We start from the raw sequence: 72089 nt of genomic DNA on the forward strand, positions 1-72089 counted from the left end.
GGATGATCCTGGAAGAGGCGCATCATTCTTTGTATACGGTACATCTGGGTAGTATGAAGATGTATTGAGATTTGTAGGAGTTCTTCTGGTGAAGTGGCATGAAACGGGAGATTTCCTGGTTCGTGGAGCAGTTTCTAACGTGTCAGTAGGTGAAAGTTGAACATCAGAGGCTGGTAGGGCCATTGTAGCCATTGAGTATTCCAGAGTGGAAATGGGAGCATATTTCCATAGATTTTGTCACCAAGTTTCCACCAGTGCCACACCGGCAGAATGCAATCTGGGTAATCATGGACTGGTTGACTAAATTTGCTCACTTTGTATCGATGAAGGTTAACTACTCCTTAAGTAGGCTAGCTGATCTATACGTGCAGGAGATACTTAGAATGTACGGAGTACCGCGGTGTACATTGTTTCAGATTGAGACCTGAGATTCACTTCTCGATTTTGGAAGTGCTTGCAGGAAGCACTAGGGATGAAGCTTCTTTTAGTACATCATTCCACCCACAGACTGATGGACAGTCAAAGAGGATGATACAGATCTTGGAGGATATGTTAAGGGCTTGTGTATTAGACTTCGGTGGTAGTTGGATTCAATTTCTAGCATTGGTGGAGTTTGCCTATAACAACAACTTCCAAGCTAGTATTGGTATGGCACTGTTCGAAGTATTGTATAGTCATAGATGCAAGTCTCCTCTATACTAGGATGAGGTTGGTGAACAGCAGATATTGGGGCCCGAACTTGTACAACAGGCTTCTGAGAAGGTCAGATTGATCAGGGATAGGAATAAATCAGCTCAGAGTTGGCAGAAGAGTTACACAGATGTTCTCTGTCATGAGTTGGAATTCAAGGTTGGGGGTAATATATTCCTAAGAATCGCTCCGATGAAAGGGGTGATTAGATTCGGGAAGAAGGGCAAGCTGAGCTTGAGGTATATCGGACCATTTGAGGTACTGGAACGAGTGGGTCCGGTGGCCTATAGGATTGCACTACCCCCAGCGCTCTCGAGGATCCATGATGTGTTCCACGTATCCATATTGAGGAGGTATGTGTCGAATCCATCGCATGTGATTAGTTATGAATCTTTAAAGATTGGGGATGCTTTGGTGTATGAGGAGATACTTGTCCAGATTCTGGATCATAAAGTTCAAAAGTTAAGTACCAAGGAGATACCGTTAGTGAAGGTATTGTGGCGGATTCACGTGGTTGAGAAAGCTTCTTGGGAGTTAGAGACAGAAATACGTTAGAAATATCCACAGTTGTTCTGAGCAGTAGTTTTGATAGCAGGATCGGTATGGGTATGTATGTATGTGATATATTTTGTTATTGTAGTAATGTTGTGTGGTTTGTCTCTAGGAGAGTGTGTGATATTATGAGCTCCTGAGACAGTGTATGTATGTAACTACGATATTCCTCCGTCATAAGTGAGGGTATGTATGTATTTGGGACTGGGCTGCTATGTGGGTGGTCGTTGGCTTTTTCTAGAGTCGGGTATGCATTTGGTTATGTAGTTGAGTTGGTAAATATGAAATTAAAAATTTTGAGGATGAAATTTTTGTAAGGAGGGGAGGTTGTAAGAACCTGGCTCGAGATAGGTATATTAAATAAATAAGAAAAGAGAAGAAAAAATTTAAAAGGTAAAAATTAGCAGGGCTCGTCGACAAGGTTTCCTTTCTCGTCAACGAAGCCTCTTGTTTAGCTCGGTGACGAGATTTAGTAGGTTGTTGACGAGGAGATACCGAGATATTTTGGGAAATTCTAAAATCTCAGGCTCGTCAACGAGGACACCTTGGCATCAATGAACTTCCTTCTGCAACCCGTCGATGAGGACTCCGTTTCGTCGACAAGTCTAGCTGGGTCAAAGGTCTATAAGTTGAATTTTCCATTGCTTCATGGTTAAGAAATCTAAATCCTCTCTCTCTCTCTCTCTCTCTCTCTCTCTCTCTCTCTCTCTCTCTCTCTCTCTCTCTCTCTCTCTCTCTCTCTACCCCAGATTTCGGGCTGTCTGTTTCCGAAATCAACGATCCGACATTGCTACGTGGATCAAAAGGAAAATCTCTTCTAGGATAGCGGATCAGAATTTCATTTCGAGGATTTTCAGGTTTTGACCTAAAACCGAGGTAGGGCTTTGAATCCGTTTTCGTTTCGGTAGATATGTAAAGAATATGATTGTAAGGAAGTATTGTTCTTTGTTGTTTAGATTTTGGAAACTCAGTTCGTAGTTTTGGAGCAGTAGAGTTCGTGTTTTGGTTTCGGGTTAAAGGTAAAGGGATTTTGTTTATATCAATTATTTTTAAAATCGGAATCATGTAGTTTACAATTGTATGTATGATTTGGCTACTTATTTGAGAAAATCTATCGAGTGAAAATGCAAAATTTTTGGGTTACTTTTTTGGGAAAAGTTTGGGGTTCGGGTATCATCTCTATTTTTGTTAGAAAATCGTATGTTGCATAAAACTGTGATATTGAGATGACCGTACCTATATTTGTATTAAACTTTATTCTTGAAATGAACACTATATGATTTGTTGTATACCAAGTAAGTGTAGAATGAACTGTTGTATGTAAATGTTCCAGGTTTTGTGAAACAGCGGTGATGGCTAATTACCATAAGCTGAGAGGTATAGGAACATGAGTTCCAAAATTGTTCTAGGTTTTGTGAAATTTGCCACGTCTCGGCTAATTACCATGGGAAAACGCCATGTCTCGGCTAAATACCATGGGCGAGAGTGTCCGGCTCTATTTCCGAGAGTGTGAAATATCGCCTATTTGTTTCGGTTGGTCACCGATGGGTGTGAGTTGACACTATATTAGAAATGATATCGCTATGGGGCTTTGGTTAATACTAGGTTATTAGGTGCTTTATGTAATGTGGCCGGTTTTGGCCGAAGCGTGTGACGACACTGATCTTATGTTTTGTATCGTATGTATTCGAACTAGATTGTGAAAACACTGGAACTGTATCGTGTTATGTTTTATGCTGAAATAACACTTGTATGCCACACACTGATATAACCTGTTTTCTTCCTTACTGAGAAGTGTCTCACCTTGATTATACAAATATTTTTTAGGTCCTTTGAGTAGCCAAAACTAGCGTCCTAGCGTTCGAGAGCATGGTTGTCAATTAGCTGCGTATAGTATTTGTGTAAGTACTGATTTTGTAACCGGGTTGTCATTGTCGGGTTTTGTAGACACCCGGGGTACGTACTATATTTTGGAACGTAGACTTTAATTATGTATAGACTCTAGTATGGTACGTTGTATGTATTAGAAAGAACATTTCCGATGCGTATGTGATGTGTATGTAAATGTATATCAATGTGTATAGGGTGTACGTGTACCCCACGGGGTCGGATCCTCATTCGGTGTAGTATCATGTATGTTTTAATTGATACAGAGACAAGTTAGGTTACTAAATTCACACTTGGTGCCCATCCACGGGTTCAGGGAGTGACATAATGAAAGAAGGCAGGACCAATCCCTTCTACAGGGAAGCCTCTCTAAGATCTACAGAGCCTCCATTCACCAAAAAAGTGATAGAGGTCCTGCTACCCAGCAAATTCAAAATGCCGACCTTTGAAAGGTACAAGGTTTGTCCAACCCGATCGATCATCTGGACACCTTCAGGGTGTTGATGCAATTGCAAGGCGCACCTGATGTCATCATGTGCCAAGCTTTTACAGCAACTCTAAAAGGTAGTGCCAGGGATTGGTACCAAACCCTACAACCTGAATCAATCGGTTCCTTCTCAGTGATGGAGCAGCTGTTCACCGGCCACTTCCTCAGTATTCGGAGGATCGTCAAAACATTAGCCCATCTAATGAGCATGGTTTAGGGAGAAAGGGAGACACTAAAAAAGTTCATGCACCATTTCAACACTACGACCCTAGAGATCCGCAACCTAGATATAGGGGTGGCTTTAGAGGCTCTGACCACGGCCCTCCAGCCTGGAAATTTCCTATATTCACTGGGGAAGAAGCTACCGACTGATATGGGTGAACTGATGGCCAGAGCACAGAAGTACATCAACTTGGAAGAAATTATGGACACCAGGGGAAATCGAATCGAGTTGAAAAGGAAAGGTGGTAGCCGAGAGAATAGCAAACCTTCCAAACTCGTGAAGAGACAGGAGACCACCGCGCTGCACACTAGCTCTAAGATGAGAGGGAAACCCAATAGGTTCCCCACCTATACACTACTAAATGCACCACAGATTGACGTGTTGATGCATATAAGAAAGAAGGAATATGTCTCGTGGCCCAAACCTATGCGAACCACCTCATATAAACGGAACATGTCCAAGTTCTATCAATTCCATAAGGATCACGAGCACGATACAGAAGAATGTATTCAGTTGAAGAACCAAATTGAAGCCTTGATAAAAAAAGGGATACTTGTCAAGATTCATAAAGAAGGGAGATCGACAAGGGGAAACTCGTAAGTAGAAGAGGCCGAATGGGGACGAGAAGGAGGAACAAATCATAGGAGAAATCGTGGTGATCTTTGGAGGGTCCGCTAGTGGCGGAGACAGCGGAGGTGCTCGCAAAAGATATGCAAAATAGGTACTCTCAACAGAGAAAAGGGAATGAAGCGGCAAAAGGAAAAAAAAAAAAAAAAAAGATGATGTTATCGTATTTGATAGTGAAGATGAAGAAGGAGTGCGACAACCATATGACAATGCTCTAGTAGTCTCCCTGCTGGTGGCAACTTACAAAGTGAGGCATGTGTTGATAGATAATGGGAGCTTAGCCAACATTATGTTCTAGTCGGTGCTCGAGGGGATTAAGATCAGTAGGGAATGACTCAAGCCAAATCTCCACCCCCCTGGTCGGGTTCGGAGGAGATGCAGTACATCCCGTGAAAACTATTACACTCCTGGTAACAATGGTGACAGCCCCATAGAAAATCACTTCGTTAACGGATTTCCTGGTGGTCGATCGGCCATCAGTGTACAATATCATATTAGGCTCCCATTGCTCAATGCCGCTCAAGCCGTAACATCCACGTATCATCTCAAGATGAAATTCCCTGCTCTACACGGGACAGGGATGGTTAAGGGAGATAAAGCAATGGCTTGGAATTGCTACATAATGGCTCTGAAAGGTAAGACGGAAATAAGAGAGACCTTAACTGTAGAATACCTGGAGGTGAGGGGAGAATACCCTCAAATTAGCACGTTGGATGAAGACCTCACATGCGTACCTATAAATGGCGATTAGGAGAGGTGCGTGCAGATCGGGAGCCACATGCCTAACGCTTTGAGAGCATAACTAAGTGAGCTACTAAGTGAGTTCGTAGATGTGTTCGCTTAGTGGGCCAAAGATATGCCGAGTATTGACCCTGCAATTATGGAGCACAGGTTGCAGGTAGACCCCCAACCACAAGCCCGTAAAGTAGAAGAAGAGGAGCTTTGGGATGGAGGGAATCAAAGTAATAGATGAAGAAGCGACGAAGCTAGTGCAAGCCAAATTCGTCAAAGAGATCCACTATCCAGAGTGGTTAAGCAACGTAGTTTTAGTAAAGAAACCGAACGGGAAGTGGCGGATGTGTATTGATTTCACAGACTTGAATAAAGCATGTTCAAAAGACAACTTTCCTCTTCCTCAAGTCGATCAACTGGTGGATTCGACCTCTATACATAAACTCCTAAGTTTTATGGATGCCTACTCAGGATACAATCAAATCCCAATGCGTCGAGCAGACAAGGAGAAAATATCTTTCATCACTGAGAGGGGGCTCTATTGCTACCGAGTAATGCCCTTCAGGTTAACGAACGTGGGAGTGACATATCAAAGGCTGGTGAACAGGATATTTAATGATCAGCTAGGAAGAACGATGGAGGCCTATGTAGACAACATGCTAGTGAAAAGCCTAAAAGCATGGGAGCATTGCAAGGATCTGAGGGAGACATTCGAACTATTGCGCAGGTACCAAATGAAACTAAATCCCACAAAGTACTTCTTTGGCGTCTTTGCAAGGAAGTTTCTCGGTTTCATGGTGATGCACAGAGGGATAGAGGCCAACCCTGACAAAATAAGGGCGCTGCTGAAGATGGAGGCCCCACGAACGAAGAAGGAGATCCAAATTTTGACAGAAAGAATGACCTCTCTCAGCAGATTTGTCTCTTGTTTGGGAGACAAGGGTTTGCCTTTCTTTCGGGCATTAAGAAAGAAAGGAGGTTTTGAATGGGGGGAGGAGCAAAGTAAAGCCTTTGAACAGCTCAAGCAGTAGCTTGGCTCCCCTCGTTACTAACAAAGGCGAAGGCAGGAGAGGACCTATACCTATACATAGCTTTGAATCCACATGCAGCCAGCTCGGTCTTAGTCCAAGAGGAGGGAAGGTAGCACAAACTCATTTATTACACCAGCAAGGTGTTGAGCAGAGTTGAGAAAAATTACAGTACAGCAGAAAAAGCAACCTTCTCCATCATTTGTGTCATACAGAAGCTGAGACCCTACTTTCAGGCACAGTGAAGCGTGAGTGGGATAGAATGTTTTATTTAGAATAGATCTTTATTAAATTATGTTTTTGATGTATTTAGAAATTTAGGGGTATTAATTGTGATATTGGAAATGATATTGTTATATTGGGTTAATTAGTACTTTGGTAATTTGTATTTGAAATCTTCCATTGTATGAAAATATTATTGTAGGTGGTATTAGAGTAGTAGAATTTTTGGGTTGTCACAATCTATGAGGTAACACAAAAAGGAGCAAATTATAAAGTTAAAATATCTAAAATAAATATGTTTGTTTATGAATGTAAACTTACTAAAATGAAACCGATATAAGAGATATTAGAGATATGCTTACTTAGACATACCAACTATATCAGTATCTACCAATAAATCTTATACTAATGACCAACTCGTGGGTACAAGGTAACACCTACTCAAGAGACTAAAGGTCATTAAATGAATTCCCTAGTTTTTTACTTGCATTAGTTGCTTATGAAATGAAAACCCAAGGTCCACGAAGAATGAAAAATGAGCTCTCAAGTCAATCAAGGAGAGTGAAGAGGAAGAAGTGACAATGATACTATGGTAATCACAAGAAAATTTAAGATATTTTCAAATGAAAATATTTTCAATCTTTTCAATATATTGCCTAAGAGAATGTCTTTGCGAGTATCTTACTTTCTCGTATTTTATTCAGGTCCCACCACTTCACTTCAATACTCTATTAATAAGGTGCCATAGTCTTTATGTGTGGGTTACGCACTTCCACTCTCCTCTTAAGCTTAACTTGAGCCTTTTATGACTTTTAAGAAGAATCTTTTGAAAAGGAGCTACAAAAAGGATTTTCATAAGAAGGGTTATGCCTTTTATAGTTTATATTTCTCTTTAGTTTATCACAAATGAAAATCAATCATGGAAAAGAATTTAATAATAATGATTTATTTTTAATGAAATGGTCTTCAACATAATGTTTTGGCAACTCTAACACTAACTAAATGAGTAGTTAGAAGAAAAATATAATATTCCAAGAGATAATTAGAACATTATTTAATAGACATAATTTACCTAAATATTTTTTTAGTGAAAACCTTTAACACTTCTTACCATATATTAAATAGAACTCTAATAAGATTGGTGGCTAAGATGACCTTTTGCAAACTTTCATATTAAGGCAAACCTTACATAATTAAGCTACTCCATGGTTTTTGGATTCAAATATTGTCACATCTTAAATAGCAAAGATAATCTTAAAATTGAATGGAAGAATTTTTTTTCAAAAAAAATATTCATGAACTACTAAGGCATATAGAGTTAATAGCAATAGAATGTTAACAGTTGAAGACTCTATATATGTTTCCAATGGTTCAAACCCCTTACAAATAAAAAAAAAATATATTCACTCCATAATGTTTACCTTATAAAAATGACTCTTCCAAGTAACAAATAAAACCTTTTTATGAAATTATAATAAAGAATACAAAAAATAGCTATCTCTAAATTTCATAATAAGAATATTTACTCCGTATTATATATTAAAAGAAATAATAAGGAATATAAAAGCACCATCTATTCTCTCTATTTTTAAATTTTTCACTATAATTCCATCTTATTTTTAATGAATAGCTATTTCGCAAACTAAACATAACTTTAAGTTACGTTTTAGTTATGAAATAGTTATTCCTTAGAATAAAATGGAATACAATGAAAATTTTGGGAGTTAGTGAATATACTCCTTGGATATTTCTAATCATTTCTTGTAGTCACAAAAAAGAAATAGGCATTCACACAATAAAATTTGAGAATATTTATTTCTTATTTATTCTTTATTATAGATTTATAAAAAGCTTGTTTGCTTTATAATACTAATAATTTTTTTTTTATATATATCTATTTGTAACTACTTAACTTATTTTAAGTAATCTCTTCCTAGGTATAAGCATTTGGCAAACCAGATAGTTGGATCCTTGAATTTTCATATTGGCTTTAGTTCAAATCCTTGTTTAGGAATTTCATGAAAACTAAATTCAAAAATTAAGATTCAAATTGTCACAATTTAAATTTTGATAAACAAAGTGCAATAAATTATTCAATAAGCTCTCCAAAATTTGACTAAATTACACTCAATTTCCTAAGTTTTAAACCGTTGCACATAGTCTTTCAATTCTCGCATTCACTTCAGCTTAGATTCTTATTTAAAAATTTCAATAAGAATGTATTTTGAAACATAGGTTTCAAACTTTTAATTTAAATTCATGTACATTTAAACAAAATTCAACATAATTTTAACAAATCATTTTGTTAAGATGAATAGAAAAATTCAAAGCATTCAAGTTCCGGGATGGAAGTAAAAAATTAAAAGTTTAAAAGTTAAAGTGTCACAATTTAAACTTTATAAAGTGATGCACAAATGCAATTACATCAAATGTCAAGAAGTTAGTATACCCTTAATAAAAATTTTAATTAATACTATCTCTAATAAAAATTTTAATTAATACTGGGATAAAAGATTCTATTTTAAGATTTGATAAAAAAGATATAAATTTCATTAATTTTAAAATTTATATAAATTTTCATTAAGATTTGACAAAAAGATACATTTCTTGCTTTTCATATTCTTTAAAGTTTTAAAAATTCAAAAAACCTTTTTTAAATGTCACATAAAATTTGCATCTTTTGTTATCAAATCTTAAGATGAGTTTATGGAATTTTTAAAATTTGAAAGAGGTTTCTCTCTCTCTTTCTCTGTCTGTCTCTCTCAATTATCGGCAAAATGATCATCCGGGGACCGGCAGTCACCAGACGTCTGGCCGAACTGCTTTCCCTCCAGCAGTTCCGTTTCTCGACTACTGAATCAGCTCTTCCCCAACAGGCCAAACCTAGTTCAGCAGTCAACCCTTCTCACCTGCTCCGAGTCTGCACCGTCCTGTATCAGCAACAGGACTCGCCCCAGCCAAAGTTTATCGCCCGCCTCCGCAACTGCGACTTCGAACTCAGTCACGAGTTCTTTCTCCAAGTCTGTAACAAGTTCCCCTGTTCTTGGAGACCCGTCTACAGGTTCTTCGAATTCACGCAGACCCAACACCATTTCTCCCACACCTCCGTCACATTCAACAAGATGATCGATGTGATTGGGCAGTCCAGAAACACCGAGCTTTTCTGGGAAGTTCTTCAGGAGATGGCACGGCGTCGTCTTGTCAACGACAAGACTTTCAGGATTGCCCTAAAGACGTTGGCCTCGGCGAGGGAGATGAAGAAGTGTGTGGAATTTTTCCATTTGATGAATGCCCATGAGTACGGATACAGATCAGAGACTCTTAACAGAGTGGTCGAGACGTTATGCGAGTGTAAACTTGTTGTCGAAGCTAAATTCATTGTTCTGAAGTTGAAACCTTGGATTGAGCCATCTGGGAACTCTTACAAGTATCTGATTAAGGGGTTCTGCGAAGTGGGTGATTTGATTGAAGCTTCTGAGATGTGGAATTCGATGGTTGATGATGGGTTCGAGCCGGAAATCGATGCTGTTGAGAAAATGATGGAGACCTTTTTCAAGACTAATCGGTTCGATGAGGCATTGAAGCTTTTCCAATCAATGAGAATGAAGAGGATTGACGATTTGGGTCTTTCGACGTACAGGCTTGTGATCAACTGGATGTGCAAGAGGGGTAAGCTTGCCCAAGCCTATATGGTGTTTGAGGAAATGCAGCAGAGAGGAATGCAGACGGATAACGCGACCTTAGCGTCGCTAATTTACGGCCTTTTGACGAAAGCCAGAGTTAGGGAGGCTTATAAGATTGTGGAAGGGATTGAGAAACCAGACGTGAGCGTGTACCATGGATTGATCAAGGGGCTTTTGAGGTTGGGAAGGATAAGCGAAGCAACCCAAGTGTTCAGAGAGATGATAAAGAGGGGGTGTGAACCTACAATGCATACGTATATAATGTTGTTGCAGGGACATTTGGGGAAGAGGGGGAGGAAGGGACACGACCCGCTGGTGAATTTTGACACCATATTCGTTGGAGGTTTGGTTAAGGCTGGGAAATCATTACAGGCCACAAAGTACGTGGAGAGGACGATGAACAGGGGACTCGAAGTGCCTAGGTTTGATTACAACAAATTCTTGCAATATTATTCGAGTGAGGAGGGTGTGATAATGTTTGAAGAGGTAGGGAAGAAATTGAGGGAGGTGGGTTTGTTTGATTTGGCCGATATATTTATGAGATATGGGGAAAAAATGGCGACGAGAGAGAGGAGGAGAAACAGAGCAGTTGAGGCATGAGAATAGCTTGTACAGGCACAATCCAAACTCATAGAGCTAATTTGAACAGTTTGTCACGGCATTAGACCTTTATCTAAGCCAACCATGCCGGCACTTAGCAATATTCACACTGACCGTGATGCTAAGTTAATCTAACCTACTAAATAGACACCAAAGTTCACAAAAGAAAGCTAGAGAGTTTGAAAAATTGAAGACTTTTGTATTGCTTGGAGAATGTTTTACGATACTTTGTTGTTTTGAGGGTTTGTGTGTTGGTTTGGCCAAATGATGTCTCCCCCTATTTATACACTTTCACCTCCACAATGGACGGTGGTGATCAATTTGAATCAAGGGCCTAGATCCATCTTCTAGAGTATTCATCTAGATATTTACAATGAAGGTTATAGCATATGTACATTCCAATACAACGTAAAAATATCTAATAGGTTCTACTATACTTTAGGGCTCTCTAGAGAGTTCTCCACGGTTCTTGATCACTCTAGGATACTCTGGAGAGTTTTTCATAAATCCGGAGTGTTCTAGATTCTTCTTTAAGCCTCTTAAAATTTTATGTTCTTGTGCGTGGTACTGAAGTCATAGTAATGAACACAGGCGGAGACCCACTCGGCCCTGTGCTTTACCTGCTTCAACATAACTGTTTTTCCTGGCCATGGGGCCCAACTCATTTTATGGCAGCTATATATGTTCCGAAGGTAATGCTGAACTCGCAAAAAAGATCAAAGCAAATCAATCTGCAAAACAAACAAGAGCTCTGCTGCTACGGTCTGTTAGTTGAACGATTATCAAACTGAGTCACTTCAATCTGGTTTTTCATTTTTGTGGGGGAGGAAGACGCACATAGGCATAGCTGAAGGGGAAGAGAGGCAACACGATACAATACAATATTAACTCTTACATTTCGTGGCTACTGACTTTCTTCTCTCAGTAGCAGTAACTGTTCAATACAAAAACATGACTTCCAATATCAAAATCAATAAACAAATAAAACCCAAGAAAAGGAATGAAGAAGAAAAAATGGGTGAAAGAATTGCTACAGAAAGGGAAAAACCTTGACAAAAATTAGAAAGAAAAAATGAATTGCAGCTGCTTCTGTGGCACTCTTCTAATCTACAGCTTCAACTTGCCCCAGGTTCAATTGTGAACATCTTCAAATCCATACATTCTCTGGGGGTGCAATTAATGACGATTCTTGCTCTGCCAATTAAAAGAAGCACATCATCATCAGATTGTAAACACAAACTATTGAGCTATTTCGTCTGATAGTATAGATATATCAGCTATCATCTCAGAATCTCCGTTTCAATAAATACTCAATTAGTTAATTTGCCAAAAAGATTATCCATTAGCAATTCTGGTCTCATGAGATGGGTTCACCATCTAAATTGGTGTATTCCTGCAAAAAAGCTGCAAACTAGCATTCTATGGCATAAAACTCCTACATCACAACACAATGGTCTCTTATAAGTTAATCCAAGCAGTCATTCAAAAAGTTTTCTTTTCATCAGAGGAAGGTCTCTTCCCAACTCAGTTGGCCATCCATTAACGTAACAGGACCTCCAGTCCAGTCACAGGTTAAACGAGAGGATCTAATCCTGTGTGTTCCAAATTAAGTACTTTAACAATTAAGTATAGCTCATTATTGCATGAAACATAAAATTTTCACAAAGAGCTTATTCTAATGGGGCTCATGTCTTGGCCCAGATCAAAACTCCATTACAAAAAGGTATACATGGTTACAAAAAGCTTATACATTTGCTAAATCTCTTTTGGTTTTTTCCACAGTAATTAGACATCCATAGATGCACTAGATTTTCTCTGGTAAAGCAACCAAATCGGCTCTAACAATGAAACTCCCCTCCAATGAAAATTAGCATCTAAACCCACTTAAATTCCACTTCTGCAGAGCAACTTGAGCAGAAAAATTATAATTGCACCAAGTGTAATCCATTATTGTTCAAATTTATGCTCATCAATTAGATATTCCCCACTTTCCAAGATACAGAAAAATACCTGATGTCAAATCCTGGGTGCTTCAGTAAAGATGAGACTGATGCTAAACAAATCATTTTTTCAAAAATGGCTTTTGGCAAACAAGTAGCCGCTGGTCACTGCCATTCTGGAGGTCAATGACCCTTGCTTCCCAACGAACCTGTGTTGCAAGCATGCGTGCCTCCTCTATAGCTCCTACTTTATCAGAAAAAACAACCCATCCCTGACAAACAATCACAATCTCATATGTTAGAATTTTTAAATACCCAAAAAATAAACAATATGGTGAAGCACACATACGTTAGCATCAAAGTGCATCAAATTCCCAAAATAATACAAACGTTAAAAGTTATTTCTCAAGTAAATAACTACAGAAATAGGAAAGCAGCATCAGGAATGCGAAAAGAGATAAAATGGGAGATAAATGACCTATCAATTTTTAAAAAACGCTAAAGAAAAAAAAAAGGAAATAGAGAAAATTTTAGAAAACGATTTTTTCTTTTCAAAGATATTTTAACATTAAAGTTATTCCTTAAGTAAATAGAAGGAAAAAAACTAGCTAATGAATCATCAATTTGATAGAACAAGTGAGTTTTCCAGCTTTACCAATTACAATAGAATGAGAAAAAGTAGAATTACCTCAGGCCTTAGAATTCGATCCATCTCCAAGAATAAGTCCATTAAATTGCACCTTTCCAAGGCAACATGTGAGAATAGCCCATTGGCATGAAGCATGTCATATGTTCGAGGGTACGTGGGGAAGGATTCACACCTGGAGCACAGAGATTATATCATTCTATACTTCCGCCGCTGAAAGAGTACAATAAACTTCTATGGAAACAGAGATTGAAGGACAATTCCAAAAAAATGCAAGACAAGAATTTCCCAGATGCAACACAATATGAACACAACCTTTAACTTTCACTCTGAATGAAACTTCACTACATATGCAGGCATGTAAGGTAGCACAAATGAATCAGAATTGGATTCATTCCCATTGTAGGGGAACTGGAAGAGTTCCAACTGATACATTTGGATAGTGCAAGGAATCAAAATCACAATCAGGGATTTGTAATTACTTGTCAGAAACTCCCAAAAACATCTCAAGCTCTAAAGGATGTCAAAATCTACTGTGTATAACAAGGTCAAATTAGAAATGCATAGACGCATGTAGGGATTCCAATTATATAATAGAATATTTCAAATAATATGGCATATAACAGAATAATACTATAATTTTTTCAACATTCATTAATTGTTTGTCCTATCCAAAAAAGAAAAAACTATACATTTTATCAATTCAAAATTTTCTAAAATTCCTAAGCACGTGGTATCAAGAGCTATCCAATTATTTAAGATATTCAATGAGTTACTTTACAATTTAAAATACTTGACTTGCTATTTTTTCCTCTAAATAAAGTATTATGCTAGCATCTGATTACTATCCCCTACCACAGATTCCCCATATTGGGGAATAAGATTACAGTAATTTGATGAGGCCCAATCCCAATTAGAATACCCAAATGCATACTGAATGCCGGAAACCAATGAATTAGAATGGGATTTTGATTAATGGATTCCAGTTGCCCCCAAACAAGCACATCCTAAAATTAATTTACCGAAGTAAGGATTATACAACCATATTAATTCATCTGGAGCAGAACTATAAAACTAATGATCATCTGGAAGAGAATCCTTTCATTAATGTAAGGGATCAAATGCCTCTATTTGACCCGAGACAGAGAGATATCCATCAACACACTCAAATGGACAAAATATAGACTATCACTTGACAAATCCTGTCATTCATCATCTTGATGTTCAAATTTTACATTTTTTTTTTTTTAAATTCCCTGAATCTTTACTAGGAAATAAAAAATATGAAAGAAACAAAAATTAAAACCAGAATATTCTCCTATGGTGCTCATAAATTCTCCAGATATCATTATGGTCCTGGAAAGAATAATCATTGATCATTTTTGGAGAAGAGCTCTTAATCCACACAATTTCAACCACTCCCCAAAAGGAAAAAAAATACCCCCTCTTGAGAAATTTTAGAGGGAAATCACATTTTTTGACATTGGAAACAGGCTGCCAATTAACCTTCTAGATCAAATACGACCTGAATTTTTATTTTTATTTTTATTTTTTATTTTTTTGTGAGTGATTATCTATTTAAAAAGTTTCATTCTATGTTAATGAACAGAAACTAGCATCTTACCAATCATGCAAAACACCAGCAAAACCTTGAGCAAGTATGAGAGGAAGTGTATCTGGAGCCCTAACTGGCACAACATTCATCACCCATACTGATTTTTTCTCTTCCAGAAATGCGGCATTTAAACCCCCATAATGAGCACTCATATCCATCACATTACGTATCATATTAAATGGAGGTAATGGGTCTTCATCGCCAGGTCTCTTTGGATGGTCAGAAAAAATTAATGGTGTAAGCAAAGACCAGTAGTTTCTTAGAGCTGATTTCCAAACCTGTAAATCTTCATAGAAATCTTCAGGATGAACTCCTGCAAATATAAAGGCACATTAATATACAGGCATGGCATCACAATGTGACAAAAGTACATGGGAATGTTCAACAAATATATATCACACAGATTCAAAAGGAAAACTGTAGAAGTTCCACAAACAGTCTGTATGCAAGTCAAGCAAGCTTAGTTGGAACAATACTTTCCATGAATTTCAAGTTCAGCAGAGCTCAATTGGGAACCAGAGGATCTATTTTGAATGGGAATCCAACGTTTACTAGTGGTACCACTTATGCATGATACAAGGGGCTTATAATATGATTGAGCATCTTGCCCATCATCACAAATTGGTACAGCATCCTGCCTGCTACAATAAAAAGCAAAAGGAGGAGCATTAATAGAATTTTCGTAATTAATTTAAGAAAATAAGATCTTATGATATGTGCAATAAAATCAGAACCACTAACCCCACCCCCTCTCCCCCCACCCCCCAAAAAAAAAAAAAACTGACAAAGAATAGACAGGAAAGAAGGGTTCCTATTCTCACCGGGATGCATAGCAATGAGAGTCTGCAGTTTTCTGCCAGACGAGAGTCTCATCTTGCTGAGCTAGAAGACTCCAACATATTTTCTTGGTGAAATCTTCAATTGGTGTTAACATGCTTCCCTTCTTCATGTTCAGAGAACTTCCAGTGGGTGATGTTAGAACAAAGTAACCTCCAGGCTTCAAAACCCGGTCTGCTTCTAAAATGAACATGCCATCTGAATTACAAAGTCATTGTTAGGCTGGAAATTTATGTGAATCCACAATAGTGAAATATCATCAGTTCATTACCCTTTAGTTTCCAAAATACATGCACATATCTCAACATAAACAAAAAATGAAATTCATTCAGTGGAACCTGACAAATCCTCCCAGTCATAGTTGAGAATCCTACGATTTACAATTAGTATCATATAATTTGCATTAATTCCACACCAAATCAATTCAATTCTCTAGAGAATCAAAAAACAACTGAATCATTGCCGAATATATCAATTCACCTTGTGAATTTATTGAAATGATCCAAATCTATCGATTCACAAGATTTTGGAACTATCATATCCTGACAACATTCCTTTTTTCCATTATTTCTTTTGTATTTACACAATTACCTTCCATTCCTTATATAAGTCAGTTTTATGCATAAAAAAGGAGGAATAGAACTTTAGTTCTTATGCTGGCTTCACAAAACCATTCTTCACTCTAGGAGTATAGTGTTCTGCCACTGCGAAGAAGGGATAGAACACTCACCGGCTAAGGTGGTACTCTGTTTCATTGTGTTGTTAAGATTCAAAAGTTAGTTTTCAATAGTTTGTTCAATTATAGCCATTTTTTTAGGTTTTTTATTTTTTATTTTTTATCCAAGTTCTTTTTAAAAAAAAAATTTGTCAATAAACACCAAAAGTTTTTTTTTTTTTTTTTCTTGATTCCTTCCCTTAGACAGCATTAAGTTCATTATCTTATTAATCTTTTCTAACTCATTCTCTTACTTCTCATTTGTTCAGAGAAAGCATAGACAAAAATATGATAAATTTTATACTCTAAATTTGAATGTACAGCAACAACAACAACAAAATCAAGCCTTAAGTCCCACTAGGTGGGGTCAGCTACATGAATTCTTTTCCACCAATTGATGCGATCATGGACAATTTCTTTCAACAAATTCAGGGTTATTAAATTCTTACTCATTATCTCCTTCCAAATTATTTTAGATCTAACCCTCCCCTTTTACTACTCCTCACTATAACTAATTCACTCGTTCTCACTGGCACACTATATGGCCTACATCGCAAGCGCCCAAACCATCTGAGCTGTCCCTGTCTCATCTTATCTTCTATAAAAGCTGCTCCTAACTTACCGCAAATATGTTTATTACGTAATTAATCTTTCAATGTTATACTACTCATCCATCTAAGCATTCTCATCTTGGCAACTTTTACTTTTTGATATGATGTTTCTTAGCTAACCACATTCTTATCTATATAGCATAGCTAGTCTTATAGTCATTCTATAAAACTTCCCTTTTAATTTTAAGGATATTCTATGATCAAAAAGCACACTCGAAGTATTTCTCAATTTTACACAACCTGCTTTAATTCTATAAATTACATCCTCTTCAATTTCTCCTTCAAGTTGCATAACATATCCAAGGTATTGAAATTTACTAATGTTATTTATTTCTTCATTATCAAGTTTAATTTTGTCTCCAATATTCCTCCTACTATTACTGAAATTAGATTTCATATATTCTATCTTATTTCTACTCATTCTAAAACCTCTAGATTTTAAAGTTTTTCTCAATAATTCTAACTTAAACTCTACTCCACACCTAGTTTCATCAATCAAGACAATATCACGGAACCTCATTTTGGATACTCCTAGTTAGTTGATCCATCACTAAAGCTAAAAGATAAGGTCTCAAAGCAAATCCTTGACATTCACCTATTGTGATTGGAAATTCTCTAGTGTCTCCACTTATAGTTCTTACACTAATCATTAGTCCATCATACATATCCTTAATGGCATCAATTACCTACTATATACACCCTTTTTTTCCCAAAACGTACTATAGAATTTCCCTAGGAACCTTATCATACGCTTTCTCTAAATCAACAAATATCATATGCAAATCCCTCTTCTTTTCCCTAAACTATTCCATTAATCTTATTAAAAGATATATAGCTTATGTAGTAGATCTCCCAAGCATAAAACCAAATTGATATTCTGAAACCTTCATTTCTAGCCTTAATCTTTGTTGAACTACCATTTTCCACAGTTTAATTTAATTCAACAATAATTATTACAATTTTGAATATCTCCTTTATCTTTGTATATAGACATTGTTTTTTTTCTATTCATCTGGCATTTTCTTAGCTTTCATAATTTTCTTAATACAAATTTGAATGTATTTTATCATTTTGCTTGTTGTTTGTATAACAATATATGCATGTCATTTAAAATTGATTTGGAAATTTTTACCAAATCTCACGATTTGATTCAATTCTTGATTCACAAAATTAGAATTTCAATTCACAATTCAAACCTCGATTTGACAACTGTGCCAGTGTACTTGGTAAGATGTATCTACACACCAGTGTTTTAAAAGGCGAAGGCAAAGCGTTTTACCCTCCGTGAGGCAAGGAGTAAGCCTTAAGGCATTGAGGCGAAAGAATTTTGGGATTATATTTTTTAAAATAATTGTTGAGAATTTCACTTGTGAGTTTGTCCCACATTATAAAATTTGAGTGGATGATGGGTGCTTATATACATGGTTGAACTCATGACCCAATAGGCTTAAGATTTTGGGTCAAGTTGGTGTTCACCCATGTGTATTAAGCTCACCCATAGGCACCTCCGCTGCTAACAAGTAGTATCAGAGCCGACAGTTCATAACTCTGTGTGAGCGACATCGTAAAAAAAAAAATTGAGACATGAAGTTAATTCTCCTGACGTGCTAACAGTTGGAGGAACAAGTATGTGGTCGAGGCCAATAAGGATCATCTATGCTGCGGATGGATCCGAATAGGGTCAAGATATGAGAAATAGGATTGGTTCGGAGGCACGTGGAATACAATCCGACACACATAAGGCGCCAATGGTAAGGTCCACTTGAGCAACTGTTGGGGAATTAGACTTACTCCCATAAAAGAGACGGTTTCCATTCAAGGGGAAGCAGTTGAAACTCACAAGTGAGGGGGAGATTGTTGAGAATTTCACTTGTGAATTTATCTCACATTAGAATATTTGAATGGATGATAATACTTATATATGTGGTTGAGCCCATAACCCAATGGGCTTAAACTTTTAGGTCAAATTGGTGTTCACACATGTGTATCAAGCCTACCTATGGGCTCCTCCTGTGCTAACAATAATTAATAAATAAAATCAATTTATATATAATAAAAAAAATTTTAAAAAAATTATAATAATAAAAAATATATAAAAACATAATTTTTAAATATCATATACGCCGATTTTAAGTATTAACTAACAAACATAAATAATATATATTAAAAGAATAAGCATGAGCCAAGCCAAATTAAAAATGTCTCAAAGATTCTAATTTCAAAGCCAGCTGCAGCCAACACACTGGCAGAGAGAACGAGAGGGTGAGAGGGTCGCGGAAAGAGGCGCGGGACTGCAGAGTGTCGCTGCAGAGAGACAATAGCTCTGAAGGGTTCGTCGAAGGAATCGTTGGAGAGAGAGCAGAGGCTATCGTCAAGAAGAAGACACGCCGGAGGCTTCGTCGAGGCTTCGTCGAGGAGCATAACAGAGGAAGCTTCGTGCGAGAGAGGTAGGATAGGGCTTTCGATGCATTATGGATTCTGCCCTGTTTAATTTATGTTATAAATTAAGAATCCTGAAAGGCAAACACTTGGAATTTGAGGCGTAAAAAGGCGAGATTTTTCACATGAGGCGTACGCCTTCTCCCCTGAGGCGTACGCCTTTCAGGACTTGCGCATTTCAACTAACGCCTTGGGGCGTTTTAGGCCCAAAACACATCAAGGCACGCCTCAAAATCGCCTTTTAAAACACTGATACACACACACACACACACACAGGAGGTAATTTTAATTTTCCATCTTCAATAGTTCACTATGCTCTGACAATTGTTCACAATTATTCTTCCCTGGCTTATAATTGGTCTTTCCAAATCAAGGTGTAGCAAATATGCCAATCTGTCACAATCTACATCTATCAACCTCTTCATTGCATTAAATAATTTGAAGAAAAAAAGACGTCTAATACATGTCTCAAGTATCACTTAATAAAATTCTAATCAGCCCTTTTTCCTTTTTGGATAGAAAATCAGCCCTAAAAAAATTGTTTTCATTAAAAAGATTTAAAAAAAAAATATCTTTCCATGCATACAGAAATCACCAATCAAAGCCACAAGTCCGATAACACTTAGGAACATATGTTGTTCACAAGAGTGGAGAATTTTAAATACATTGAAATGTCTTCTTTACATGTTAACACTTCTATAAATATTGATAGTCACAGCCACCCATAACCTAGTAATTTATAATATTACTGTCATCTGTGCTAATTTCAAAAATTGACAGATTAATTAGAATATTTGAGAGTTCCTGACACAAAAGTTTAAGCTAAAAAGAAAAAATATGCCTAAAAAACAAATGAAACATAAAATAAAACATAATTAAATCAAAATAATTTCAGACAGATAAGTGTCAATGCAAGAAGAGGCGTGATGACCTATGGGCCTAACTTAAAGTTAAATTGCAGAAAAGGCTTCTATATAATTGATCCAAACTCCCAAGTAGCTGGGATTTAAGGCCTTGTTGAAGTGAATAGACTAGAAAAGGGGGCAGTTAACTTTGCTTCTTGCACTGTTCCAGCCAACAACCCAACAAAAAAGTTCTTCATTTAGAGAAAAAAGCACTTATCCAAGAGAAATTTAACAAATATATCACTATTATCCATAACAGGAACTTGAGGCAGTTTTCAATTTTGTCATATCAGTCAAGAATTCATTTTTTTCACAGATTCATACTAGAATAAAATTTTTAAGTGATAAAAAATATATTAGAATAAAATTTTCATACGAGGTGTAAATTAGTAAATTGATAAATCGGTCGATAACTGCATGAATACTTATTTTCCTTGTTTTTTGCATGCTCCTCCACATAACCACCAAAAACTTCTGTCATAACTACCAAAAACTGCAAAGTATGCAAATCATGCATGCTGCAGCTAGCAAAACCTTCTTTTTTTTTTTAAAAGAAAAAAAGAGTTAAAAGGATATTGGATGTTATTTCTAAGCTTTTCAATACTTTAGAATGAGATCAAAGCCTTTCGAACTTTCACCATTACTTTTATATGCATTAACATAAAAGTCTTTATTTTTCTTAATATTCTTGTAAGGTTGTCTTAATGCGGAAGCACAATAGTACTTTCAATTAAGTTACTCATAACTCCTTTTGGAAAATCCAGCGAGGACAGTTGCCCCTAGAGCGTAAAAAAGCCTAGGTCTGCCACTGCACTGTTCATTGATTTGTTCCAATTAAGCAAGAGATAAAAAAGAACAGAAAAATTTGAACAAAACAAGCACTAACTCATGACTGACTCTTTCAAAACAGCTTCTTTTGGGTAATGATGTGAAATTTTCTTGAGGATCCATGGTACAATAAATCATAAATAAACAAATTGGAGCTAGTTATTATTTAAGGAGAGTCATTCTCAGTAAGCATCATAAGTACGAAACTGGCAACAAATTTAAATTTATAACTTAGATTATAATGAAACATAAAGGAAGAGAGCAACATAGAGAAATAGCTAATCACTTAGCATCAGAATTATGCATCAAATAATTCATAAGTGGAAAACATGCATTATGCAACAACTCTGGCAATACCTTTTTGGTCCCAAACAATACCACACTGAGCACAATGAACCATGTCAAATGACAATGAAGGATATGGTAGCTGTCTTGAGATAAAGTTGGCAATCATTGCTGGAAGACCTCTCTCAAGGGCCAGTTGAACTTGGCTACCAGTTAACTCATATGCCGCAATACAAACAGCCATTAACTTCAGGGAAACCAAATGAGCTCCAAAGCTACCAAACCCACAACCAATGTCGAGGACATTATGCACCTGTATAGAACAAAAAATAAAAACAGACATAATGCAATAGATCATGAAGAACCACACATAGTATGCCAATTAACAGCCTACTAAACCAAAGGGTGCCACAAAAGAACAAGCACAGATAAAATCTACAAGGGAAAAGAAGGGACTTACACCAGCTTGAAAAAAATCAGAGTCACTTCCCAACCCTATCATCTCTGCAACTTGGCGAGAATAATCCTTTACACCATCAAAGATCAACCCATCCTCAGAATGAAATGCAATTTGATTCTCTTCTAGTAGCATTAACCTAAAGATTTTGTAGAAAGAGAAGCAAAATATATAAATACGTAATAATATATACAAGTAGGTAATAATTTCTCTCTCTCTCTCTCTCTCCTCTCTCTCTCTCTCCCCCCCCCCCCCACCATAAACATACAGACACACACACACACACACACACACACACACACAAACAAAGATGTCAAAATTGTGACCAAACGAGCAAATGAGGTCAATTAAACAGGTTTCTACTTTCACAGCACAAAAGGCAGCTTGTATAGAGAAAAAGGTACCTTTTTGTCATGCTTCCAGAAGAAAGAAACTGATCTTTGGTTATTTTCACATTATTACTCCATATAACATCCCTACCAGCTGGCCATCTGAGAGGGATCTTATAATCCTTAGGAGGTCGAACCAAACAGCGCTGCCCTTCCCATGACATGTCACAGTGACGATCAAACTCCTCCCCCTCCTTAAACCCAGCTAACAAGTTTGCAGACACATTGTAGCACGGTACATGGTTTTCTCTCTCTTTGCCACAAAAGCTAAGCTCCCTTTGCCGACCAGCTCCTAATGAGAGAGTCCTCAGCTCCAAATAATCAACTGCTGCCTGCTCCTTTAGCCTTCTATAATTTGTATAAATGTCTGGTACTGGAGTTGAAGATATAGACACAAAAGCACTTGATGAAGATGATCCCAAGACGGCTATTAATGCAAGAACACTAACAAGGCAGAGGAGTAACCAATTGAGGGGCGGTCTAGGGCCAAAAATAACAGATAATTTCTTAAACCAAGAGTTTCTCATGTCCAAAATCTTCAATTTACTCATGAAATCGAGTAAAAACAACCTATTTCTTCAACCCCTACAAAACCCCAAAAATCATAATCTCCCTCACATACTATCGCAAATCCAAACAATTCTCACTTGCATTGAAACAACGTCCTTTCGGCTTTGCGGTTGTCCACTTGCAACCAAGTTGTCCCATCAGAACTGCATAACTAATAAACACTACAATACAGATTTATCACAGCAGCCCCGAAATCTAGTTAAAACGCAAAAAATTCAGGTCACGATGAATCAATTCAATGCCAAACTAGGGATCAAAAACCTACTCTTTGGATCACGCAATTTCCAACAATCTAGGCAATTTAAAACTCACAAAAATCCAAAATTTCAAAATCCCACTGCAATTTCTCAGAATCCCAAGACAGCAAATTCAAAACAATGGACCAGTGCCAACCCAGCGTCGAAGCAGTCAACCAGATCAGCCTGCAGTAACGCGCCAAAGATCCGCAATATTAATGCCGCATAAATTTGCTAAACATGGAATGCATCTAAGTTTCCATTCTTATGATCCACTCGGACAAGCACCCAGATCTCAAAATGGCACAAACATAGAAAAGGAAGAAAATTAAAAACCCACCGCACTTCAGATCGAAGTACTCAAAATAAAACCCATATACGATCAATTCCCAGAAACCAAAAACAGAAACAAAAACACGGAAATGGAAATGGAAACAAATCAGCACTAATTCTAGGGTTTTATAGCGTACCCAGATCGCTAAAACCGCACTAAGATTGAAACTGAAAAGGGAATTTGACTCGCAAAGAGGTGAGCTTTTGAGTGAGTCGCAGAATTTACGGATTTTCGTTTCTGGGGTTTCTTCCTTGACACGAATCAGAGATCCAAAAGCTCGAGGCTCATCATTTTTTCTGCTCCTCTTTCTTATACTAATGGTTTCAAATTACAAACATTACGTAAGAATTTATGTATTTGCTATTTAATATTATTATTTGGGTACATTCGTTTTATACGCTCAACCCGAAACCGGAAATAACCCGAGGAGAGATAGTCTGCCCGCCAGTGATGACTTCGGAGTGACAGCCCTAATCAAGGTTGACGGTGACAGCTTTGAAAAAAAAAGCGGCTGTGATTTATTTGTCTTTATTTATAAATTAATACGTGATAAGGAAATTTTGGACAAATGTGAAGTCCGGATCAAACACTATCGTCCGCAGCGCATATTCGTGATTTATCTTCTATGTGTTGGCTGAAGGCACAGCTGGTGTAGGCGTGGGATTAGTTTTGCTTGCAAGCCATGAAACCGGCATTTAAAAAAAAAACAAAAACTCCGTATTTACACCTTTTGTTTTTAATTAGATAAAAATATTTTATTTTGTCTACTTCAATAAAGAAATAAACAAAAAGGAAACCTATAAATGTTGAACATAATCATTAAAATCAAATATAACCAAACTTTGTTCTCTAATGTTTTATTCAATGCACAGCATTAACTTTTGAAAATAAATTGTCAAATACATATCTTAGTCAATAATAATAATAATAATAATATTTAATATTAAAATTATCTAAAGTCTATTAGCATTTGATTTGTAGATAATATAATTTTTGTTATCAAAAATGGCAAAATTAATAAATTTCAATTATACATTTTAATTATTTATATTTATGAGACTGTGTGTAATACTGGATTGACACTAGTTGCTCGCAGTTATGTTGTCAGTGTATTTGGAAGACTTTAGATTTGAATTTTTGATTCAATTTTATGTTACATTTTATTCAAATCAAATATAAGACCTCTACAAACATAAGAGTTATTTAAATTATAAGACCTCGTTAATTAAATCAAATATTTAGATAGGATTGTTTAAGGAGCCATTTAACTCAACTTCACGTTACATAAACTACCAAAAAATAGTCTTTTCAAGCAATATTTGGATACGCCAAGATCATTTATTATTTATAAAAATAAAATAATACGTTTCATTATTTTAAGATCTTAACTAAAGAAGATTAAAAGCTTTTTCTTGTTTCAATTAATCAAAAATAGTGATGGAAGGAAGAAGAAGAGTGAAAAACAATGAAGGGCATCAATGTCATAATCCCTATAAACAAACCCTAGCTATGTCCTATATGCATGCATATGTATGCCTATCAAAATGACTTGACTTTACTAGGCACCGAAATTGGCTTATGGCCACACCTATTACCTATACATACGTATCAACACAACAAAGAAATTGCAGTCCATATATGGAGGTACATGATAATTGATCAGTGGGGTCGGTTGGTCTGCTGCCCCATAATTCACAATGGTCAAATTTCCAACCTCCCCTCAACATTCAACACCTTTCCTTTTCCCTCTCACCTAAAAAAAGAATTCAATCATTATCAGCAGATCCAATCACAATTTATTCTAATTTGATTTTTTAAGTGAAATTTTTAATGAGATCTGATTCATCAATTTGATGGATATTATATTATTCAATACTATTTGGATATGCAATTCATTTATTGGATCCAAATGATATGCTTGAACTAGTTTTTCAAAGATAGAAAAACAGTAATGTAATTATTTATAGACTTAATATAGTTGTTAGTGTATTAAATGCTTATTAAATGGGACTCATTGAATTCCATGTGCATAAATTAAATATATGTTCTTAGATGTGCAATATTCAAAGCACCGTTCCAAAAAATGATCAATGCAGTGTAGACTCTCTTCTCTTTTCTTTTTTTTTGAATCTATTGTGGGATAATCCTTAATTTTTGTTTTTACTTGTTGGTTTTTAAAATTTTTATAATAACCTAATTAATCGTCTAGGGTAAAGGTCAATATGTTGAATCGAGAGTCAACACATGAATTTCAAGAGTGAGCTAGAGATGCGGCGAGAATCAATCCAATAAGCGTGCTTACATAAATGATGAGCACGTCCTGCTTTTCTAACCTTGGCACCGTAGTGGTGAAAATATTTACGCGTCTAGGTTGATCTAAAGCAACTATCCGTATAAGTTAAATTAAGACCAGTTTTTAGCTAGTTTTACGATGAAATTGACTTGAATAATTTAATATGCAATGATTTAATTACCAAATAATCTTTTAGCAATTGAAAAGTTTCAACAGCTAACTTTTTCCCTTAAATTAATGTTTACTATCACCAACCACATTGTTAAAAATGGGTTAAAAAAATAATTAGCAATATTTCAAATTTGACAGCCAATGGTCCCCCCCCCCGCCCCCCCCCTTCTATCTTATTTGGTGTAAAGATTCATCACTTTTTATGGAATTATATTGAAAAGTAGTTGTACATTTGGTAAGTAGTAAATCAAATGAAAATGAAAAAAATGAAATGAACTTATCACTTAATTTCCGTACCTCATTCAAATTTTCATTTCATTCCTTATACATTTCATTCCATAAACAAAAAATGACACAAGCTATATTAGTAAATAGAAAGAAACACTTATATACCACTCAACCACTAAAACAATGCAGCTAATTAATAAAATGATCCTAATGCAAGATACTGTAGAAACTTGAGTCTTTTTTCGCACTACAATTGAAAATATACAGCCTGGATGGTTTGTATATGTATGTTTCAAATAAGAAAATTTGCGTGCAAATATAATATTTTTATATTATTAATGCATAAATAATTTTTTTAGTTACACTATTAATTCAATAAAATTTATTGAAAATGCATGCAATTGTGGAGCCTAGAGGCAAGACGATAATTTTTTCATACAACATGAAAATTTGTTTGCCTGAATGGAAAATGGGTCCTTGCTCCTACCCTATCCTATTATAACTTTATTTTATGAACTCAAGTCTACTTTAATTGAAAGCTGTTCTAAATAGGATTTAGTAGACCCAAATGTGTGCAAATAAAATAAGTTCACTCCTAAATCACTCCAAATCCACTCGATTTACCCTTGAGTTACTTGGCCTTATCCAAACTTGATTAAGATCAAGATGCTAGAGTAAATTGATGAGTCAAATTTGAAAATGCAATAGACGACGGCTCACAAAATTAATTGGACTTCTACTAATTACATATATAGTATTGTATTAATTAAACGCATAATCAAACTCATATTATTTATTACCCAATTATTTTTTATATTTATAAATGATATAATCAAGCTGGAGCTTTAAACTAACTTATCATCTGAGTACTTTATCGACGATTTGAGCTTTTGGCTCCTTGAAATTCAATTCACACGACAATAGATCCCAACTAGATTTTGAAGAACTAGCAAGCATTCTAAGTTTGGTGGTTCCTTGGATGCCCGCCAGGGGAGAAGGTGTGGCGGGGTGGTTGTGGGTTGGAGAGTTGAACCCACGCAATTGCTTCTCTATGACCCTTATTAAGTGTTTAGAAACCCCGTGACTTTGAATTTTAGGCCATATTTTCCATGAACCATCTTTACCTCTTTTCTGCAGGTGGACTAATTTAGTAAAGCTGTACATTTATACCTCTCATTTTGGACAGTCAACCCACTTCATCCCGCTTCTTTCTTTGGCTCCTACACGGGTCAGTTCAAGTTTCAACAAAACTGAGAAGCAAAGGGGTGAGAAATGAACCCTAGGCAAAACATCAACTTCAGCAGCTTATTTCAGTAGATGGGATACCATCTGTGCAATGGCATTCTAGCATGCGCAAAAAAAGCATACAAGACATTCCTCATTTAAGAACAAACTGCTCAAACAGGGGCTTGCCTATTTACCAAAACTCCCTTGTACTATTAATTTAACACCATCCAACTTGATTTCCCCATAGCGATACAGATTTCAAAATCAAAACAAATTTTTTAGGTATATGCATTGTTGTCAATTAGGAAGGCACAGCCACTGCAACTTAATTGGTACTCTTTCATCTATGCATCTTCAAGCAGTTCCCAGTTCCCTGTTCAAGTAATCCACAAACATTCTTTTTGCACTGTCTGCATCCAAAGGAGGGGGTGGCCCACTCAAGCTTGACTGCCCAGTCAATTTTATAAAAGTTCGACGCAGCCTACGTAACTCAGGCAGCCCAACTGATCTAGAAATGTTGATTGTTGGCAATCCCTGTCCAAGACATATCCCATTCATAGGCCCTCCCATTGATTGGGATTGTGCTTCCACGATAGCATTAGTCACATCTTGTGTAGCTCTATCCATCTCATAAAGAGAATTTGCCCCCGACGCCAGTATGCTTTGAGTTGCAATTGTAGGCTGTAAAATCTTCACATCCCGTGTTTTTGAGTCCACTTTTTTTGTTAAATACAAGACTGCATCCACAATTGCTGCTGAAGACTTCTGGATTCCATCCTTATATGGCCATAACTCAAACAAGGGGGAATCCCATCGATTTCTTCTGTCAGGCTTCTCGAACCTTCTTGCCAAGTCTTCAAATATCTTATCATCATATGCTGCTTCTCCCCCGTCTATGCGAGCTTGGTTCCATTTTTTACAATGCATATCTTCAACATCACAATATAACACACAATATCTTATTCCTGCAGCACGAGCCAAACACCATAATTCATATCTGTAGCCCTTGATGCTGTTCAAAGAATCTACTATAATGATATTATCTCTTGACAAGGACCTATCGACTTCAGATCTGAGCACCCCTCTCAAGTTCTTCTCTGCAGGCATATTGGCATAGCTTTGGTTGCGATCAAGATGAAAGGAAGTTTCATCAATAATGCGAACTGTCAGTTTAGATTCAGATTCTCTAACAGCTTCAGCTAGGCAGAGTGCAGCTGTTGACTTCCCACTGCATGGCTGCCCACAAATTACAACCAATGCCATTTGCCAAAAATTTGCCTCCAATCAGGTGAAGTAGCTGAGATTTCCAAGTGTTAGAATTCAAAGAAACTGCTTCACTGAGGATCCATATGTGCATACAAACATGACGAAGTAACAAGATAAACCAATAAATAGCTGCAGAATTAAAAACAACCTAAAGTTACATGACAATCAATTTTTGTCCCTAAAATAATTTTGTAGAATTAGGAAAAAATAAAAATACAGTGGTTTCGAGCAAAGTAATAATGTATACAGAATAGCACTAATTCATGGATTTGAAACTCTAGGACAGGAAAGAGAAGAAAAAATTAAAGAATTGTTTATTTAGCAATTTTCAGGCTATTAGAGAGAGAGAGAAAGAGAGAGGCAGTGGCAGTAGCAGCAGCAAGGGTGATGAAGAGATAACAGTACAGGTAGTGCCCAGGAAGAATATAGGGAGAGAAAAACAGGAGAGGGGAGGGGAAGGAGGAGGAGGAAGCAGGGAGAAGACCAGAGGAAGGAAACCCAATAGGAGGGGAGAATACACCCGGTCACTTCTCACTTCTCAGTTAAAATTTCAGAAACTAACTCTTGCATGGCTTTCACACCCTACTTATAAGAAAGCTAAATTACAAGAACTACACACAAACCCCTAAAGATAAAAGAAATTACAGATGAACCCCTAAAAAAACATATTTCAAACAAATCCTCAAATACACATAACCCTATTACAAATTAAACTAAACACACACAAGAAACTACAAATTTAGCTAAACACATTTGGGCCTAGGACCCAACATTTTCCTAATCCAATCCTTCTGAATAGTCTCCAACAAAAGTCTACGGTCTACCCATGGTCCAGCTTCTTGTTCTACATCAAAGCTCCCATAGTTGGGAAAAAATTGACCTTGAATTTTGAAACGGAAAAATTAAAAGAAAGAAGCGAAAGCCAGTGCTCAAGTGATGCAAGAAACATTGCTCTTTTTGGTAGCACCAAAGAGAAAGGAGCTTAATTAATCAACATCAATAAACCTGATGAAAAACCCAATACTAGGGATGTTTTCAAGACTTTGCACCTTCTCAAGCACATGGATGCCCTTTCTTGCACTGTCTTCAAGTTGAGTAACTCTGACATGATCAATATAGCCATCATTTTGTCTTGGTTGGTTGGAAGCGCAAGGTTCAAAATATTCTCACTGTTATAGTGAAAGATGTGGTCTCATGCCCTTGAGTTGCACTCAAATCATCTAACCAAGGAGCAAATGGCCAATACCCATGGGTATGATCTATGATGTCACACCAAAAACATTCAAAATAGGCGCCCAATTGGGTAGGAACTGAAAAACCTTTCACTAACATGCAATTTTGTCAATCCACATATAAGGCTGTGGGTGGGATTCAGGATGAAACTGCATAGAATTAACACCATTTTTAGAAACCACATACACAATACACTGTCTATCAATGGCAATTTTGCAAACATTTTCTCCACAAACTTTCTCTGCCATTCTCAATCTACTCATGCGAATCCACAAACTTGACTCTCAATTTCCAAAGAACTATCTTCAATTTCTCCTTTATTGAAGAATGCCTCCTGGTAATTAAAAAAATCTTATAAACAACTTACATATCACAGCTATATGTTCTAATTCTGATGCTGGCAAAAATATGGATCCCTTGAATGTGTACAAACTCAATAAACCAACCCTTGATCCAACAACTTCGCAAATTTTCAGATTTTTGCAGGAAAACTTCCAAATAATGTGGCTGGAAGCAAATGTCTTATGGTTTTGGTAGTGATAGGATGGGGAAAATTTTTTCATGTGCATAGCTGGCACGTGAAGCGCATGCTTGCGGAGATGAATTTGGACCAAAGGTATATCATAGGAAGTCAATTGCAGTGGTGGTGGTGGTTGTAGTGAGATGAGAGAATTACAGGAAATGGAGAATTCAAGAGGAGTGACAGCTGGAATTTCTTTTGCCAGCACATGGGGCTACACAGGTCGTTGGAATGCGATGAAATTTTGGGGATGTACTCGTCAGCATTGTCTGCCTATAGTGGTAATGGTGGTGTCGCAAAATAGTCCCTGGGGTTTAGAACAGGGGAAGTGGGAGTAATTTTGGACTTTTCTGGCAATGAACAATGCTTCCGTGATACTGTAATTTCTGATATGCAACAATAACTACAGAGAACTAGGTACTGTGGAGAAACGGATAATAGATTGTTGAAGTGGATAGAAATTGAGTTGGATTGAATGGGTGATATGAAATGAATAAAGTTACAGCAGTGGAATGTGTGGAACTGAATTGACTGGCTCTGACACCAAATGATACAGTAGCTGTAGCAAGGGTGATGAACAGAACAGTATGGTTACCACCCAGAGAGAAATAGGGAGAGAAATAGAGAAGGGAGGGGAAGAACTCAGAGAAGTAAGATAAACTAGACCTGGTAAAGCGGTTCGGGTCGGGTAATCCATGACGGATAAGGCGGATTATTGGGTAAAAAAATCATAATCCATATTGGACTCGTTTAAGTCTCGGATTAGACGGTTTCGAGTCGGATAATTCATAGCGGATGGACAGATAATCCGCCATTCTCAAATATAATTTTATTAATAATTTATTATGTGTCATAATAATTTAAATTGTATACGATAATTTGCGATTAGTTTATGCATTAATTTTTTTAGTAATTATATCAATCATTCAATCGTTTATACTAATTAACAACTCCTAATTCATGCAAGTAAAACTTTAATCAATAAAACATAATAAATTAGTCCCAATCCAACTCAAAATAAAAACTCAAACCAAGTGACTCGTGTGAATCTAAAATCTAAACATTACAACTATTCTTAAAGCATGTGAGTTTCTTTAAACACAACTATTTTCAAATCATGTGAATCTCTCAAAATAAAACTATCAACAAACTAAAAAAATCTCAATGCATCCTTCAAATAACTTCAAAATCATTTGAATGCCTCAAATTAATTGAAATGTTTTCATTTGAAATCTAAGGTTAACTCAATATGAAGGCACAACATAGCGTAGCACAAGATGCAGTTCCTAGTAAAATATTTCATACAACTTGTATAAACCATTTGCACATTATGTCTCAAAACATATTGAGTCAGCTTGCAACATTGGGAAAAAAAAATAAATTCCAACATGGAAAGCAAATAATAATCACAAGTAGAATGCCAGCAATCCCTGTTTCTTTCACTGATGGAATTCCTATAATGGCTATAATTGACTTTCTAATCAATAGCAATGATCAAAAACCAACAGATACATACATGAGTAAGACAGGGTAGACTGCAAGGGTTTTTCTACTTGGATTGACAGCTGAACTCACGAATGGATACGCATCCCAAGAGCTCCAAGCCAATGTCACACAAACCACAATCACCTTAATTCTAACATTGTCCTTCAACACGTAGATAAGTGCTCCAACAGCCAGAGGGAACAAGTAGTAACCTAGAAGACTTAGGCTCTAAAAAAATATTATGTGGCCACCTTGAAGCAATGACTCATGGTTTTATGCTTGTAAAAGACTTAATAAAAATGAAATATCACTCCTTATCCCTCCTGTTTAAAATTTAAACATGCAAATTTCATTAATCCCAAAAATTAAACAAAAAATGCAACCCCAATTATATTGGCAAACATCAAACAAAAAATTCAACAAATTTGCAAGTTTTTTTTTTTTCCAGTCATCTGCAGTATAATTCTCGGTATCTAATTTCACTAAAATTGTAAAATAGAAATAGCTTGACAAAATATTAAATGGAATGAAAGTTACAATAATCATATGGCGTCAGTGGGCTCTTCCACAAACTACCATGAACTTCCTCCAAATTTCTGACAAATATCACTTGAAAAATCATACAATACAAACCCAAAATAGTGACATTGAGTTCATTTGAGTAAAAATGGAAAATGTCAAACTTAAGAGGGGGGAAGAGTTTGGTCAAATCCAAAAGTACCTCACATCAATGAGAGATTTCAAGGAATAAATTGAGGAAGGTAAAAACACGGCCCCTGCTAATATGGCCTTCCATAGTCATATTAACAGGTGGAAAAATCGAGGGTTGAGGACAGGGGTGGCTGTTGAAGAGAGTAGGAGAGGAAAAATAAAGTTTTAAAGAACTCAATTTCCATTAGTAGAGATCCCTATAACTCGATTTTCATTCAAATTCAAAAGTGAAAAGAGTTTGAATTTAAGAAGGCGTAAAAACTCCCATCTGCAGTAGAATAGGATTCCAGGAGTTCCAATGGCAGCAATTGGAGCACGATATGTCCACCACGGAGTGTAGAAGAGGAAGAAGCAGATCTGTAGAAGAAGAAAAAGAATACTTACAAATTCGAACTTCGACGCAGATGAACTCACGAATACTTGAAGACGAGCTTGCTAAGAGCTCCTTTTGGTTCAAAATGTCCACGACGAACTCACGAAGCTCCTAACGAACTCGCGAAGGGCTCCTGCTGGTTCGCAGTGTGGAAGACCAACTCACGAAGCTCCTGCTAGTTCGAAGGGTTGATGACGAACTCACGAAGGCCAGAGGGCTTCGAAAGGGTTGAAGAAGAAAGCTAGAAGGGTCTCTCACTCTTTTGTGCTGGCTCTCTGAACAGAGACGCTCGAATGAAGAATTGAATGGGGCAGCTAGGGCTCGAATTGAATAGGGCATTAGGGATTTAGGGCTGGCTTGGGAGTGGGAGGGGCCGAACGGGGCGTGTGGGCTGTGTGGGCGCTTGGGCAGTGGTCTCATTGGGCTGGCTGGGGCTGGCTGTAGCCTGTTGGGCTTTTCTAGGTTAATAATGTAAGCGGGTTGGCAGATATCCGCCGGATAAACCCGAACCGATCCGCTAAGGGGGTGGATATGAAAATGAAAAATCATATTTGACTCATTTAGCAAATGGATGATTATAAGTCGATTAAAACGAGTCGGATGCGGTTCGGATTAACAGATTTTTATCCATTTTGTTAGGTCTAAAATAAACCTTACAGGGCACACCACAGTGATCTACATTATATAATTTTGCAATGTTTATCTTGTTATATTTTTTTCTCTGTAATCATGTTAGTCAACTTCTGCCAAATGATATAATAACAGAACTCTACCTGGGCTTCTATTACCAAAATGGTGCATTTGTTTTGGTGGCTTGGCTAGGCTGTTACGAGCTAAGCTTGTTCAGGGCATTATGTTTGCTTGTGACCACTTGTCTCGTGCATTTGGGATGAGTTTCCATCATGTAAATACTAGTGTACGGTTATTTTCCAAAAATCATTTTTCCCTAGGCTAAAAAGGTAGTACGACTCTTTGGTCACTTTGATGTTTCCTAGAACCAGAGTGAGAATAGCATAGAAAGCTCTTTAGGGGAGAGTCAGTATTCATCAACTTGTAAAACTCACTAGCTATTGTCAACATGTTTAACCTACTTGCCTCCCTCGCTAGACACACAATGTTAACGGAAGTGTTGATAATGAATTACATTATTTCAATGTATACTGCTTAAATGCCACTACTTTCATAAGTTGCTTACTGCTTCCGCTTATATTTGCTTGAATGATAATGAAAGTGTTTTGTGGGTCAATTGCTTCAACAATTTTTCACACTAATTTTGTACTTTTTAAAAGCATTTCAATCTTTTAAAGCTTGAAACAGAATTTAGAACTATATCCATCATACTTACTATCAAATAGTCAATGATTAAACCCAAATTAATTGAAATAACAAACCATCTATTACGTGGGAGAGCAAAAATCGTATTTTAGTAGTGTTTTCTTCTACGATTTAGAAATTATATTTGTAACATACATCAACATCCTCAATTGCTGAAAAATTATATTAGAACTTAAATTTGAAGGTGGGTATCCACTAATGTTTGCTTCATTCTGCCTATCCTTTGATTAGATGCTTATGGTTTTATGTGTTATGCTATGAAATATGAAATATAAATATGTTTCATCATTTTTTTTTTTTCATTACTTTTAAGGTTGTGTAGTTTAGATTAGACCTTTACTCAATAAATTATTAATTAATAATAGCTACAATTTTTTTCTCCCTTTATCGATAAAAGAAACAATGTAACATTCATCAAGTTTAGTATGTAATGGATAACTTGATTTTAAATTTTAATAAAAACCATTTAAGACATTAGTAAGTGAGATTTTGAAGTCAAAACTTGAGAATCTGTAAGTTTTAACAAGTTTTCTAATGCAACAAATAAACTCATGAACATAGCATCTGCTATGTGTTCCATAACATACAACAACCGCTACACCACGACTGTTGCATTACCTAGACCACCATCATTTTTAAGGCTGATAAAATAATTAAATCAAAGGTCCACAAGAGAAACTAATCCCCAGCCCATTTCCAAATCCAACATATGAAAACAAACATCTCTCTCCTATGTTCTATCTGGCCGAAACTTTCACTGGATTTTGTTTTTTTCATTACTTTTAAGATTTTTTTTAGTTTAGATTAGATCTATACTCAATAGCCAATTAGTAATAGCTGCAATATTTTTCTCCTTTTAGCGACAAAAGAAACAAACATTCAACATGTTTAGTATGTGAAGGGTAACTTTAAATTTTGGTAAAAAAACATTTAAGACATTAGTGAGGGAGATTTGGAGTCAAAACTTGAGAATCTATAATTTTTAACAAGTTTGCTAATGCAACAAATAAATTCATGAACACAGCATCTGTTACGTGTTCCATAACGTACCACAACCGCTACACCACAACTGTTGCACTACCTAGATTTTTTACCATCATTTTTTAAGACTGATTAAATAATTAAATCCAAGGTCCACAAGAGAAACTAATCCCCACCCCATTTCCAAATCCAATATGAGCACAAACATCTCTCTCTCCTGTGTTTTATTTGGCTGAAACTTTCACTGGATTTTCAATTCATCGGAAGGACCAAACTCCAAGGGCTGCAGGACAAGCAGGCGTTCAGTAAAGAAAAAACGGGATCAACTTCAAGAAACACAGGATTAGCCACGTAGACCGTAAAACAAACGTATGGATACCCAATGCGTATTCCAAAAAAGAAAAAACAGATTGAGGTGTTCAGGATTAGGAAGCAGTCCACATTGCTAGAAACGAAAAAGCTTTCCTGGTAAAAGAACCCATCGTATTTTATTTCCCGTGTCCCCTTCAACCCTCACCAGTCCCTCTTAACCTTAACCTTAGTCAAGTTTAATTGTTTTTTTTTTTTTTTTTTTTGCATATTTTGGAATCATAAGAAATTTAGAAGAAACATTGTCTATTATACATATGGAATGGGGTTTCCCATCAAATGGCCGCTTCTTATTTTTTATTTTGATAGAATAAGAAACTTTATTAATATCTGAAAACCAGATATTCCCAAGGCAGCTTAGTGAAAAATATCCACATCAAAACAGAAACAGCAATCCAGTACTGAAGTAGACACAACCTGATTTTAAACAATACAAGAATTTCTTTTCAGTCAAAACTCCCGGAACACAGCAAAAATTGCACACCACCGTAATGTACTGTGACATCCTTATGCTTCCCAAATGATAAACCTTCTAAATGCAGCCAACAAAAAATCCTCCAAAAAACTACAACAAATGCAACACTCTCCATAGAACCAAAGGACTGACAAAGCAATGAAGAAAGGCGTAAGCATGTGCCTCGCCACTTGCATGACACAACACACACATCGGGAGATAGAGCCTCATAAAGTTGCAAATGATTATTGGTGTTAAATCCATTAAAACATCCATACAAAAGCCTTGACCGTTGAATGAATCTGAGCCTTTCACAAAAAATCATGAAAACAATTCGAGGGCTAAACCAAATAAGAATAAAAAGAATTACAAGGGAAAACCAGGTAGCCAAAGTCCAAACTCTGACATTCTTACGATAGGTGAAAGAAGCCAATGAACAGTGGCTGTGCAGTGTTTATTTTATTAAACTCTTTATATACACTTACAGAGGGAATCAAAAAGAGAATAAAAAATGGTTACAGAACAGAAAGTTGCAAAACAGAAAAAGAAATATTTAGTTGGGTTTGTTATAACTGTTGATACGTCTCCTCAAGTCCAAAGGGGTGTCAGCCACTTTGAGACTCGTTGTAAAGTGAAGGAATTTGTCTTAAACCAATGGCTTGGTAAGATTGTCTGCAAGTTGATTGTTGGTGCTACAAAAAGAAATTCTAAGGCTAGTGGCAGCAACACGATCCCGAACAAAATGGTAGTCAATGTCCATATGCTTCGTTTTTGAGTGAAAAAACAGGATTTGCACAGAGGTAAGTAGCACCAAGATTGTCACACCAGAGTGTAGGTGCTTAGGGTAAAAATATGCCAAGTTCCTTGAGAAGAGATTGGAGCCAAATTAGCTCAGCGGCAGAGGATGCCAAGGATTTGTATTCAGCCTCAGTAGATAATCTAGCAACGAATTTTTGTTTCTTAGAGCTCCATGAGATGAGATGGTTGCCAAGAAAAATGCAAAAGCCACTTGTTGATCAACAATCATCCGAACAGCCACCCCAATCGGCATCAGAATAAGCTTGAAGAACAGGGCCTGAGTGAGAGTTAAAAAATAGTCCATGATTGATGGTGCCCTTGAGATATTGCAAGACACATTTGAGTGCACTCCAATGAGTAAGTTTGGGAGAATGCATGAACTGACAAAGTTTGTTCACTGCAAAGGAGATATCTGGCCGAGTGAAGTTGAGGTATTGGAGACCTCCAACGAGACTTTTGTAAAGGACTGGATCATCAAAGTTAGGTGAATCAAATTTGGAGAGCTTGAGTGAAGCAGCCATAGGTGAGGACATGGGTTTGCATTGGAGCATGTTGCTGCGGGTGAGGAGGTTGTTGATGTATTTTTGTTGGGAGATGAACAGTCCAGCCGTACTGTGATCAATCTCAAGGCCCAAAAAAAAAGATAAATTGCCAAGATCCTGAATAGGAAAGGCCTTGCTCATGGCAGCAATTAGTGTGCTAATAGCTGAGGAATTTGATGCAGTAATGACAAGATCATCAACATAGACAAGCAGAAAAATTGTAGCAGTCGGATTGTTGAAGATGAAAAGGGAGGGATCAACTTTGGAAACTTGAAAACCATACTCACTCAACCAAGAACTGAGCTGATCAAACCAAGCCCTTGGAGCCTATTTCAATCCATAAAGAGCTTTGTGAAGCTTACAGACATAGGTAAGATGAGCAGGATCCACAAAACCCTGAGGCTGTTGCATGTAAACATCATCTGTGAGATTTCCATGTAAGAATGCATTTTCAATGTCAAGTTGGCATAATGGCCAGTGCTGAGACATGGCAATAGAAAGAATGAGACGAACTGTGGAAGGTTTGACAACAGGACTAATTGTTTCATGATAATCAAGGCCAGGTTGCTGATGGAAGCCTTTGGCAACAAGTCTGGCCTTCCGACGCTGAAAAGAACCGTCGGCATTGGTCTTGGTTCGATAAACCCCGCGACAACCAAGGATGTTGAAAGAGGGATCTGGTGGGACAAGCGACCAAGTACAAGTGCGGGTTAGAGCATCAAATTCGTGAGCCATTGCTGCACGCCACTGGGAAAATTTTGAGGCGACTATGTAGCTCGAGGGGTCGTCGGGAATAGGAACTGTGGTGAGGAGGCATTGACAAGCTAGGAAGGGTACGGTGCCATCAAAGAATACTTTGGGGCGAGAGGAATTAGTCTGGGACCGAGTGATGATGGGAGATCGAGGAGGGATGAGGATGGGTGGAGCAGTAGGGGGGTTGGAGGGTGAGGGGGAAACATGAGTTGAAGAGTTGGGGGAAGATGAATTAGGTCTTGAGGTGGGAATTGGGCCAAGTATAGATGGAGACGAGGCGGAAGATGGGCTGATAGGTTGTAATAGCGGGGCTGGGCCGAGAAGAGAGGGAGACAGAATGGGTAAAGGGGCTGGAGGGGTTGAGGTGGGCTGGGTAGGGATTGTGGGCTGAGAGTGAGCGAGAGGAAAAGATGATTCGTCAAAGGTGACATCACGGGAAATGCAGAGTCTATTATTTGAAAGATTGAGACATTTGTAACCCTTGTGAGAGGAGCTGTAGCCAAGAAATAAACAAGGAGCGGACCTAAAATTAAATTTGTTAGGGAGATATGGGTGAAGATTGGGCCAGTAGAGACAACCAAAGACCTTCAAAAAATTGTAATTGGGGTCATGATTAAACACCATTGAAAAGGGGAACGATGGTTTAGGGTGGGGGTGGGAAGACGGTTAATTAAGTAAACAGCGGTCTCGAAGGCATCAGCCCAATAAGTGAAGGGAAGTGATGCTTAGGCAAGGAGAGTAAGCCCAGTGTCAACAATGTGGCGATGTTTTCGCTCAACGAGTCCATTTTGTTGATGAGTGTGAGGACGAGAGAGACGATGTTGAATGCCCAATTTTTGACACATAGAGGATACATGTTTAAATTCACTACCACCATCAGTTTGGAGTGTAATTAATTTCGTGTTAAACAGTCGCTCAACAAAGGGTAAGAATTTGGAAAATATTTGAATGACATCAGATTTTTGTTTAATAGGAAATAGCCACGTAAAAACGAGAATAGTGATCAACAAAAGAAACATAATATTTGTAACCCAAAAGAGATACAAAGGGGGATGGGCCCCAAAGATCAGAATAAACTAATGCAAGGGGCCGCTGATAGACAGTCTGACTGGGGGTAAAGAGGAGTTGGTGGGACTTTGCAAGGGGACAAACTGGACATAAGAGAGAGCCTTCAAAGGTGCAATACTTCAAGTAGTTGGTGTGTAGAACACGACGGACGAGAGCTAAGGAAGGATGACCCAATTGGCGATGCCATTGCTGGAGGGAGGTGTGCTGACTGATATGAGTGGAAGGAGAGGATGGCAGAATGGGAGAAAAAACATAGAGTCCGTCACGAGTTGGCCCGGTGAGGAGGATTTGCTTCGTCTGTGAGTCCTTGACAGAAAAATGAGAAGAATGGAATTCAAAAAAGCAGTTATTATCAGTGCAGAATTGAAGAACTGAAATGAGATTCTTGGTGATAGATGGAACATGAAGGAGATTTTTGAGAATAAAGGGAGAAGAAGGAGAAAAAGAGGAGTCACCGAAATTGTGAATAGGAAGTCCCGAGCCATTTTTAACCTTGATGGTGTCAGCACCATGGTATTGTTCTGCAGAGAGGTTCAGATTTGATAAATCATGGGTAATATGGTGAGTAGCAGCAGAGTCAGGATACCATATATAGTCTGAAGGTGAATCTGAGGTAGAGAAATTTGCTGAGAAGTTGCCATGAGGTGAGTCATATTGAAAGGCATGATTGAATCTGTTTCGGCACTGAAGTGCCATATGCCCAAGCTTGTTGCAGATCTGGCATGTTGGGCGAGCGGTGGAGAATTGCTAGGATGAGTGGCTAACAGTATTGCGAGCTCCATGATTGTGAGAGAAGTGTCTCCCACGGCCACAACCATGTCTACCAGCACGATGAAAGGGGCGACCTCGTGAACCAGCAGCAGAGGTGAAATTTGCAGAGAGTTCTAAAGACTGAGGCGTGACTGTGGAGACATGGGAAAGACGATTTTCATGGATGAGAAGTAGTTGATATAGTTCATGAGTGGACACGAGATCAGCTCTGGTGGTAATATCCATACAAAAGCCTTGACCATTGAATGAATTTGAGCCTTTCACAAAAAATCATGAAAACAATTCGAGGGCTAAACCAAATAAGAATAAAAAGAATTACAAAGGAAAACCAGGTAGCCAAAGTCCAAACTCTGACATTCATATGATAGGAATAGGAATAATGAAAAGAACTCAACAAAGTAAGAAGTGAAGAAAGCTCCTCTATTTCCTTATCATTACAATTTCTACAAAAATGGAAGTCGCAAGAAACAAGGTCAATATCAACATCATAAACAAAGAAATAGGTGCATCGTGACACAAAAAGAGATGAAAAAGAGAAGGAGAAACAATAGAAAAAACATTGGTCCACCATCCAGTGATCCTCTCACAAACAAACTCAACATTAATTTAGTATAATAAAGAAAAAAGAGAAATACCTGCAAAATGAATTTCCATGGGATTTTCATGAGTCACTATTAACTCCAGTATTAGCATCCCATACATTTTCTTGCAACACCTCAACCATTTAACTACTAGAGCAATGCTTCTAGATACCAAATTATGAAGACCCAAACCCCTCACTCCCAGACCTCCCTCTAACCTCCCAACTCACAGGATCGCCTCTCCTCTCACCCAACTCTAATCCTCTCCAAAAATAACTACAACCTAAACCCCAAAAGAGAAAAAACACACTTCTACCCATCAGTAAGTTTAGAAACCTCAGCAACCATATGTCCCAAAAAATCTCTTCACGCAACGATCACCATCTAAAAGAATTTTAATAAGTTAAAGGCCACATTAGCAACCCACAACACACAAGCACAACAAAACAAGATGTCATTTTTGGCTCAAATTAAGAGTACTAAAACTAAACTTTCTGAATTAACCTTGAGCCCCAAAATTAGACGAAAAAACTGCAGAACAATAAGAATATTACAAGAAGAAGACCTACCATCTTACAAAATAAAACTGTACATGAGCAAACTGTAAGTGTGAAACAACAAAGATTCCCTTCCTAAACATAACCCTTGAGCATAACCGAAATATCCTAAGCATAACTACAAAAATGGGAAATAGTAGAAGGACACCCACAAATGACAAATCTACTCTCTTCATCTGACACCAAACCCTTTCCTAACCAAAACTATACCTAAAAAATTCCTACTAAAGAAGGACAATCTCAAATCCACTCTCTCCATCTCAAATCCTTCCTAACCAAAACTCTACTAAAAAATTCCAATTCACTATCATAAGCCTTCACTCAAAACACAAAACCTTTCATCTTATTCCTCTAAGCATCTTCAGAAACCTCATTGGCCAAGCATAGCATCCAAAATTTGTCTACCTCCAACAAAAGCAGATTGAGAACAAGGAATAGTATCCCCTACCACCTCCCAAGCTTATCAGCAAGAACTTGGGCAAAGATATTATACACACTCGTAATCAAATTAATAGGCTGAAATATCCTCGAAAAGATATGAAAATATTATGTGCATCATTTATAACTACCAATAATTGAGCCTTCAGCATCCAATTTTTAACATTCTAAAATATCCCTATAAAAATTCAAATTTCAATAAAAAAAAATTATAAGATCCACCGTCTAACCTACACAAACCCTGCAAATTGACTCGCAGCTCTGAAAACAGGAAAGCATAAACTCAAGAAGAGAGAGCCGCCTGGCGCCTTTTCCTTCGAAGATTCGGAGTCTCCGGGCTTCCTTTTCGTTTATCGTTTCACAGAAATCACTCAAATCAGAATCACAGTTCACACGAATCAGTGAATCACAATCACACTTTCGCGTTTCAGCCTTCGGGAGACAGGAATCAGGGATTCAGGGCATTAGGGTTAGGGCAACACCCGTAAACACGCTGCACCGCTGCACGCAGCATGAACACTGGGGTCTAGGGAAATGGGGATTGGGGAAGGCGGGTTTCTGCGGTTCGTCGTTCGGGTTCTGTCGCTTCTGGCTTCTGCCTCTGGTGCCAGGTGGCGGGCTGGGTTATTAAGTTAGTGGGTAGTAGGGTAGGGTTATATATATATATATATTAAGATAAATGGATTTAGTACGTATCCAACCCAAATCCGTCCACTTCGTTTATCAAACGGGCCAGGTTCGGGTTGACCTGTTTATAATAGATCATTTTATATTAAATTTGAACCTAATTTAAATGAACAGATCACAAGTCACTCGTTGAGTTCTGACTCATTTTGTCATCCCGACCAGCTTGGGTCACACAAAAGACAATAAAAGAGACAAATAAGGAAAAATCTCATGATGAATGGTGTAGACTACCCTAATTTTTATTAGGTCATCTTAATTGTGAAACCAATTTCCTATTGGTCCTAATTCGAAATCAGTTCAATTCATAATTTGAACGTGAGGTTGTTTAATTATATTTGGTTTAACCATCCAACCATGATCATAAGTGCTTACCAAGCTGTTGACCGATTATTTCAAGACCACATCATGATTGGTGTTAGGTTTTTTTGTAAAATCATTTTGCTTTGTCAAGATTATGGGTTAATTGAAAATTTTTTAAGTGAACTCTCAATCGTAATTCCCATTTGTTTTCTTCTATGAATAAGTCCCGAGCATGCATAACCAAATAAATGTTTCATTAAGTAGGCACGTGCCCAAATCATGAAGTACAGGGATATTTTGGGAAATACAATACAATATAGGGAGTTGCAGCGAAATACAATACAATAGTGGAGATACTGAAATATAGGAAAATATCGTACATGCAAGGGAAATATAGGGAAATAAAAATCAAATCAAAATCTTTAGTTAAGCTCGTGGGGAAGAAAAGACTAATTTGACCTTGCCTAAACCAACCCTATAAATAGGGAGTCTCGCACAAAGCACAGTTAGGGGGGGAATTGAGTAATTGATAGACAATGGAGCAATTGGGACACATAATTGATCAATTGACACACAATTGAGCAATTAAGAGATAGACTTAAGAGACTAAGAGAAAAATTGCAGACTAACAGTAAGAAGGATAGAAGCCGAGAGAAAGGGGTCTCTAAAGAAACATCCAAGTAGCAGCAATCCTGCAAAGGCTCTCAAACCACTCCATCTAAAAAAGGCACCCCACGGTGCCTACGTTTAGAACTCAGAAGCCCCCAAAAGGACCCCTCGACGGACACCTACAGACTCATAAACAGGAAAAGAAGACCAGAGGAGAGGAAGACAAAAGGTAAAACAAAATGGCTATTCCTTTCTAAACTACATGCAAAAATGTGATAGACTGCATATGAGACTCTGAATGCAGGATTCCAAACCCAATTTTTGGATTTGAGTACCACTGAACTTCAACACTGACTCAGCCCTCACTGAACCCTGCATTCAGGCAAACCCCGGCCTAGCCTAGCCCACCATTGAACTGGATTTCTTTAAACCCAGGAACCCAGACTCAAACCTCAACCGTGAACCAGATTCCCTGAAAGAACCCCTCTAAACTGAGCCCTGACCTAGACTCGATTGAACCCTAAAATCTAAATCGTGACTTAAAGTAGACCCCTTTCGAATAAAACTCCTGAAGCCCAAACATGTTTTAAATTAACCCAAGCCCAAACCCATTTTTAAATACCCAGGACCACTAACTTTTTAAAACCCAAGCCCATTTATTTTAAAACTCCCAAAGCCCAAGCGTGTTTTAAATTAACCCAAGCCCGAATTGTTTTAAAAAACTAAGCCCATTTTTTTAAGACCCAAGCCCATGTTCTAAAACCCCTGAGGCCCAAACACTATTTAAACTCCCAGGCCCATTAGTTTTAAAAACCCAAGCCCATTTTGTTTAAGACTCGAACCCATGTTTTAAAATAAGACCCGAGGCCCAATTGTTTTAAAATAAAAATCAAAGCCCATCATTTAAAACCGAGCCCAATACGTGTCAAGCCCAATATGCCTACTCGGGCCTAACCGAGTCCACACAACCCCATGAGTTGACTCGTGCGAGTCAAACCTATTGCAACCCACAGAGTTAGGGTTCGGACGAGTCAACTCGTCCCTAAACCCTAACAGATCTAAAACCCTAGGACCATTTGAATACAAGCACTTGATAGCAAATCATGCACACAATCACACACAGAATAACAAATAGGTCAATCAAGGTGATACTTATCTGCTGCGTGATCGAACCGAACAGACCCGCTCATTAGATCTAGCACTAAACTCCACCATTAGAACGCCCACTGGCTTTGATTGTTCGCCATGGTGAAGATGAACACACTAAGGCTTCAGTTTAACACATTGAGAGTGTAACGCCCCAACCTGGGTCTGTTAGGGAGCATTGCGTCTCTCCTCCTCCACTTAGACCAGACAACAAGGGGCGGGTCTTATCGAACTAATGACTAACCCCACAGACCAGCATTTTAGTAACCTGGAAAATAATAATAAAAAAATAAAATAAATTAATTAAATTAACAAGTAAAATGAATATATATATATATATATATATATATATAAGTAAGTTATTATGATATATATGTAATATATAAAAAGTTGTACAAGCTTCTCCAAGAAGCTTTGCTTCAATTAGCAAGTTATTATAATATTAATATATATATAATTGTACAAGCCTCCCTAGGAAGCCCCATTACTCTCTCTCTCTCTCTCTCTCTCTCTCTCTCTCTCTCTCTTTGATTCCAGGCCAATTTTACGCCGAATCGACAAACCGAAGCTACCACGACGCTCCTGACGAAGTTCTCTACAAGTCTGCCAGAGCGGATCGTCAGGGAAACGAAGTTGGATTTCATCCCAAATCCAAGGTAAGATTTTATACTCAATATTTGGATTTTTGACAGTTGAAGAAAATGATATACGCATAAAAATACTGAACTTTAATATTGAAAATTTTCATTTTCAGGGGTGTTAGTTGGGAACAGTGGGAATTATCCCTAAGTTGAGGTAAGGCTTTCTAAGCTAAATTTGACTTTGTGGTAGTTATAGAAAATGTTGTACGTAAGAAAATATTGAACTTTAATTCTGCAAGTTTTCGTTTCCAGGGTTGTTGAGTTAGGAACCCTACAGGTGCAGGGAAGATTTTCTTAGAGGCTTTGCAGGAATCAGGTAAGGGGATAAACTAAGCTAGTTTTTTTTGAGAAAATGTATGTATATATATTTAGCATCTGATTTGCGAAAAATGTATATATATATATATATATATATATATATATATAATCATATGATTGAATATGGGAAAATCTGTTTGTGTGGCATGAGTATAAAATGTATAAGATACTGTTTCTGGAAATGTGAATGATATGGATTTTTATGATGGAAAATCGGCCTACGAGCCGAGATTTTTATATGATTTGCTAGCGTACGAGTCGTGCTATGTGGATATGATTTGTCGGTGTATGGGCCGTGCTATGTGGATATGATTTGCCGGTGTACGGGCCAAGCTATGATAAAATATGTAATACCGGCCTACGGGCCGATGATTTTCATAATATATGTATATGTGCAAAATGATATGGTTAATGTGAAAATTAATGATATGAGATATCCATGTATCACAATTTTAGTATATGTATATGATATCAGAACCTGGTTGGCTTGGTTTAGGCTAACACTTGCACGGTACCATTGCTATGTGTCCATAGTCTTCGTGATCATGATATTTGTGTTAACGCCGCTGTACGGAGTGGTGTGAGATTGGATGGTTGATGTGATTTATAAGAAGTGTGCTGATTGCCCCTGGTGTACGAACTAGGTTTGGTAGACCCATCGGACCTACAGACTACTGTTTAACTTGGCAGTAGTCGGCCAACCATTGTCAGGTCCCGCCTTCGAGCCACACAACCCAGTCATGTGGGGGTAATAAATGACAACAGTCAGCTAACCTGCTAGGAATGTTTTTATGTTATTATTATTATATGAGATGAAATATGATTATGAAAAATACAGTATGTTCTGCCATGTTTTGATGGTATATGTATGTTTTCCCAGATTTGATAAACAGTACTGAACATATTATGTATGGTATATGTTGAACACAGAATACTCATGTTGCCACATACTAGTATTAGTTTATTTCCCTTACTGAGAGGTGTCTCATCCCTAAATTTTAAAAACTTTTCAGGAGCCCCTAATAGGAGAACGGGAAAAGCCCCGCTGATCTAGAGCGGTTTATCTGCCCTTTTTGAAGGGTAAGTTTTTGGTAAGGATAGTATGGTTTTGTAGGAATTGTCCCTAGATTTCATTTTTGGGATGTATATATGGAAGTACAGTGATTGTAGTAACTCTAGTATATTGTGATGTATGATATGATGGTATATATATTTTCTACTGCTTAGGCTTCCGTTTTGTGCTCTGATGTATCCTTGGTACCTACAAGTCCAGGTGGTTTATGATCTGCTGAGTTGGAATATGTGACGTTGATTTTGTTATTATTATTATTTTTTAAAAATACGTGGAAATTAAGCAGGTCGTGACAAGCATATGTCCTTTTTTTGCGTGTTTTGTCCTCACTCACACACTTCCTGAGAAAACTTCCCAAAAGGTCACCCATCCCAAGATTAGTTTAAGCCAAGCACGTTTAACCGTGGAGTTCTTATGGGAAGGCTCTCGAAAAGAAAGGTGCACCTTGTTGATATGGGTAGTAACATCTAATCCTTTTAAGTATCTCTACCACGGGGTATCACATTCTCCCCCACTTATAGAACCCAACGTCCTCATTGCAAACCCACATTTCCAAACCTAGGCGATGTGAATCTTATCACACTTCCGGCTGGGTAATTGCTCTGATACCATTTTGTAACGCCCCAACCTGTATCTGTCAGGGAGCACTACGTCTCTCCTCCTCCACCTGGACTAGACAACAGGGGAGCGGACCTTATCGGACTAATGACTGACCCCATAGACGAACATGTGTTCTTTTCAGTGTGTTTTGTCCTCACTCACACATTTCCTAAGAAAACTTCCTAGAAGATCACTCATCCCAAGATTACTCCATGCCAAGCACGCTTAACTGTGGAGTTCTTATGGGAAGGCTCTTGAAAAGAAAGATGCACCTTGTTGATATGGGTAGTAACATCTAATTCTTTTAAGTCTTTCTTCCACGGGGTATCACAAAGAGAGGAGCTGTAAAACAGGAGTTAAGATCTCTGGTTTTTTAGAGCAGAAAGGCATAAGGCCAGGGTTTTTGGATTCTCGAAAGAGTATAGGGTTTCAGTGGGATGTAATACGAAGATCTGAACCGAGTTTTTCAGATTGTTCGCGGAAACAAAAAGGGAGAGAGGGTGTTTGACTTTAGGGATTCGAGAGGAAAAGGAAAAAGGAGAGTTTCCAAGAGAGAAAAGAGAGCTTCTGCGTGAAGATAGAGAGAAAGCGATTAAGAAAATGGTCCAAAAATGAAAAAATGGCTCTTATATGTCCAATTCTGAGGCCATAGGAATGCGACACATGCCGCACTGTCTACCACTCATTAAAGGGGCTATGAGGCCTTATCCCTGCCGTCCGAGTTGTGCTTATTTACAATGATTGAAATCCTGCTATGTCATTAATTCGAGTCACATAGAATCACCACCTGTAATGCCCCGACCCGCCATATGGGCCCAAGGCGCTGCTTTAGTGACGTCCATGTACCTGATACCATCTCATAACAATAAACATGCAGAGGAAGTAATGAAACATTCTCTATATATACATTACCAGAGTTCTAAGTTCTTTCATACATAAAGGTTTCCCAAACATCCATATTACAATCCAACCCAAAACCGAACAACTAGTTCTGTCCAACAACCATAATATATATCCATTAACTTACAACATAACTTACATACACATGAAATCACATAGATCTTCCCAAAAAGACTATTCTAACTTTCACCCCCCTGATGCTGCTAAGCACGATACCTGTTATTCCCTGAAAATATTATTTGTATATTGGGGTGAGACACTTCTCAGTAAGGGTGATCAAGTTAAAATTAGTGTGTGGGCAGCATGCATTAGTGTTTACAAAAAACATTCATTCTTCATATAACCGAAAATAATTGTCTTTACATCATATGTACTTATACAGTTGAAAATACTCGTTTTATTTTCCTGACATAAACAGTTCATTAATTACATAACATCATTTACATAAAATATACAGATATGCATAAAAGACACCTCCTAGGACTAACCGCCATGTATAAACCCTTGTGGTTAGGGTTGTGCTACCTGAAGGCTAGACTAAGCCTGGGGTGATCAACCCAGACAAAGTCAAACATACATTCGCATCTGACACTGCCCACGCCAAGCATCCGCAATTTCTTGCATGCTTCGATTGCCCTACCATGTCTTGAAAGTCCAAGCTTCCAGGTCAGGTACACCCTCTACCAAGACTAATCGACTAAAACCACCCACACCACTCTTGCAATATAGTGTGGGCGCACATGGCCACATATATAAATCCTAGCAACGGTACCGTGCTCATAACATAATGGTCCTCAAGGTTCCTAAAGCATATCGTGCAATTTAAGTAATAAAAAATCATATTTTATATTCATTTCATATAAAACCTGTCATTTAAAACCTTTAGCCATCGGCCATCATATAAAACTCTACTCACAGCCATTAAACATAATCCTGGCCCTCACGGCCGTAAACATTATCATGGCCCTCGTGGCCATAAACATAATCCTGTATTTTCATAAACAGTTCCAGTATTTCACAAACATTCATCATTTTGGTTACAAAGGAATGCATACATATCATTTGCCTGCCACACAATTTCCTATACTGTTAGAGTACCACTTTACCTAAAAGCTTAAACTGTTAGGTTTTGGGCCAACAATGTATATCAAGCTTTAACTCTCCCCCGCATGTGTAGCCCGACAACACATGGAGAGATAAACATATGATAAATAGCACCCATAATAAGGAATGCAATTTTTTTTTTTAAATTGCGGGCAACAAGACTAGAACCCAGGACCTCCTGGTAACTAGGCTCTAATACCATGTTAGATTACCACTTCACCTAAAAGCTTAACCTCCTGGTAATCAGACTCTGATACCATGTTAGATTACTACTTTACCTAAAAGGTTAAACTGTTAGGTTGTGGACCAACAATGTATATCAAGCTTTAACATGTACTTTGAATATAGCTTGTAGGTAACCAAGAAAATATAACATATACAGTTTAAAACATAAAACCTAGCTTCCCACCATTCGTTTATATTGAAAATATCATAACATATATCCTAGGTTTGAAAACGAATCCTTTAAACAGTTGGTTTTAGAAATCTCAACTGAAAACATAAATATACTTACGTCATAAACATTTCAAATGGTTCAATTTCATTAAAAAGTTGACTTAACTTAATCCCCTTACCTATTTTCCTGAAAACAACCTGAGACGCTCGAAAATCGAATCCTAACTTTTTCCCGAAATCAAGAATCTACTCCGCTAGGATTGTAGATGTTCGCTCCCTGGTCATCGTGGTAACTTTTGATTGACGATTCAGGTGACGAACGGCGAAGAAACCGAAGAGAGAGAGAGAGAGAGAGAGAGAGAGAGAGAGAGATTTAGCTTTCTTAATGAAGAAGCAAACAAAAATCCTATTTATAGACTCTTGACCCGGTCAAATTCATCACTGAAGTGGCACATTCTTCGACGAGCTACAGAAGGTCGTTCATCGACAAAAGAAGGGCTTCATTGATGAACCCTAAACTTGATATTTTTAGTCGTTATGAATTTCTTCATCGACGAGACTCTAAATTTTGGTGCTGAAACACCTAAGAGCCTTCGTCAACGAGAACCTGGACCTCATTTACGAAGCTTGTTGTTCTACTTTTGAAATATTCCTTTCTTATTTAATTTTCCTTATTTTTCTAGTTTGGGTCTCTACATCACCTTAATGGCCAACACGTAGCCTCCATATGTCATCCTAACACTCTCCTCTGCAGGCTTTACTAAGAATACGTAACGTGTTCTCAACTGGAGATGACACGTGGCTTGGCCTTTGACCCGGATCATTTCCCCATTTGAGTGGTTGACCCTCACTAAATTGGTTTGAACCAGTTCTCTTGTATTTCCTTATTTATTTTTCTTATTATATTATTTAAAAATTCAAAAAAAATATGAAAAATCACAAAAAATTCAAGAAAAATTCTAAAAAATATATATATTTTTGAGGTCATAAAATTGTTTTACACCTTTTCCATCCAGAAAAATAGAAAATGGTCCCCAAAACCTCCCAAATTTTTTTAAAAAATCTTATTTAATAGTTAGAAAAATTTTATAATTTTTAAATAAATCTGGGAGTTTATTTTCATAAAATATTTTCTCGATTTTTATCCCTATGATGTCAAAAAGGGCACGAGCTTCTTAAGCCTTACATGTCCTAGTTTTGAGGGATGTTTTACTATACTTTATACTTTGTAAATATTTGTGAGGTCTATTTATTTGCATGTACATTAATATTTTGTTTATTCACAAAGGAATAAAATAAAAAGACTATTAAATTTAGTTTGTAACGACCCCAAAAATAATATGCATGGAAGTGTAAAAAAATAAATAAAAATAATAATAAATTAAATAATTATTATTAATAATTAAATAATATTATATATATGTTAAGATTGAAGGATCAGGAAGAATCCTGATCCTTCTTTAGGAAATGAAATCAACCTTATTGACCCTATTGGTCATACCCGATTTTGATTATGACAAATACTTAGGTATTTAATGTCTATCAAATTTATGTGCAGGTTCATATTTGTAAGATTGCTTGATGGCATGAAAAGACTTAAAGACTAAAAGATCCAGAAGATTTATTCTTGTTGTAATTTATTTTATGCTCATTCGAGTCTGTAATAGCAATATAGGAAAAGGTCTGTAATAATCACTGCATATCATGCATGTTGATGCAATAAGCTCAAAAGATCTTAGAAAGACCTTAGGTCCTTACACATACACATAAGATAGTCCCCAAAATCACATATATTATCATGGGAATTAATTGAAGTAAAACTGGACTTATAGGGTAAAATCAGTGAGGCTTCGGATGATCGAGCCATTGTGTTCAAAACACTTCGGGCTACCGAATCATTGACCAGTCAAAGTGTTGACTTGGTTTCGGGCGACCGAACCAAAAAGAACACACCATTCTCGGCTAATCGAACCATGATTTTGACATTTCCCACCAACTCGGCAGCCTGAACTTCACGTTGAAAAATGTCTCAGGCTACTGAACACATGAGTTTGGTAAACCGAACTGTAGACCAGGAGACCAAACCATGGACAGAATGGAAATCGCCTTTGGTCAGCAAACTGAGCCATGATTCAAGCACCTGAACTTCAAAAATCAACTTTTTTCATTGTGTCTGTTCGGGCAATCGAATCGTGGATCAAGCGACCGAAACTCTCAAATTGTTTTAATTTTTACCGCAGTTAAGAAAGATTAAATGGGGATAATTTTCTTAAACAGTTTTAAAATAATTTTAATAATTACCCCTATGTCCCCAACGGTCAAAATTAAGTCTTTCTCTATACATAGGGGCTCATTTGCTTAGATTAGGAATTAATTAGCAGAAGAGATTAAGCAAAAATCCTAAGCCCTATTTTGCTATACAAACCTCATACACTCATATTCTACTACTCTCTTGAGAAATCAAATCTTTGTGAGTATTTATTGATTGTTCTAGTGTGCTAAAAACCCTTATTTGTATATTGCATTTGATTTTCGTTTGAGGGTTAAGTAAAGATTTTTTCCCTTGACTTTATTTAATAAACCTTTGGTTGGGAAAAATCTTAGAGCTAAGTGGGTCTTTGCATCAACAATGCAATACTCATTAGGGCTTGTATTTTTGTGTGCAAATGTAAGAACCAGAATCGTGATAATTGGGTTTAAATAAATAAGAGAGTGGCAAAATGGGAATTTGGCATATTTCGTCGACGAAGCCAGATTTTGTTGACGAAGCCTTTGTTCTTCTCGTCAACGAAATTCAGAGATTTGTTAACGAGGAGAAGTCGAGGAGTTTCAGATATCGAAAATATAAGGATTCGTTGATGAGGCCATCGATTCGTCGACGAGAACACCATTTCGTCGACGAAGTTGCCCGGGTCAAGGGGCTATAAATATCATTTTCCTTTACTTCCTCATTAAGTTACTTCAAAATCTCTCTCTTTCTAAACCTTTCCCTACTCTCTCTCTCTTTAGATTTCTTCGCCGATCATTGATGGAATCAAAACTCTGAAGTTACCACGAGGATCTTGGAAGGATTCTCTACAATTTCTACGGATCGGAATCTCATTTCGAAGATTTTTGGGTAAAATCGAGGTAAGGCTCGGTTTTCAATTCTGATCCTATAGTTTTGTAGGTAACGGTCTTGTGAACATATTCTGCACTGTGATTTGTAGGTTTTGGAACTCGGTTCGCTGTTTAGGGGTTTTGGAGTTCAGGATTTGCTTCCGGGGGAAAGGTAAAGGGAACTATGTTTATATTGGTTATTTTTTAAATCAGACTCGATAGAACTGTGGTTCACGGTCTTGTGTGTGTTTTGGCAACTCATTTGGGGGGGATCTAACGGGAGAAAACTATAGGTTTTTCATTATTATAGTTTTGGGAAAAAGGGGACGACGGGTTGCATCCCTAGTTTTGTTGAAAACCGAGTATATGTTGATTTATACTGTGATGTTGGGATGGGCATGCCTTGACTTGTTTAAACTGTATTTTTTTTGAAAAACCATGATTTAGATTACCAAATGGGTGTGGTTTGTTTGGTTATATGAGCATGCCTGTGTGTGTGATATGTTGAAACGCTAGTAGGAATTGAGTTCCGAAATTGTTCCAAGTATTGAGAGTGTCTGACTCTATATCCGAGGGCGTGTGTTTATCGCCTGCCACATAGGCAAGAGTGTCTGGCTCTATATCCGAGGGTGTGAGCCTATACCGACAAATCAGGCCGAAGGGTGTGGATCCACCAGTTAGCTCCGGTACGATGCCACAGGAGTCGGGGACTAGCCATGTGCCGGTGGCGCCATGCTTCGCGGGTTGGCCGAGCCAACGTCGGATTGTCGCGGACTGGCTTCAGACCGAAGGGTGTGACGACACCGGGATTGCTGATCATGTGTTGTGCGTGCATGTATGCATTATGTAAATTAGTACTAAATTGCATTCAACTGTGTGTATGTTGCATCATGATAACACTCAAATGCCACACACCGATATAACCTGTGTTCTTCCTTACTGAGAGGTGTCTTACCCCTGCTGTACGTACATTTTTACAGGTCCTTCGGGTAATCGGAACTAGCGTCCTGGTGAAGGGAGCGTAGTGGCAGGTGTATCGCGTTTAGCGCTAGGTAAGTGCTAGGACTATAATTTTGGTGGGTTGACATTTTGGGATGTGTTGGGCACCCGTTTGTACGTTTTGATAGAGCATTGTGTCTGCTCTTGTATAGACTCTGGTATGGTACTACATATGTATGTATGGTTTTTTCGCTGTTTATATGATTGTGTATGGATGTGTTTAGTGTGCCTGGGAACCCCACGGGGTCGAACCCTCATTCTTTGTACTGTATCTATGATGATTTGTATGATACAGGGACGGGTTAGGTTACATTTTCACCCCTGAGTTCCATTTCGGGGTTCGGGGCGTGACAACTTGGTATCAGAGCTAATCAGGTTACTAGATCTTATAGACTTGGTTAGGCTTAGTTATGAGTACATACCAGAGTATAGAATGTGGATATGGGTAGAGTTGGTTAAGGGTTGTTCGGTTGCTAGAACAAGATTTGTCGACAGTATTCCATTTTTTTCCTGGGATGATGATTCCAGTAAAAGTAGGGCAGATCATTGATGGCTTTCATATCGGTGTGATAGGAAAGACCTAGACCTGACAGTGAGTAGTTAACACGATTAGTGTAGATCATTGTGTTAACTGTATGTGTTGTAGGGACACTGATAGATTTCTGTTGTGTTGCAGAATGATGCCCAAGGATAATAACTTGGGAAGTGGCTCCGAGGAGACTGCGAGTGATGAGTCTCCTTTTGTGCCTCGAGGTTTGACAAGGCAAGTATTATGGGAGATCGGGTGGAGTGTAGAGAGCCGGTTCTGAGGAGATGACGTGGAGCCGATTTAATGAGGTGTTCTTTGATAGATACTTCCCAACTTCTGTATATGATGCGAAGGCAGATGAGTTTTCTGTGCTGACTCAGGGGAGTTTGATGGTGCAGGGGTATGCGGCTCAGTACGTAGTGCTGTCCCACTTTGCACCATGTATGATCTCGAGCGAGTATGAGAAGACTCGGAGGTTTGAGAAAGGTTTGAGGAAGGATATCCGCAGACTAATGGGTATGCTTCAGATTCGCGAGTTCTCGGTGTTGGTGGATAAAGCCACAGTGATTGAGACTAGTATCTGAGAGGACGAGGTGGATTAGGAATCAAGGAAGAGGACAGTACCTTCTGGTTCTTAAACAGGATCTTGTCAGGGATCGTAGAAGAAAAGGAGCAAGGGCTCTGGTTATCGTTGGACTACCGAGTGCCATGATTCTCAGATGAGCCAAACTGGTGGTCATTGTACCAGATGTCACAGGTGGCACGAGGGTGAGTGCTGGTCATTTGGGGGTAACTGCTACAATTGTGGCCAACTAGGCCACATGTCTCGTGATTGTCGTGCACCAAGGTGAGACGTGCCTACAGTTAGTGGGGACTGAGGGAGCAATCAAATACCTCGGGGAACCATTTAGACGAATACAACTTCAGCCAGTGTATATTCTCTTACTCCAGCGGATGCTGAGCATGCAGGTAATGTGGTGACAGGTACTTTATTATTGCTTTCGAATAAAGATTCTATTTTTTTTAATTCGGGTGCAACCCATTCCTTTGTATCTGTGAATTTTGTGGGATGGTGTGGGGTTGAGACCCAAGACATGAATTAGGTGTTATCTGTTACAACGCCATCTGGGAGTGTATCTTTCTGTAGGAAGATGTTGGTAGATTGCCTAGTGGAAATTCAAGGAAAGCTGCTGCCAGTAAATCTTATTATATATGACATGTTGGGGTTCGATATCATTCTGGGGATGGATTGGTTGTTCTCCAGTTATGTTGTGATCAACTGTCGTAGGAAGGTGGTAGTTTTCAGAACTTATAGGGAGCAGGAGTACGAATTTGTGGGATTATGTGTGCATTCAGCGCTATAGATTTTGTCGGCACTACAGGCGAGGAGGCTACTCTTGAACGAATGTTAGGGGTACCTAACTTGTATAAAGGAACCACCGCGGGATGAGTTGAGACTCGAGGACATTCGGGTAGTCAGCGAATTCCCAGATGTGTTTTCAGATGATTTACCCGGTTTACCTTCGGATCGTGAGGTGGAGTTTGTGCTAGAATTGCTGCCCGGTAAGGCATCGATCTCTAAAGTTCTGTATTGGATGGCTCCAGCAGAACTTCGAGAGTTAAAGGAGTAGTTGCAAGAATTATTGGACAGGGGATTCATTCGACCTAGTGTTTCACCCTGGGGAGCTCCAGTATTGTTTGTGAAGAAGAAGGACGGGTCGATGCGGATATGCATTGATTACCGTGAGATTAACAAGGTATTTGTGAAGAATCGCTATCCTTTACCTCGTATAAATGATCTCTTTGACCAGTTGCAGGGGACGAGGGTCTTTTCGAAGATCGACTTGCGGTCAAGATATCATCAGGTAAGGGTCAAAACGAAGGATGTAGTGAAGACGGCTTTCTGAACCAGATATGGCCACTGTAAGTTTTTGGTCATGCCTTTTGGGTTGACGAATGTTCCGACGGTGTTCATGGATTTGATGAACAGGGTTTTCCATGAGTACCTAGATCGATCATAGTGGTATTTATTGATGACATTTTGGTATACTCGAAGAGTATGGAAGAGTATGTGGAACATTTGAGGTTAGTGTTACAGATTCTGTAGGAGAAGAAGCTATATGCTAAGCTGAAGAAGTGTGAGTTCTAGTTGAGTCAGATTACATTCTTAGGCCATATGGTTACTGGGGATGGTATATCAGTTGATCCTAGCAAGATTGAAGCTGTGATCGACTGGGTAAGGCCGAAGAATGTACAAGAGGTTCGGAGTTTTCTGGGACTAGCACGCTACTATCGTCGGTTTGTAGAGGGTTTTTCTAAACTGTCTGGACCTCTGACACGATTGACCAAGAAGGGAGTCCAGTTTGAGTGGGCCAGTGATTGCGAGCAGTGCTTTTAGGAGTTGAAGCACCGGCTGGTTACTGCTCCAGTGTTGACCATTCCTTCGGGGGATGGTGGGTTTGTGATTTATAGCGACGCGTCCCTGAAGGGCTTGGGATGTGTGCTTATGCAGTAGGGTAAGGTAGTGGCGTATGCTTCTCAACAATTGAAAGAATATGAGAAGAATTACCCTACGTATGATCTGGAGTTGGCTGTTGTTGTATATGCACTGAAGATCTAGCGACACTATCTGTACGGGGTGCAGTGTGAGATCTTTACTGATCATAAGAGCCTTAGATATTTCTTCATGTAGAAGGAATGAACATGAGGCAGAGGCGGTGGCTAGAATTAATTAAAGACTACGATTGCACAATCAGTTATCACCCGAAGAAGACTAATGTGGTGGCTGATGTATTGAGTTAGAAGTCAGGGCCTACGGCTGTATCTGTGGTTGTAACTTAGTGTCACATCATACGAGATTTGGAAAGCTCAGGTATAGAGTTGGTGGTTGGTGATCATCAGGCTTTTCTTGTTGGTTTGGTGGTCCAACCGACCTTATTTGAGCGTATAAAAGCCACACAGGCTAGTGATGCAGAGTTGGCAGAGGTTATGGAAAAAGTACAGCAAGGACTGGCTACAGGGTTTAACATCTCTGAGGGAGGTGTGTTGAGGTTTGGGACCAAACTATGTGTTCCGAACAATGATAAGATCAGAAGGACGATTTTAGAGGAGGTGCATCGTTCTCCGTATATGGTACATCCGGGTAGTACAAAGATGTATCAGGACTTGCGCAAGACCTTCTGGTGGTCTGGTATGAAAAGGCAGATTGCTCAATTCGTGGAGTAGTGTCTGACATGTCAGCAGGTGAAAGCTGAACATCAGAGGCCAGTAGGGCCATTGCAGCCTTTGCCTATTCCGGTGTGGAAATGGGAGCATATTTCCATGGATTTTGTGACCAGATTGCCACCAACGCTTCACGGGCAGAATGCTATCTGGGTGATCGTAGATGGATTGATGAAATCTGCTCATTTCATACCAATGAAAGTTGGCTATCCTTTGAGTAGGCTAGCAAATTTGTACGTGCATGAGATTATAAGAAGGCATGGAGTACCAGTGTCCATTGTGTCAGATCCAGATCCAAGGTTTACTTCTCGATTCTAGATGAGCTTACCGGAGGCACTGGGGATGAAGCTTACTTTCAGTACAACGTTCCACCCCCAGACTGATGGACAGTCAAAGAGGACGATACAGATATTGGAAGATATGTTGCAAGCGTGTGTGTTAGACTTTGGTGGTAGCTGGATACGGTTTATGCCACTTGTAAAGTTCGCTTATAATAACAGTTTCCAGTCTAGTATAGGGATGGCACCGTTCGAGGCTTTGTATGGTCAGAGGTGTCGGTCGCCTTTGTGTTGGAATGAGGTTTGTGAATGTCAAGTGTTAGGACCTGAACTCGTACAGCAGGCGTCTGAGAAGGTGGGTTTGATCCGGGAGAGGATTAGATCAGCTCAGAGTCAGCAGAAGAGTTATGCAAATGTTTGCCGCCGTGATTTAGAGTTTGAAGTGGGAGGTAAGGTATTTCTGCGTATTGCTCTGATGAAAGGAGTGATGAGATTTGGGAGGAAGTGCAAGTTGAGCCCGAGGTATATCGGACCATTCGAGGTACTTGAGCGAGTGGGTCCGGTAGCCTACAGGATTGCATTACCTCCAGCACTTTCGAGGGTCCATGATGTGTTTCACGTATCCATGTTGAGGAGGTGCGTGTTGGATCCTTCAAATGTTATCAGCTACGATGAGTTGGAAATTGGGGATACTTTAGCGTATGAGGAGATACCTGTTCAGGTTCTGGACCAAAAAATTCAGAGGCTTTGTACCAGAGAGATACTGTTAGTGAAGGTATTGTGGCGAAACCACGAAGTTGAGGAAGCTTCTTAGGAACTGGAAATGAAAATACAGCGAAAGTATCCACAATTGTTTTGAGCACTTGTACATAATCCTACTATGGGTTGGGATAGGTGGTTGGTTGTCGGGAGTGTGTGTGTACTATGAACTCCTGAGACTCTTGTATATGTAACCACGGTATTCCTCCGCCATAAGTGAGGGTATGTAGGTGTATGTGTATGATGGGACCGCGCTGTAGTAGTCGTCAGTTTCTTGTTGGTTGTTCGTATATGTGTATTCCGGGTATGAGACTGTGAATGAGAGATGACAAATTTCAAGGACGAAATTTTTGTAAGGAGGGGAGATTGTAAGAACTCGAACCGTGATGATTGGGTTTAAATAAATAAGAGAGGGGAAAAATGGGAATTTGGCATATTTCATTAACGAAGCCAGATTTTGTCGACAAAGCCTCGATGAAATTCAGAGATTCGTCAACGGGGAGAAGCCGAGGAGTTTCGGAAATAAGAAATATCAGGATTCGTCGTTGAGAACACCATTTTGTCGACGAAGTTGCCCGGGTCAAGGGGCTACAAATATCATTTTCCTTTACTTCCTCATTAAGTTACTTCAAAGTCTCTCTCTCTCTCTCTCTCTAAACCTCTCCCTACTCTCTCTCTCTCTAGATTTCTTCGTCGATCGTTGATGGAATTAAAAATCTGAAGTTACCACGAGGATCGTGGAAGGATTCTCTACAATTTCTACGGATCGGAATCTCATTTCGAAGATTTTTGGGTTTCGGCGTAAAATCGAGGTAAGGCTCGGTTTTCAATTCTGATCCAGTAGTTTTGTAGCTAACGGTCTTGTGAACATATTTTGTACTATGATTTGTAGGTTTTGGAACTCAGTTTGCTGTTTACGGATTTTGGAGTTCGGGATTTGCTTCCGGGGGAAAGGTAAGGGGAACTATGTTTATATTGGTTATTTTTTAAATCAGACTCGGTAAAACTATGGTTCACGGTCCTGTATATGTTTTGGCTACTCATTTGGGGGGGATATAACGGGGGAACACTATGGGTTTTTCATTATTACAGTTTTGGGAAAAAGGGGACGACGGGCTGCATCCCTAGTTTTGTTGAAAACCGAGTATATGTTGATTTATACTGTGATATTGGGATGGCCATACTTTGACTTGTTTAAACTGTATTTGTTTGAAAAACCATGATTTAGATTACCAAATGGGTGTGGTTTGTTTGATTATATGAGCATGCATGTGTGTGTGATATGTTGAAATGCTAGTAGGAACTGGGTTCCGAAAATGTTCCAGGTACTAAGAGTGTCCGGCTTTATATCTGAGGGCGTGTGTTTATCGCTTGCCACGTAGGCAGGAGTGTCCAGCTCTATATCCGAGGGCATGAGCCTATACCGGTAGATCAGGTTGAAGGGTATGGATCCACCAGTTAGCGCCAGTACGATGCCATGGGAGTCCGGGACTAGCCATGTGCCGGTGGCGCCGTGCTTCGCGGGTTGGCCGGACCAACGCCGGATTGTCACGGATTGGCTTTAGGCCGAAGGGTGTGACGACACCAAGATTGGTGATCATGTGTTGTGTGTGCGTGTATGCATTGTGTAAATTAGTACTAGATTGTATTCAACTGCGTGTATGTTACATCATAATAACACTCAAATGCCACACACCGATATAACCTATGTTCTTCCTTACTGAGAGGTGTCTCACGCTTGCTGTACGTACATTTTTACAGGTCCTTCGGTAACCGAAACTAGCGTCTTGGTGAAAGGAGCGTAGTGGCTGGTGTACCGCGTTTAGCGCTGGGTAAGTGCTGGGACTGTAATTTTGGTGGATTGCCATTTTGGGATGTGTTGGGCACCCATTTGTACGTTTTGATAGAGCATTGTGTCTGCTTTTGTATAAACTCTGGTATGGTACTGCATATGTATGTATGGTTTTTCTGCTGCGTATATGATTGTATTTGGATGTGTTTAGGGTGCTTGGGAACTCCACGGGATCGGACCCTCATCCTTTGTACTGTATCTGTGATGATTTGTATGATACAGGGACAGGTTAGGTTACATTTTCACCCCTGGATTCCATTTCGGGGTTCGGGGCGTGACAGCAAAAATATTTTTTACAAGCTCAGATTTGAATATCTCCTTGTGTTTGATATTGAGAAAACTATTTTTGAGATATTCTAAATTTCCATTGGCTTGAATCTTTGAAACTCTAAACTGAGATTAAGACTTTATCATTAATTAGTTTCAAGTTGCTTGTAAACACACTCTTGTGCTTGAGTTGAGATAATCACTATTCTGAGTGTTAATTGCACATATACACTATCAAGCTTATTGTTCTTACATAATTGGTGTGTTCTAATTATTGCCGGTACAAATCTGCTTGATTGAGAAGTATTTTATTTGTACGCATCTTGTATTGAATTACTGTTGTATTCCAGGCGTGACCTGAGGGGGCACCCGGGCGATAATCCAACCCGGAAGGATTGGTTGTGAAGGTTGAGGTCAGCCCTGTGCTAATTGACCTGGTTGTATTTAGGTACCACTCCATCTGGTTAAGTGAGCCCATAGTGTAATCCTTGTGCTTGTGAGCCAAGGAGGGGACGTAGGCAGTTTGCCGTACATCGATAACATTTCTGCCGTCGTCTTTATATACTGCTTTATTGTGCATGCCTAATTAGATCACTTGTGCAGTTTAATTTTTGCTAAATATATATACTGATTTATTTTATGCACACTAGATTGACCTTAGGCTTATGTAATACTGCTGCTAGTGGATTGACCTAGGGGATTAATTTTTAAAATACCAATTCACCCCCTCTTGGGATTACAGTAAAGCTAACAAACCCCCCATCTGTCTCTCTCTCTCTCTCTCTCTCTCTCTCTCTCTCTCTCTCTCTCTCTCTCTCTCTCTCTCTCTCTCTCTCTCTCTCTCTCTCTTATTTTTCTTCCATTGAGCAAATTTGGGATTTTTGCAGTGTTATGCTTATTATGTGAGTTATTAAAAATATTTATGCAATTTGATTATAAATTTGATGTTGGGAAATGTTCAGATTATTATTATATGGTTTAATTGCATAAATTGTATTATATGTTTTAAAAACCCTGATGATTATAGTTACAGATGAATATTAGTGCAGTTACACTGTTGTGGAAGTGTTAGCGGTGGGTAGTCAGTTTGGCCTGAGTATGAGAATGAGTATGAGGATGTGACAAGCAAACTGATCTTACAAACATAAACTTTTGATTTAGTCTAGTTGGTTGGTGGTCAACTAGTTAAGTCGTCTTCGAACCGCACAACCCAGTCATGGGGGTTAAACATGACATGGTCAAAAAGGAATTCTTTATTTATGTGATTATGATCATATGATAGGCTTAAATTATGATTTGAAGAAAAATGCGTATATTTGTTTATATGTGGTCCACTGTTTTACAAATGCTGGTTTAAGAGTTAAATTATTAAATTAAATATTTATAAATGTATTTTTTTTTATTAAAGTAGAATTATTGAATGTATTTTATATTGTAAAGCTCATTTTAGCCACACACTGATAATAATCTAGTCCATACTTACTGAGAGGTGTCTGACCTAATTATTTTCATACATTTCAGATACCCTGAGGAGTCTAATTGAAATTAGAGTAGCATAGCAGAAGCATGGGAGGGACAAAAGAGTTAGTTAGGAGAAATATTTAATTAGTTATGTTTTTAATGTTTTGGAATTTTAAGATTGTTAATTTTGATATTGGAGATATTATGTAATAAAGTTTGTTGACCACACGTGTAACGACCTGATATTCATGTTTTTTTTTTCCCCACATATATACACTATAAAATTTCACTACTCTGAATCCTTCTAATTTAAATCAAACCATCATCATGGACCAGGTAAGGACCATGGAACCTGTATAACTATAAACTACCTATACAGCGAAAAGTAGAATACATATAACCATGTCAATATATATAATACCAGAGTGTCAGAATAATACAGAATATGCATACATAGCCATTCCCAAAAATACCCTCATCTGGACCTAAGGACTACTAAAAAATGACTTCCCAAAAACCACTCACCCTACAGACAAGGTAGTATTGTAGTCCCCTCTATCTACAGGCCTGATCTGCTCGCCTAACTGGATCACCTGAAAAATGTTAAATCATTGGGATGAGACAATACTCAGTAAGACGAAATATGCTATTACTAGTGTGTAGCAGATGAGTTTACATAATTATAAAATCTGATTTAGAAGTACTGTAAATAACCAAGTTTGAGAAAACACATATAGATAATACACAATATAACTTATACCTATGTTGTTTAACATAAACTGTTTTTTTGAATATTCTAATCATAATACTTTTAATATCCATAGGTATGCCTACGGTTTCTGTAAATCTGGATGTATAATAATAATAATAATAATAATAATAATTGAGAAAATTTCCTTAGATGGATAACTGAAAGTCATGATTTAACCCCTAATGACAGGATTGTGCGGCCCGCAAGCGAGACCTATCACTGGCTGGCCGACCAGGATAAGTCAACTGAACTCCGAAAGTCAGATCGGCCTCCTCAACCCTAGCTGACGGGGAGCCTGTCCACAACATAGGCACGATCGATTGCTGAAAAATTCACATACTATCTGAATTATGTGGTTGCACTCTAAACTGAAAATAACTACGGTATCGTACTTTACTAACTGAATCTTATCCATCAGGTATATATATATATATATATAACTGATATTTCTATATTACTGTTTTATCATGATTTTGAAATAACCATAACACTGTAAAACTGACTTGAATAATCTAAAAATTTGAATAACTGACTGAATATTTAATATTTGTATATCTGAGTATCTGGGTGTTATGGTTATGAAATTATGGTATTCTGAAAATATTGAAAATATATGTTTCTATAAGTATATTGTAAATCATGGTATCTTAAAAATATTATAAATCATGTTTCTGAATATTTTTTTTTTAAATTTCTATCTATATATATATACTGAAAATCCATCATTCTATAGAACATGTATAATCCATGATATTTTCTGCTAATATACTATAAAATATGGTATTTGCTAATATATTATAAAACATGGTATTTGTAAACTGTATAAATACTGTACTAATATGTTACGGGCTTATGCCACACAATTAAATAATTAGATTCACATTTTCTGAAATCTGTATTTTCTGTTATATTAATATTTTATGATCTAAATGATAATCTAGTAAAACATATAATTTATACTGATAATTATACAAAAATTTCCTGGCATACCATATTTCTCTTACCTAACTATCTAAGCACTAACTGCTATTTACAATCCCACGTGTGTGACATTCATAATTTCAACATCTTGAGATAATACACGTATAATTTCCCAATCAACCAAATGAATTTACCTAAATAATTATCACATGCATATTCTCCCCAAATCCATAGGTGCATAATTTCTAAATTATAAACCATATATCTTTTTACTTGAGTTCCTAAAATATCACCCACTGGGGTCCTCAACCCTTGCCTACAGGGTCCCAAAACATCCTATTCTTGAAAATATAATATCCTGATTTTACTTCTCAAAACCCCAGTATATTCTCATATAATACAAAATATGGGTTCAAATGAATTTGGTAATACTAACAATATCCAAATATTCTACTGACCCTGGTTTTGGGATGCTTCCTAAACTTCTCAAATCAACATTTCGCTCCGGTTATGTTGTAGAAAATCTCCCCAAGATTACCATGATAGCTTCTGATTGTCGAACCGATAAGAGACGGATCTAGATTTGTAAAGAGAAGCCAGAGGAACCGAGTTAGAGAGAGAAAGAGAGAGAGAGAGTAAAAACTGATAAAATGAATTTTTTTCGCTAAAATTCCTTTTTAGGGCTATATATAAAGTGTTGTCCACGTGGCCTTGTCGACGAGCCATGACTCCTCGTCGACGAGTCCAAGCAGTAGTCTCGTCGACGAGATTCAGGCCTTAAAAATGGCCCTCTCGGTAACTTCTCATCTATGAGATGAATGTCCCTGTCGACGAGACCAAGAGGGATGCTAGTTGACGAGCGCCCTGCGTTCGTCGATGAGACCCTGTAAGTTCTCTTTTAAATTTTTTTTGTCTCTCTTTTATTTTATTATTTAATTACCATAATTCTTTGGGTCTCTACATTCTTCCCTCCTTATAAAAATTTCATCCTCGAAATTTACTATTTGTATTGACACCATCCTTTAAAGAAAATGGACTACTTATTTTATTACTAACCCTCACTTATGGCGGAGGAATATCATGGTTACATAAGCAGTTCTGGGAGATTACAAATATACTCATAAAAGAAAATTCTCCCAAAAACAAAAACACTACCTATTTTATATTCTAAATTACAAATATACATTCATCACTTCGTACTGAATAAAATAAAACTGTCATTATTTGAACTATATAGATCACTACTGTACCTCACTAAACAGGTGTGGGTATTTCTGTCTGATTTCCTCCTCAAGCTCCCATGAAGCTTCTTCCATGGCATGATTTCTCCACAAAACTTTTACTGATTGAATTTTCTTACTGTATAATTCTTGTTCCTTCCTGTCTAAGATCTGTACTGGAGTTTCCCCATAAGCTAAAGCACTACTGAGTTCTAATTCTGCATAGTTGATGACATGGGAGAGATCTGAGACGTATTTCCTTAACATAGAAACATGAAATATGTCATGTATTTTGAATAGAATTGGTGGTAAAGTTAGCTGATAGGCAACTGACCCAACCTTCTCAAGTATCTCAAATGGGTCAATAAACCTAGGGCTCAACTTACCCTTCCTCCCAAACCTCGTGACTCCCTTCAATGGTGCTATTTTTTAAAATACATGGTCACCTTCTTTAAATTCCAACTCCTGGCAGCGAATATCTTCTTAACTTTTCTACCAACTCTGAGCTGCACCGATTCTTTCTCGAATAAGCCAAACTTTATCGTACGCCTGTTGCACTATTTCTGGCCCCAAAACTTGCCTCTCACCTAACTCATCTCAGTATAGAGGAGAATGACACCTCTTACCATAAAGTTCCTCGTAAGGTGTCATTCCAATGCTAGCCTGATAGCTGTTATTGTAGGCAAATTCAACTAACGGCAAATACTAGGTCCAGCTACCCCCAAAATCCAATACACACACTCACAGCATATCCTCAAGTACTTGAATTATCCTCATTGTCTGACCATCAGTCTGGGGATGAAAGGCAGTGTTGAATGCTAACTGAGACCCCAAATCCTCCTACAAGCTCTTCCAGAACCGTGATATAAAACGTGGGTCACGGTCCGAGACTATAGATACTGGCACTCCATGGGGTCGAATAATTTCCTGAATATAGATCTCTGCCAATATGTTCATAGGGTAGCTAACTTTAATAGGTAGAAAGTGGTTATTTTCGTCAGCCGATCAATAACTACCCAAATGGCGTTCTGACCATGTGGCGCCAGCGGTAGCCCAGTAACGAAATCCATGGATATGTAGTCCCATTTTCACTTAGGGATGTAAAGTGGCAGCAACTGTCCTACCGGCCTTTGGTGCTTAGCCTCAACCTGCTAGCACATCAAGCACTGCTACCCAAATTCGGCAATCTCTCTCTTTATGTCACTCCACCATAAATACTCTTGCAAATCCCTATACATTTTAGTACTGCCAGGATGCACCGTGTATAAAGATCTGTGAGCCTCCTTTAGAATTGTTCTTTTGATATCCGTGTCTACAGGCACACACAATCTGGTGTGAAACCTCAGTGATCCATCATCTGAAATACTAAACTCCTCTCTCTGACCATCTTGTACTCTGACTATTACCTCTGCTAATTCTGGGTCATCTCCCTGAGTGGCTTTAATCTTTTCATATAGCATAGGCTGCACAACCAGGCTGGTAATAAATGCTTGGCGACCATCCTCCACTAACTCCATGTCGAGCATTTCCAAGTCCATCTGAATTGGGTGCTGAACCTCCATAGCTGTCAATGTTGATCCCACTAATTTCCTGCTGAGAGAATCTGCTGTCACGTTTGCTTTTCCTAAGTGGCAACTGATAGTACAGTTATAATCTTTAATAAGTTCCAACCACCTTATCTGTCTCATGTTCAGCTCCTTTTGAGTGAAAAAGTACTTCAAACTTTTGTGATCAGAGAATATCTCGCATCTCTCACCGTACAGGTAACGTCTTCAAATCTTTAGTGTGTGTACCATTGCAGCCAATTCTAGATTATGGGTAAGGTAGTTCTTTTCATACTCTTTCAATTGTCAGGAGGCATAAGCTACGACCCTACCATGCTGCATCAACACACAGTCAAGCCCTTTCAAAGACGCGTCATTGTAAATTATATAGTCATCACCTCCAGATGGAATCGTTAGTACTAGTGCTGTGATGAGCCGTTGTTTTAGTTCCTAGAAGCTCTGCTCACATTCATCATTCCATACAAATTTGGCATTCTTTCTGGTCACTCGTGTCAAAGGCCCTGATAATCTTGAGAATCCCTCTACAAACCGACGGTAATATCCCATTAGTCCCAAGAAACTCCTAATCTCCTGAACATTCTTCGGCCTTTCCCAATTTACCATTGCCTCTATCTTGTTGGGATCCACTAAAATTCCATCCCCTGATATAACATGCCCCAAAAACGCGACTTTCTCTAACTAGAATTCACATTTACTAAACTTGACATACAATTCCTTTTCCCTGAGCATCTGAAGTACCAGCCGTAAGTGTGTCTCATGCTTCTTAAAACTCCTCAGGTAGACCAGTATATCATCAATAAAAACCACAACAAACTGGTCTAAATACTGATGAAACACCCAATTCGTTAAATCCATAAATACTGTTGGCACATTAGGCAACCCGAACGGCATCACCAAAAACTCATAATGCCCGTATCTGGTTCGAAATGCTGTCTTTTGATATGTCCTCTGCCTTAACCTTCACTTGGTGATAGCCTAACTTGAGGTCGATCTTGGAATAGACTCGTGTAACCTAAAGTTGATCAAATAAATCATCTATACGGGATAGAAGATATCTGTTTTTAATGGTTACCTTGTTTATCTCCCTGTAATCTATGCACATCCTCATAGACCCTTTTCCTTCTTTACGAATAGCACTAGCACTCCCCAGGGCGATATGCTAGGTCTGATAAATCTTTTATTCAATAGATCCTGCAACTGGTCTTTTAATTCTCTCAATTCAGCTGAAACCATACGGTAAGGAGCCCTAAGAATCGGCGCTATTCCTGGAAGTAAATCTATAGCAAAATCTACCTCACGATTGGGAGGCAACCCAGGTAGCTCTTCTGGAAAATCATCTGGAAATTCCCTTACCACTGGTGTACTATCAAACTTTAATTCATTTTCTGACACCTCCTTTATAACCACCCCTAACATCTATCCAGGAGCAGTTTTCTCTCTTGCATGGCTGACACTAACTGAGGCAGGGAACACACCTGTGATCCCACAAATTTAAATTCTTACTTGCCTAGTGGTCTGAATATCACCTCTTTCATATGACAGTCAATATTAGCATAATTAACTGCCCACCAATCCATTCCCAGTATTACATCGAATCCATACATATCTAGCACAATTAGGTCAGCTGGTAAGACCCTCCCTTGAATTTCTACTGGATAACCCTTGAGTACTCGATGACACTTCATCACTAACCCTAATGGTGTAGCTACTAACAATTCTACATCTAATAATTGGGTCTCGTTTTCAGACAATTTAACATAGGTCGCAGACACAAAAGAATGGGTGACACCTGAATCAAATAAGACAATAACTTGATATGGTAAACAGTAAAGGTACCTGTCACGACGTCACCTATGGTCTCAGCATCTCCCGACATCAAAACATAAACCCTTGTCGGAGCTACATTCCTTTGCTAGCCTGCACAGGGTGCCTGATAACCTCCCAGGTAGGGTCTGGGGCCTGGATCGGCGGTCCTGGGCATGCTCGTGCCATGTAGCCAAGTCTCCCACAACGATAACAAACATCTCTCCTTGCCCGACACTCTCCTAGATGTCTCCTCCCGTACATCTGACACACAGGGTAGATCTGCACACCCTGGTTCTCTCGTGGTCTCGTCACCTGCCTCTAACCTCCATTGTAGTGGTCTCCTCTCCATAGGCCCCAGCTGGAACCTACCTGAAAACCCTAAGGCATGGGCCTCTTTCTCTGATTCTGAGTTATGATGCCTTTCTACATATCACTCTCAATAACCACAACCCTATCCACAACCTCCGTGAATGTCTGAGCCCGAAAACCAATAACCTGCTCAAATAAATTTTGTCTCAAACTTTCTTCAAACTTCCTCGCCTTTTTCTCCTCGTCCGGTGCCAAATGTGGGACAAAGCGAGACAACTCAATAAATCGAGCTGCGGACTATAATACTGTCATCTGCTCCTGAACTAAGTGCATGAATTCTGCTACCTTTGCATTCCGAACGATAGTAGGGAAATATCACTCAAAGAACAATTCCTTGAATCCACTCCACGTCACTAGCACATGATCCGGTCTTTGCTCCTCAATCAACTTTGCTAATCTCCACTAGCATTTTGCCTCTCCTGTCAGTTTGAACGTTACGAATAATACCTTCTGTTCATCTGTACATGGAAGCCCTGTCAACGTTTCCTCAATGTTCTAGATGCAATTTTTAGCCACAATCGGGTCAGCTCCTCCAGCAAAAGATGGGGCCTTCATCCGCGTAAATTACTCGATCGTGCAGCTACATTCCCCTGAGCTTCTGGCCATCTCAGCCATCACCTGCTGGGTGATGCTACACAATATCGCATCAGTATCTCGACCTCTCATACTGGAAGGTCCTCCTCCATCACTCCCAGCATTCGTACTATTGGTCCCTAGGTCCATCCTAAAAAACAAAGAACACAATTTAAGGACCCTATCTCTCGTACAAATCTAATTTATTTCATCTAATTGAATTCTCATATTCACAATTAACTAGCCTCCCTAATCGTAATTCAAAATCCAATCCTACAACCTAGACACACGACCCGACAATAGTTTATTATGGCTTTCCTGAAATCGTCACCTAGGAAAGACACAGAAACCACCACGAAATCCTGTACGCAGACCACAGGACAAAACCTCAAATCCTTTTCTATACTCTGGTATTGTAGAAATTTGGGTTCCTATCCCGATATCTAGACCTTTAATAGATATTGTTGTTCCTCCAATTATTGAACAGTATGATAACATTGAACAACAATCTAATGATTTGTCACTTCGTAATGAAAATGTCACCGTTGAACCAATTGCAGAACAATCATGAGAAATAGCATTAAGGAGATCTCAAAGAGAAAGGAGATCAGCTATTCCTGATAATTATTTGATATATTTACAAGAATTTGACTATAATTTAGGGACTAGTAAGGATCTGATTACGTTTTCACAAGCTATTGAAAGCAATGATTCTGAAAAGTAGATCAATGTCATAAATGATGAGTTGAAATCCATGGAATAGAATAAAGTCCGAGACATCATTGATTTTCCTGAAGGTTTTAAAACAGTTGGGTGTAAGTGGGTCTTTAAAACCAAATACGATCGTAATGATAATATTGAACAATATAAAGCTAGAGTAGTAGCAAATGGTTTTACTCAAAAGGATTACAAAGAGACGTTCTCTCCTGCATCTAAAAAGGACTCTCTTAGAATCACAATGACTTTGGTGGCTCATTTTGATTTAGAGTTACACCAAATGGATTTGAAAATTGCTTTTCTAAATGAGAATTTAGACGAAGAGGTGTATGTAGATCTTTCTGAAGGTTTAATGATTAAAGGAAAGGAGCATATGGTTTGTAAATTTAAAAAGTCAATATATAGACTAAACAAGCTTCCAGACAATGGTATTTTAAGTTCCATGATACCATCACAACCTTTGGATTTAAGGAAAATACCGTTGATCGGTGTATATATCTAAAGCTCAGTGGGAGCAAGTTTATCTTTCTGATTCTATATTTTGATGATATTTTACTTGCTAGTAAAGATCTTGATTTATTGAATGACACAAAGAGATTTCTTTCTATGAACTTTGAAATGAAAGATATGGGCGAAGCAACTTATGTGATAAGAAATAAAATATTCCGTGATAAATCACGTGGATTGTTAGGGTTGTCTCAGAAGGGATATATCAATAAAGTTATAGAAAGATTTCATATGCCTGAATGCAAACCAACTCCTGCTCCTATTTGTAAAGGAGATATGTTTAATGAAAAAGATTGTCCACATAATGAATTAGAAATGAAAAGTATGGAAAATATTCCTTTTGCTTATATTGTTGGAAGTTTGATCTATGTACATACTTGTACAAGACCAGATATCAGTTTTGTAGTTGGAATGCTTCCGAAATGGAGCATTGGAAAGGTACAAAGAAGGTTTTAAGATATTTGAAAGGAACGAGACATTGTATGCTCACGTATCAAAGATCAAATCAGTTGGAGGTGATTGGTTACTCTGACTCAGATTTTATTGGACATGTTGATAGTCGAAAATCAACTTATGGTTATTTGTTCCTATTAGCTGGAGGAGCAATATCATGGAAAAGTGCCAAATAGACTATCATAGCAGCATCTACTATGGAAGTTGAATTTGTGGCATGGTCTGAGTCCACAATTCATGTTTTGTGGTTGCATAACTTTATCTCAGGACTTGAAATTGTCAACAATATAGCCAGACCACTGAGAATTTATTGTGATAATTCCGCAGCAGTTTTTTTCTCCAAAAACGACAAATATTCTAATGACACTAAAAATATGGAACTCAAATATTTGGTCGTTAAGGAGGAAGTTCATAAACAAATAGTGGTTATAGAACATACTAGAATTGAGCTCATGATAGCAGATTCTTTAACTACAGGATTGGCACCAAAGACATTTAGGGAACATGTTGATCGCATTGGTCTTTGTTGTAATCCTTGATGTATGATTGTGGATCTTTATGTTCTGTTCTATAACATTTGTATAATGATATCAATGATGGTGTTTCTGAACATTATTCATGTTTACCATCAATTACGTAATTATGGAGATAGATTATTGTTAACAGGAATAGTCTTTGATAAAAGACATTACGTGAGCATTATGGTTACTTCCTATTATGGATTGTAGTTAAGTAATTTGCTAGCATTTGTAATACATGGAAGGGAAGATGTCGCTATATTGATATTTACCGCCATGACTAGTGTCAGTGAGTTATTTAATTATAATATTATGGTAATCTCACTAAAAGTATGAATAAGCTAATAACAAGGAAGCTTTCATCAACATTCATTCCTAAAGTTTTAAGTCTAACAGCTAGATTAGTCATATCTAGGACATGTTCGTTATTCCTTAGCTACCATCAAACTTCATGGTCGTAAGTTCAGACATTAACCTCCCTGCAAGGGACTTTTCTGCTGAACGGAACCAATTTTCTATAGCCTTAAGATATTCCTTTGCATTTTCTAGTTGATGAAGTGTTGATTTAATATTGTTTGATATACACATCCGCATGAACATAATACTTACTCTATTCAACCTTTCCCATGACCTATATATAAAGGTCGCTGCTCCAAACTGCTTGTTTCAGTAATAGCAGTCGGTTGATCTATTTACAGAGGCAAGTCCAGATCCAAAACACCAAGGTGAAACTAATTCTGTTCATTCCAATCAAAAAA

General features: G+C 38.0%; 3 protein-coding genes across 6 annotated transcripts; 1 reads left to right on the top strand and 2 right to left on the bottom strand.

The window, feature by feature from the left end:
• The first annotated feature begins 9190 nt into the window (after positions 1–9190).
• LOC131144935 (putative pentatricopeptide repeat-containing protein At1g26500) lies at positions 9191–10929 on the top strand. The gene has a single exon (XM_058093900.1). The coding sequence runs from the start codon at positions 9226–9228 to the stop codon at positions 10729–10731; it is 1506 nt and encodes a 501-aa protein (XP_057949883.1). The 5' UTR covers positions 9191–9225; the 3' UTR covers positions 10732–10929.
• A 674-nt stretch (positions 10930–11603) lies between these two features.
• Positions 11604–23900, bottom strand: LOC131144934 (probable methyltransferase PMT5). Its single transcript, XM_058093899.1, has 10 exons — positions 23675–23900; positions 22414–23390; positions 22013–22148; positions 21625–21865; positions 15754–15967; positions 15411–15570; positions 14942–15243; positions 13360–13492; positions 12742–12943; positions 11604–11925 (listed from the first exon to the last, which is right to left on the bottom strand). The coding sequence occupies exons 2-9, from the start codon at positions 22947–22949 to the stop codon at positions 12794–12796; spliced, it is 1872 nt and encodes a 623-aa protein (XP_057949882.1). The 5' UTR covers positions 22950–23390; positions 23675–23900; the 3' UTR covers positions 11604–11925; positions 12742–12793.
• Positions 23901–27624: 3724 nt separating this feature from the next.
• Positions 27625–42326, bottom strand: LOC131144917 (protein KTI12 homolog). 4 transcript variants are annotated; one of them, XM_058093874.1, is made up of 2 exons: positions 41923–42326; positions 27625–28754 (listed from the first exon to the last, which is right to left on the bottom strand). In XM_058093874.1, the coding sequence occupies exon 2, from the start codon at positions 28718–28720 to the stop codon at positions 27812–27814; it is 909 nt and encodes a 302-aa protein (XP_057949857.1). In that variant the 5' UTR covers positions 28721–28754; positions 41923–42326; the 3' UTR covers positions 27625–27811. The 4 variants fall into 4 exon arrangements, with proteins under 4 accessions (XP_057949857.1, XP_057949858.1, XP_057949855.1 ...); XM_058093875.1 differs by having other exon boundaries at positions 27625–28852; XM_058093872.1 differs by lacking the exon at positions 41923–42326 and adding an exon at positions 33057–33455.
• Between the last annotated feature and the right edge of the window lie 29763 nt (positions 42327–72089).

Source organism: Malania oleifera, chromosome 12 (assembly GCF_029873635.1).
Source record: "Malania oleifera isolate guangnan ecotype guangnan chromosome 12, ASM2987363v1, whole genome shotgun sequence".
NCBI lineage: Eukaryota > Viridiplantae > Streptophyta > Magnoliopsida > Santalales > Ximeniaceae > Malania > Malania oleifera.

Bases quoted from the DNA above. Each gene is read 5' to 3' on its own strand.
- LOC131144934 (XM_058093899.1), bottom strand. From the start codon at position 22,949: ATGAGTAAATTGAAGATTTTGGACATGAGAAACTCTTGGTTTAAGAAA. The intron at 22,149-22,413 runs GTACCTTTTTCT...CAAAATCTTTAG, and splicing joins TCTGGAAGCATGACAAAAAG to GTTAATGCTACTAGAAGAGA. The intron at 21,866-22,012 runs GTAAGTCCCTTC...TGTTCTATACAG, and splicing joins CTGATTTTTTTCAAGCTGGT to GTGCATAATGTCCTCGACAT.
- LOC131144917 (XM_058093874.1), bottom strand. From the start codon at position 28,720: ATGGCATTGGTTGTAATTTGTGGGCAGCCATGCAGTGGGAAGTCAACA.
- LOC131144935 (XM_058093900.1), top strand. From the start codon at position 9,226: ATGATCATCCGGGGACCGGCAGTCACCAGACGTCTGGCCGAACTGCTT.